A 72,089-nucleotide genomic window follows, 5' to 3' on the forward strand; every position below is an offset into this window, starting at 1 on the left:
GGGGTTCTACTGTAATACCTTTGTGGACATGATAGGATAGGTTTAGAGATGGTTTTTCACACCAGCGAATGAACTGATCTTCTGATATCAAAAGTGATCAGGTACCTTAGTGCACATACGTTCATTGCATAGAGAGGTTGCACAATGCAACTTGTGAACCCACGTACCTGATCTGTCATAAACCTTATAGACACACTGCAGGGTAGATAGAAACCCTTGTTGTGGTTAGCTCTATGATTATTCTCCTCATTTGTTTACAGTTGGAACAGTGTATGCTGAAAAGCATTATAAAGGTCACAAGCAATTGTATGGCCATTGTGAGAGATAATTATGGAAGTGGAAATAAAAATGTTCATTCACCACATGATTGGAAGCTATACGAAACCTCAGCAAGCCTTACAAATGGCCATATAAGCTACAAAACATTTTTTTTATAGTAAGCAGGACAAGTGCTTTACAAGTTCCAGACGCATCAATATCACAAGCGATTGCATCTCTTCACAGTAAAAGGAAACACATTTCAAATAAATTCGACCTTGAAGCTTAGAGCAGTGAACTGGAAGTTCAAACCACGGCCGAGCTGAACTGAATTGTGTATTATTTGCTAGGTCAGAGCTTCAGGATTTGTCTGGAAGTGAAAGAAACCAGTAACATAAAAATATATATCTTAAAAAGAAAAAAAACAACTTTTACTTTATTCGCTATGCTGTCAAAAACAAATATGGTGATGTGACAATATGCCCTGAAGATGGAGCTGTTGCATATGAAATCTCATTTTCAGAAAACATTTAAGACTTTTCTGTGCGAACTAGTATGTATATGCAATCAATTGTTCACTATTTGGCCATTAGTTATTGCAGAAAAACAAAGGAGCAAGTGAATTTAAAAGGAAAATAATTGTTATCCTCACTCCATTTAGTATTTGGTAGACTTTTACATTTTACATCTAACAATAAACAATAATACTATAGTCCTGCAGCGGGTCGGGTTGCGGGTCTCATCTAAATTTCTTATCTTATGTAATATTGTCTATATTTTACAAAACGTGTTTCTGTCCCACCCACTTTTGATGACGTCACTTCCAGTTTGCAGCACCATCCCTTCCTGCTTGATGGTGGTTGGCAAGTTGCGGGTCGGGTTTGGATAAGGCAGTTACGGATCTGGGTCGGGTAGCGGATCAAAGTGGGTAAATATGAAGGTTGCAGTTCAGGTCGCGGGCTGCAGGTTGGGGTCGGGTCCGGGTCCTAGAAATTGGTACCGCGCAGGACTCCTTTGGAGACATGGCATAAATCAGTAAACATGTCCAGTGCATACCTAATGACATGAAATGGCTTATTTAAAGAGGATGTAAAGGCAAAAAAATTAAATCCCATTTTTACTTTCTTTAATGAAAAGAAATCTATCTCCAATATACTTTAATTAAAAAATGTGTGCAGTTTTTATAATAAACCGGACTGTATGCAGTGAGATTCTCCCTTCATTTACTTGATCTGACTGCTGAGGATAGGAAACTTCAGACAGTCCCTAACTGCTCTGCAGGGAAATGCTCATACTTTCAAATGGAAGGGGGGAGCCCCCCCCACCTTACTTCCCTGACCTCGAGCAGCTGTGTTTGTTTCCCTATAAAGCAGCCGGAGACTGTGTAGAGATTTGTATCCATAGACCCAGTGCAGTGTATATTCTGATTATTAATCAGTCTTGCTATTTCAGCTTCTATGGCAGATATTATTTGACTTGTGCTGTTTTGATAATTTGATCCCTAAGCTGAACCTCCCAACAGATGCCCAGACCTTACTGAGCATGTGCATGGTCTTGGTCTTGCAAAGATGTTTAGCAAACTTACAAGATGACAGCCCCCTGCAGCCAACTTTGAAAACATAAATCATTTGTTTAATTGGGCTTATGATGCAGTAAGTTCATGTTTATGTTTAGTATACAAAATACGGCATTTGTAGCATTATTCTTTTTGACTTTAGTTCCCCTTTAATATATGAATACAGTAAAAAAGCATTTAGAAGTTACACTGTGGCCTGCAATGGAAGAAGGGGGTACAGCAGATTCAGTGCCCCACAGCAGCCGACCAATTCCATTCTTTTTCATAACTAGTTTTATAAAAGATTAATTTTACTACTTATAGAGAAATAATGGGCACTGCAAACTACAGATATGGGTGGGACAAACTTTTCTAAGGTAACTCATACCACATGTCATATCATACAGTTCAACAGAAAAGGGTGTTAATGATTGATTTAAATGAAATGACATCTGAGCAACATGATTGGTCTGCAGAGCCATACAATAGGAGTAGGCCTCAGTAGCTGTTGGGAGGTGAACACAGTACAGGTATGGGATCTGTTATCATACCTCCCAACATTTTGGAAATAAAAAGAGGGATAAAAAAGTTGCTGTGTGTAGAGTGTCAATTTTTTTTGACCACGCCCGTTTTTATGGCCACATGTCCTGATTACCATGTTCATTTTATACAATTGTGCAGGTTATAAAAGTTTGAACATATTTTTGTATTTGTTTTCAGTTATTACAGTTTTGAAGGTGAATTGCTGTTCTTAGCGTGTCTAATGTTTTTGTCCCTCTTTTTATTTCCAACATGTTGGGAGGCATGGTGTTGCTCCCCAACACTTTTTACATTTGAATGTGGCTCATTGGTAAAATAGGTTGGGGACATCTGGGTTAGACCATAGTATAGGATCAGATTTGTCATGAGGTGTCATGTAATCAATAGTACTCTATTCCCCATATGTAATAAATGGTGCAAAGTTTTCCCAGGTTCACTAACCCATAACAACCAATGAGATGTTTGCCTTTAAGAAGGTAATAAGTAAATGCTACCTACAGATTTGTGGCTATAGGTGGTGAGAACTATAGCAAACATTGCATATTATACTACATAACCACTATGGAGATTATGGAATAAGAGGTGTCATTTATTTTACCCATGGCAGCCTGATGTTTGCTGTCATTGTTCTCCTTGCAGCTGCCTGAAAAAATCGAATCCCTAAATGGGTTACTGCCTAGGTGCAAATGTTCCCAATGTTTATGTTTAAGTGAGTCCCACTAAATTTACCCAGGTGCAGTAACCTATAGGTTACTTCATCCAATTTCTATATATATCTAGTAGACATTTTTGTAACAATATGAGTGCAACACACCTTTTTAATGTTTTAAATGAAAGATTTGTGTCCTGGTAATGTATGGCACCAAAGTGGTTAACAAAGGGTTCCAGGGACTTTAAGGAGGTGCTAGGCAGCAAGAGGGAACTCTGGGCATACCTACGTGGAGGTGAGGGATTGTTTATGGACACTAATAGGAGGGCTGATATAAGAAGGGAGATCACTTACTCTCCTCCTCTTTCAGCATCACAGATACCTGAGGGCAGATTCCCTAAAGGGCGAAGTGACTAAAGCTGGCGGAAAATCGCCAGCGTGACGTCATTTCGGAACTTCGCTGAACGGGCGCAGACGTCACTTCCCTAGCAGAGGAGATAGACGCTAGCATTGCTTCACACTCTAACGCCAGGAGTATTTTCGCTCTGGCGAATGGACGTAACTCCGCAAATTCAGTAAGATTACTGAACGTTACCTCATTTGCCAGACTTGCCTTCGCCAGCTCAGACCAGGCAAAGTGCAATGGAGGTCATAGAACTTCCTCAATTTTTAGTGCAAAATTCCCAAAAAACGCTGGCGTCTTTTCCTTTTTTCAGAGTGATAGCCTGCAAAGGTCCATAATATTTTTTCTGGGTAACCAGGTTCCCCCTCCATTTTCTAACATATGGAACATACAGTGGGCTCAGTGGGCATTATAACAACTATATTTTATCTATTAATGTTATCTGGACTTGTGTATTTGCTGCAACATATGGCACTTTCCTAGCGAATATATGCCTGGCGAAATGTTGCGATGGCTGTGAAGCCGTCGCTGGCGAACTTTCGCCGGTTAGGGAGTTTGCCCCCTGGAGAGCTGTGCAGGCTTGGCAGTGTGTCTGGTCTCCCATAATGGTGTCAGATTATCCCAGGTGTGGTCCCTAGTGCGATCACACCCCCAGCAGTTCCACCACTGTCTGTGATCAAATTGGACAAATAGCCAATGACTGCACATGATGATTTGATAGACAGTAATTCAGCCCATTTGTGTCCACTCAACATTACTAAGGAGATCCAGCCATTTACATTTTTCAATACATGTCATGACTGTCACTTGCTTGCACGCATTGGCCCCTAGAAAGGATTTTTTATCACTTCAGTTGCTTTAGTTTAATCAGATGTGCAAAGCAAACAATGAAAAGTTTGTCCCATTCTAGCAATTGCAATTAAATCATCAGCATTCTTATCTGACAATTCTCTATGGTATTTTTTTTCCTCTACCTAATTTTTCCAGTAAAACAATTCATAAATATTTAACTTTAAATAAAGTTATTTGGGATGATGGCAACTATTAACCTTTAACATTATAGGAACGATGGTAATTTTCACTCTACTGTTCCAACATAAACACACTAATCTGCTTCTTTTTAGCGGCTCCAGTCAATTTATTTGCTACCGGCTGTTCTCGAGGTCAGGCTCCCACTCTGGAGTAATCACAGTATTTGGAGAAAGGAAAAAAAAAAATATTTCAGAACAGAGTCATAAAAGTCTCAGGGATGCAGACAAAATGCAAACATGAAATGGCATGGGTTATCAAGTTCTGATAGACCTGTATCATTCTTTGTAATGGATGTCCGGTATCAGAGAGATGACAAAATTACTTTCTCTTGCAAGTCTAACAGATTCTATCAGAGATGAACATCTAACCTATCTCTTGTAAGTATTGATTCAGGAAAGACAGGATTGCTAGATAAGTTTTTAGTTAGAACTTCTTGCAGCCATGTACCTAGATTCAGTATATATTTTATTCCCTGTGAAATGAAAGGGTAGAACCAAATTATCATATAAAAATGACAGTAAAGGGAGCACACAGTAATTTGCATGCGGCCTTAAAGCATCTTCAGGACATTATTCGCTTTTACATGTAGAAAATGAAACATTTTAGGAATATCAAACAGAGCTATAGAAGTATGATATTTATTTATTTGTTTTGTTTACACCATTTTCCTTTACCTAATTTAAGTTTGGGCTTTTCTGTTTTAGATTTTTATTAAAGAAAAAGGTGACTTGGTTCACCCAGAAACATTTACTTAATTAATTTGCACTGACCAAAAAAATGCATTGACTCCTTGGAGAAAATGAATGTAATGACCCCTTCTTTCCCCAGAACACTCTCTTCTGTGTAATGGTTAGGCCGCAGCCAGTGGCACTGCATCTTTAAGAGTATGGCCAGCTTTATGATCCCCATAGACGCAAAGAGTTTTCTTCGGAGGAACGACCGATTTTAGTGCAATCCAGCGAATCCGTTAAATTATCGTGAGGTTTGTGGAATCGAACGATCGCACATATAACGATTTATCGTCCGACATCTGTCAGAAAATTGATCAGCCATTTCCCTTGAAATGGTCTTTTTAGTTGATGGACAAATCGTACATTTAAAAAATCATTTCAAGGTAAGGTTGGTCTAACCATAATGAAAATATCTTTTAAAAATCTATGGCCAGCTTAAAGGAAAACTATACCCCCCAAACAATGTAGGTCTCTATTAAAAGATACTGAGTAAAACAGCTCATGTGTAAAACCCTGCTTCATATAAATGAACCATTATCATAATAATATACTTTTTTACTAGTATGTGCCATTGGGTAATCATAAATAGAAAATTGCCATTTTAAAAAATAAGGGCCGCCCCCTGAGATCGTAAGATTCACTGTGCACACATACAAACCACATGTACGGTCACATGAGCCAATTAACAGACAGAGTTCTGCCTTTTGCTTCCTCACTTCTTCCTGTTACAGTTAGTGTTGTAGTATTTCTGGTCAGGTGATCTCTGAGGCAGCACAGATAGAGTCACGAAATGGTGGTTCAAGGCAAGAGATGTAAAATGGCAATATTTATGTAAATATATATTCCAGTTTGGTAAGATTCTTTAATATGTCATTCAATTTGATATAAACTGTTGCTTAAGTATTCATTTTGGGGGTATAGTTTTCCTTTAAGAGATAGGATTAGCCATAAACTGTATGACAAATCATAACATCAGATCTGAGATTTGTTGTGAAAACATGAACTCTAAAACCTCTTTGGGAAAACACCAGCCGTAAATCCTTGTTTCTTTTCCTTTTCGAAAGGGGGAAAAGCAGCTTAGAATTTTCATTCATCCGCAATAAGAAAAGTAGTTTGAATAAACTACTTATGTATCACTGTACAGCATAAGAAAAGTCTATGAGCATTGGCATAACTAGTAGACGCCGCCGCCACCCCCCCAGGTAGGAGAGTGCCTGGGAGGGAGGATTTCTTTACTATTTTCTTTTTTAACTATAGTCGAAGCAGACCCTGTGGTCCGGAGCCTCCCATCTATGACCATACTTACTAATACATACTATATACTAATTACATACTCTAGCAGATAATGTACAAGACCATGCTATCTCTATTGGTATCAAAAGGTACCTGTAATATCATCGTAATGGGCAGCAAAACCACATGAAATGTATTTAGATAAAAACAAAAGAATCTGCCAGGTATAATGTTTATGAATAAAATATAAATAGTATGATAATTGGAAACAATGTGCTGTTTTATAAAACAGCTGTATGAGACAAATGTTAAAGGGCAAGTCAATCCCAAAATACAAATTAGCCTAATAAAAAATATATACAAAGAATTCAGAAACCATAGAAACGTTGTAATGAATGCATATTGCAAAGTTGCTTAGATTTATGTTTTCTTTTATTTGACAAAACATGTTTTTGGGTGTTGACATTCCTTTAAGTAGCATATACAATTACACTGTATAATACAATAAATAACTATAGCTAGAGAAAGCCATGCTATAGTAAAAATTATTCATTCTCTAATATGTTTCCAATTGTCACTGGGCAAATCTGGGCTATGATTTTGGCCGTTATTATCTTTACTTTGCAAGCTATAGAGTGTAGAACAGATTCACATAGTGTTTATCAGGCACACAGGCACAAATCACACCAGGGACAAAGTGACAAATCAACATTGACCACACACTTGCAAAAGCGTAAGATGCACACGTGTAAGTATAGGGTATCTATAGTTATAGTAAGCCATAAATGACAAGTCTAGCAGCCACATCCTTATCTTTATGTACACAGGCTGTTCTGCAGTGAGAAAATGCCACACTAACTAAAAACATGAGAATCTATTAACCTGTTCATTGCTTTTCTAATGGTGGCTTAAGCTGTCCTGACAGCAGCTGCATAAATTATTTTATGCTTTAAGGTTATGGCATCTATAAATGGAATTTCTGACCTCTTGAGGGAGACTGATTAAAAAAATGGGAGTATCTGCTCTAATCTGCAATGCAGGGTTTTTATAACATGCAGGGCAAAGGAAAAGCTTTCCATGCACATCAAATATATACGAGTATCCTACTTTATGATATGAACATGCAGGAATACCAAAATCCCTACACATACTAGATGCATATGCTGTAAGCACTTTTATTGAGTTAATCATCCTTTCCCCCCCTAAGAACAGTATTTTTTTGTCCCAGTAGATGACTATGTGCAGTTCCATTTTAGGAGAAAAAAGAGCTGCGCCATACAACACAACATACAGGGAAGGGAATCACATGGAAGAGTTTATAGGTGTCTTTTTTCAACCAAAATTAACTCTAATTATGAAACTGCACTGGATTCCCCCTTTCCACAAGAGACTGGAAATATAACGTTTGAAGCAAGTAAGTCTTTGTAGTCCCATATGAGTTGAGGGAAACATGTTGAAAAATAGAGAATTTATGTAGTGGAGCTAAAACCAACATGGGCAAAGGGGAAGCTAACTGGTCTTCCTCCACTTTGGGAGTTTGCTAAAGTGATCAATGTCTGAAAATCAGAAAATTACAGTAAGGATAACGGCAAACATTTATCTGAACATTTATTTGTGCATTTTTATGGCTAGACTAGTTTAGCATTCATGGGCAGGTATCACCACAATGCCTAATAAGTAATACATCATGACAACACTGTCTGATCTCATGGCATGGGAAAGAGAATCAAAGGCTTGTCCCAATGGCATGCTGAGTATTCCCTGCATATACTCATAGATATTAATAATGCTCCAAGCTATTTTACACCTTTAAATACTGCCAGCCAATTCCATATACACTTTTATTAGATTATAGTAGTCATGTAATTTCCAAGGATTATACTCAAAGATAGAGCTTTAGTAAACCTTTTAAGGGGGAAAAAAATAAAACATATTTCTTAATAGATTAAATTTTTAAGGGCCTAATATGAAAAATAAACATGCTGTTAAAGCACCAATTGCACCTTGACATTATACAGTTATTTATTAATCTGTTTTTTATTGGCCAGAGTCCAGAATTTCGACAAAAATACAGCAATTTACATTTATGTTTTTTTTTTGGGATTATTCCAGTTATGTGCTTTATCCAAGATTTGATCCTCTGCATTCACTGTTACTACTGTATTAAAGAACCACATGTATAGCCTGTATATCCAATTGCATTAAAGTGTGTAACATTAACTATTTCACCAAATCCAAATAAAAAGTATGATAATTGACACATTGCCCATAGTAGAAAAGCTGAATTAAGGGGCTGATTCACTAGGAACTAAAATCCTTCGACTTCGAATATCGAAGTCGAAGGATTTAGCGCAGATAGTATGATCGAACGATCGAAGGATTATTCCTTCGATCGAACGATTAAATCCTTGGAATCGAACAATTCGAAGGATTTAAATCCAACGATCGAAGGAATATCCTTCGATCAAAAAAAGTTAGCCAAGCCTATGGGGACCTTCCCCATAGGCTAACATTGACTTTGGTAGCTTTTAGATGGCGAACTAGGGGGTCGAAGTTTTTTTGAAAGAGACAGTACTTCGACTATCGAATGGTCGAATAGTCGAACAATTTTTACTTTGAATCCTTCGATTCGAATTCGAAGGTCGAAGTAGCCCATTCGATGGTCGAAGTAGCCCAAAAAATACTTCGAAATTCGTAGTTTTTTTACTTTGAATCCTTCACTCGAAGTTAGTGAATCGGCCCCTAAGTGTCTTTTTTAGTAACACTCAATTGTGTTACCTTAGTGTCTGCCACAAACTGCAACTCCCCCAAGTACTAAATAGGTTTCTACTGATTAATCATTGGACAACAATGAAGGCATTGATTTAGACTGTTCAAATTTTACATTTCTTGTAGTCTAAGAATTTAGAATCTGTAGGGCCAGGAATAAAAAGGTAGAATGATGGGTCTTCAAAGACAGATGCAGTAATTGAGGCAATGAGAAAAATACTGAAAAATATACCTGTAAGATATATTACATAGCATTGTCTCCATTTGAGCTATTCTTCAAAGGAAACTATTAAAATTACTGGACACCATTCTGAACTTGTAAGTATTACAAATATCAATCCTTCCTGCCGCAATTTATGAGGTCCATGAGCATATTATATGGATTGAAATATAGTTTAGTGCCATAAATAAATGCATTTAAAGGAGAAGGAAAGGTTAAAACTAAGTAAGCCTTATCAGAAAGGTCCATCTAAATATACCAGTAAACCCCCAAAGTAATGCTGCTCTGAGTCCCCTGTCAAAAGAAACACTGCATTTCTTTCCTTCTATTGTGTACTCATGGGCTTCTGTATCAGACTTCCTGCCTTCAGCTTAAACCTCATTGCCCTGGGCAAGAGCATGCTCAGTTTGCTCCTCTCCGCCCACCCCTCCCTTCTCTACTGTAATCTGAGCCCAGAGCAGGGAGAGACTAAGGCAGGAAGTGATGTCACACCACATTAATACTGCAGCTCCTATCCTAAACAAACAGAGAGTTTCTAGAGCTTTTTACTCAGGTATGGTAAAACATTCTACAGAATAAATATAGCATTCTAGCTTGCACTATTGCAGCTAATCTATTGGCAATAAAATGCCTCCGTACCTTTCCTTCTCCTTTAAGGTATACCACTTACACCTTTGATTCAGAATTCCATGTTTAGCCTGGCAAATGGTGCTTGACAGATATGATAACTGAAAAGTGCAGAGAAAATTAGCAAATGCTATTTTCTGCCTTATATAGTTCTGGTCTTATTCTAGGAAATGTATGACTTTTTCAATAAAGTCAGTGTAGGCAGAAAGATCGTAGCTAAGCTACTGGCATTTATACATTAGAGCTCATGATATATGTTGGGCGCGTGCTGTTTTTCATTGATATTATCTCACAGTGCTTGTGACCTATACAGCCGAGTATGTAGATCAGCCAGAGGTGAGTGCAACAAGCAGTCATTTCTACATTTAGATATTACTGAATATAATTCACGCGAAGGGGCATATTATTATGTGGCATAAACATCGGTAAAATAATACACCACACATCATCAGGTTTCACTGTGTAAAAAACAGCGTAAAAAACGGTGTACATTCTTTTTTACACATTTTGTGTTCCGTCACTCCTGCCGGAAGCAATCTAAAATAAGAACAGCAAATCTGGCGTTTTTCATGGCGTAAAATAAAACACACCTTGATAAATTCGCCATTTATTTTACATTTTACACAGTTTGTTTAGTTGATTTTTGTTTTACACATCATAATAAATATGCCTCTAAAGATACGCTGCTGAATGGATTAAAACATTTCCAACACCAAAACCTTAGGTTTTCCAGCCAAACATAACATTGAATATAAATTCTTTTGGTGCTTATTCAGATCAATTACCATTTCTAATGTACATAATTTTGGATTGGCTAGCTAAAAATTGCGAAGGCTCATTAAGGGCTGGTATATTCAGTGTATAACTGGATAGGCGACACTTTTTTTCCATGCTATGTATTGATTGCACTCACAGGCTATTATGGTTTTAGGGTCAATGTCAGAATGATGTTGCATTGAGGAAGCCTCAGTATAATCATTTAGGGAAGTCCCTGCATTTAGGAAAATTTAAAGTCCATAATAATCTAAAGTTGAACTGTGTGTACAGGTAAACCCGTTATCCAGAAAGCTCAGAATTAAGGTAAGGCTGTTTCTAATAGATTCCATTTTTTTTTCTTTTTTTTTCTCTGTAATAATAAAACAGTAACTGGTACTTGATCCTAACTAAGCAAAACAAACCTATCGGTTTTATTTAATGTTTAAATTAATTTCTAGTATAAGTAGGGTATGAAGATCCAAATAACAGAAAGATCTGTTATCCGAAAAACCCAGGTATTCTGAATAACAGGTCTCATACCTATAGTATAGTAATATATCTATGGTGGCATAATTTTATGGAACATATGGAAATACAGTAGGTTAAGAGAAAGCATGGCGCTCTCCCTGCTTTGGTGAGCTGTGTTATCCAGTATTACAGTAAATATAGACAGAGGGTGATTTTTGTGCTTGGGGAGTGCTTGTTTTGATTTTACCTCTCTGCTTATGTCCTGTAAACACAGGGCATGTCACACAGGAAAGAGCAATTAGTGCGTTGTACTGTGTTAAGTCTATTATAGCTAACTAGAAATGAGCAAAAATTTTCACCTAGTTTCACCGCAAAAATGACACACAAAGGGGGGAATTTACTAAAGGGTGAAGTGGCTAACGATAGCCAGTGTGACGTCATTTTGGCACTTTGCCGTTTTACTAACGGGTGCTGGCGTAAATTCGCTAGCGAAGTAGACATACCCTAGCGCTAACGCCAGGCGAAGTTGCGCTCTGGCGAAGGGACGTAACTACGCCAATTCACTAATTTGCAGATTTTACTGAACGTTACCTCTTGCTCCAGACTTGACTTCACCAGCATTTTTCAGGGTGATAGGCTGAAAAAGATCGAAATTTTTTTTTGGGGTACCCTCCTTCCCCCCTACATTTCCGAACATATGGCACCTAAACTATAAAGTGGGCACATGTGTAGAGCAATATAAGACCTCTATTTTATTTAATGAATGTTTTCTAGGGTTGTGCATACCTCCCAACTGTCCCTTTTTCGGGGGGAGTCCCTCTTTTGACCGCTCAACCTGCAGTCCCTCATTTGTACTGGAAAGTCCCTATTTTCTCTGCACTGAACAGCCAGAAAAAGAAAAGAAAACAGGTGCAAATAAGATACTTTGTAACAATTGTGAGACACAAAAAAACAGTTTAGATAAGGAGAAATATTTTCAAACTTTCATAACCTACCAAATTTTGTAAAATGAACATGGTAATTAGGGGGTGTGGCCATAGAAAGGGGTGTGTCCAAAAAATTTTTGTCCCTCTTTTTACTTCCAAAATGTTGGGATGTATGCTTATGTAGTGTAATGTAGTTTATGCTGCATATACGTCCATTGTACTTTAACTTGGCACCATATGCAAATTAGACATCGGTAGCGTAACTTCGCTTTGCTTGATGAATTAACAGTAGCGCAACTTCGCTACATTTCGCCTCCTTGGGCGCAACTTTGGATTTTAGTGAATTTGAGCAGCCCTGACAAAACTATGCCTGGTGAAATGTGGCAAAGTGCGGCGAAGCCGTTGCTAGCGCATTTTCGCGCTTAGTGACTTTGCCCCATAGACTCCAATAGGTGAAAAAACATAGACTTCAATGAAATTTGTTGCTGTTTCGCAAATGTTTGGTAAATTGAAACAGGTCACATTCGCCAATCAACTCTCTAGAAATGAATATCTGTGGCAGGTAGGTGAATACAAGAAGCTATTCTAGTTTCTATAATGAGCCTCTGTTAGTACCCCAGTAATAAATAAACAAAATGCCAAAACATTTATTTGTCTCTCACTAGTGGCAAGATGGTTACTGTATATACCTCGAGTATAAGCCGACCCGAGTATAAGCCGAGGTACCTAATTTTATCTACGAAAACTGGGAAAACTTATTGACTCTAGTATAAGCCTAGACACAACTACAGCCCTGTCTCCCAGCAGCGCACATTCTGCCAAAGCGACCCCCCCAGAGATCAACCGGACTTCTTTGCAAAGTTGATGGTGACAGAGAATTGCCAAACGGATTACTGTGTGCATTGTCCCACTGTCCCACTGCCATGTGCAGAGGGTGCTGTGTGATATTGCCATCACTGTTAATCTTTCGTATAACCAACAGTGGGCACTGTGTGATATTGCAGTCACTGTTAATCTTTCGTATAACCAACAGAGGGCGCTGTGTGATATTGCAGTCACTGTTAATCTTTCATATAACCAACAGATGGCACTGTGTGATATTGCAGTCACTGTTATTCTTTCAAATAACCAACAGAGGGTGCTGTGGGATATTGCAGTCTCTCCCCAAGTGAACTGTTGGTATAGGAATGATTAAAAGTGACTGCAATCTCAGCTACTGACTCGAGTATAAGCCGAGGTAGACTTTTTCAGCACATTTTGGATGCTGAAAAACTCGGCTTATACTCGAGTATATAGTATGTGTAGTGCTTATTTTTATACTCCAGGCACATTAAAACACAGTTTTTAATGAATGGGGGGGGGGTTGGATTTGACACTGCATTTTTTCAGGATGCCCCCCCTTTTCTGCTGTCCCATGTACCCTCTCATTTTTCTTATTTTACCCTTTTACTAGTTTCACATTGGTAGTTGCTGTTACTGTATTTCTTTCTTAAGTATTAATTTGTCTCTCTCTTTTTATAATCTGTTATACTCTTTTTAAAGTGCAAGTCCCAGTCCGGCCACTAGGAGATTAACTAGGCTGCCGGAAGTTATAAATTTCTTCCACTAGCCTAGCCAATCTTCTTGAGGCTATCCTGGGACTTGAGGGGAAGTAAAGCTGTTTCTTTAGTTTTTTTTTCCTTCTCTTGATACTTTATCATCAACAAGGTTTGGGAAGGCTTAGCCTTCCCTAGCCGTAATGAAAATCCACCCATGCAAGTAAACATTAAAAAAATAGCATTTTGGGCAAGACAAATTATGACTTGAATTGGCAACAGTCACAGAAACAAAGTGAAAAAATGTGTATAGTTCTTATTTCTAATAATATATGAACATGTAGCTATAACAGGAGTCCTTTAAATCGAAAATATTACCATGGTCCTTTAGTAACCTTTGTAACTGACTTCTGTACACTTGAATGCACTTGGCTACTGTAGTCTGGAGCTGAAGAATGTGTTAGTAATTCGGTCACACACTTTCTCTGCAGAGATCTTCCCCTGTTTTCACAGTGCCCTGATAAGATCACATTTACAGCTTTGGACACAGTTCCTTATGGACATTTGTACACATTAGAAAACCATGGACAGAGAACAGTCGATGGGCTGCGGAATTAAGTGGCAGGTGTTGCTGCTCGTCAGGATTTAGCCGCGTTGGCAAAGCTCGTTTGAGAAAGCACACAGTGCCTGGCTTTATCTAGTCTGGCTGTAATCAAAGCTATTAATCATATAGCCTGAAATTCACAAATTCCAGCAACTTTTTAACACTGAGCCCATTTATCTTTGGGAAAGGGAAAAATACAGTTGCATGTGGAAAGGCATGTTACTGATCCTAAAGACATTTGCTTTAACTGTGTACTGTAGAAGTAATACTGCCCCCCTCCCCCAATTATAGAGCACATACTGTTTATCTATAGAGTGGCAACGTGCCTTAATGTTATATAATTGATTTCCAGCTCTTCCAAAACCCTTTATTTTAAGCCATCTCGGCAGACTAAAATGAGATAAAATCTTTACTGCCATTAAGTAATTAGTACTTACTAGTTTATCTTCTTTTGATTTATTCTTTTGTTCCTCAATTTTTCCCTTGTAGTAAGTAAACACTTCAGTAAACTCACATTTGGCCAGGTCAGTAATCACCATCTTTTCTGCCAGTGTCATCTCCTTAAAAGATATCATGCAAAATATTAAAATACACATCTATACACAATATTACATGAATGCAGTGCATTGCAAGGTAAACTATCATTATTTAACTGGTCAACATAAACATGTATCATTTCAGCGCTTTTTTTAAAGGATAAGTAAACGTTTAAAATAAGTGAATGTAAAATTGATGAGGGTACTATTCTATGCACTTTTGTCATTTACATTCATTATTTATTTTGTTTTTATTCCAAGATATTAAAGGAACAGTAACATCCATCAAAAAATTAAAGTGTTTTAAAGTAAAACAAATATAATACATAGTTTCCCTGCACTGGTAAAACTGGCGTGTTTGCTTCAGAAACACTAATATTGTTTATATTGTGTAGCAATGGGGCATCCATTCAAAGGAGAATGGGCTCAGGTTACACAGCAGATAGCAGATAAGCTCTGTAAAACATAATGGTGTTATCTGTTATCCACTATTTAACCTGTGCCATATAGCCTTTTTTCAATTTCCGCCATTGCTACACATCAGCTTGTTTATATGGACTATAGTAGTAGTATTTCTGAAACAAACATAGCCGTTTTATAAGTGCAGGGCAACGGTACATGATATTTTCATTACTTTAAAACACTTTAATTTTTTGGTGTTACTGTTCCTTTAAGGGATATATGTAATGTTAATATGAATGGAATTTTGTTATAACAGTGCCACCTACTGGTCATTTTCCCATCAGTATGACCACCAAGTAGTCAAGGAAGTTGTCGGGAGAAATAAAGAAGCTGCTCTTATGTTCTTCTGCTTAGGATAGATTTGAGAAAGATTACAATATTTTTCCTAAGCAGAAGAACATTAGAGCAGTCTCTTCCTTGACTACTTTGTGGTCAGAATGGTTGAAAAATGACCAGCAGGTGGCACTGTTGTAACAAAATTCATTCATATTAACAGTACATGTATCCTTTAATATCTTGGAATAAAAACAAAATAAATAATGAATGTATACTGCGAGTGCCTAGAATAGCACCCTCATCAAATTTACATTCAATTATTTTAAAGGTTTACTTATTCTTTAAGCAGACTGAAATAGAATACATGATCAAAGGCATTTTATATACAACCTGGGTGCATCCAGCAGATATGAAGAAGCAAAGGACTGAATGCCCCGCATGTTGCCTTCTGGTCCTTAATTCTCAAAGGCCAAATACCACTCAGCCTGGCACCACTTGTAATATTACTCAATAAAGTATCATTTATGTTGCACACCATATTAATGGACCTCAGTGCAAGAATGTTCAAGCACATGTTCTTACAGTGTGTTTTTCCTTAATTAATATTACATGTAGCAACATATGGACAGACACGATTTCGACCACCAGTGTTTTCTGCATGTACGTATGTCTATGCCATAGGCTTAAAAAGTAATGGTAATATTAATGTTTTTACATTTGTACTATACTAACAACTAACTACTGATGAGCTACAAGACATTTACTAAGCTTCGGGGTGGCTTATTTGCAGTCTTAATAGATCATGATGGTGTCTGTTATATACATTAAACTCTATTTCAAAGGGCATGTAAAGGCAAAATAATAAAATCCCATTTTTACTTTCTTTAATGAAAAAGAAACCTATCTCCAATATACTTTAATTTAAAAATGTGCACCGTTTTTATAAGAAACCTGACTGTATGCAGTGAAATTCTCCCTTCATTTACTGCTGTGGATAGGAATTGTCAGATGGTCCCTAACTGCTTTGCAGGGAAACAATCATATTTATGAACAGCAGGGGGATCCCCCGCCTTACTTCCCAGCCATGCTTTGTCATCAATCAGCTTTGTTTGTTTCCCTGTTTTGATCATTTATGACGATCCCTAAGCAGCCCACACCACACTGAGCATGTGCGTAGTTTTGGTCTTGCAAAGATTTTAACAAAGTTACAAGATGGTGACCCCCTGTGACCAACTTTGAAAGCATAAATCATTTGATTGATTAACTTGTGGTGCAGTAAGTACATGTTTATGTTTAGTATACAAAATACAGCATATCTAGTCTTATTCTATTTTAGACTTTGCTTACCCTTTAAATGGGTCTTAAATGATTACCAAACTGACCACACTGTAAAAAAAAAAAGTAGACAGAATAAATAGTAACTTTTCTGTTGGAATAAACATTTAGCTCTGATATTAAGCACCATGGAGCCATTTCAGCCACTTAGGGTGATGACCACTTAACGCTACAGGACAAAAAACAAGAACAGACCCAACTGAGCAATCCTTTAAAGTTCTACTTAAGGACAGACATAATGGATAAAGATTTAATGCAGCCAACTTAGAACATCATTTGTAAATGATTGCACAATTCTCACAAACCTGATAATTGCTTCAAAAGGCATAACAGCAGAAAATGTGTTTGCAAAACAAAGTGGGGGTGAAGAACTGGACAGCCTATTGAGATAAGATGCATAAATCATCTTGTGCTTACAATTTCATGGTTTCTTAAGGAAAAAGTACATCTGGCAGGCAATTACAAATCTCTCAACTCTACAGCGTTTCTGTAGTTGCATTTGCTCTTGAAAATTGCGACACGCCATAGGCAACAATACTTATATACCAGGGCACTGTTTACATACCAGATCTTAAGACATCATAACAATTAACCCAGAAATCAGTTGTTTACTTAAAGGAAGATAGGGAAACAATTAGTGATGGAGAACTTACTGCCTATAATGTTACAATAAAATTAATTTGTGTCTTGTTTCCATTTAAATATCCCTGTATTATTTAAAATTATTGTTTTTCAGATATACAGTTTATTTATAATCACCAAAACTTTTAGAATTCCGCCAAGTTTGGCACACAAATCATTTTGCACAAGCAAATTCAAAAATGATTTTGGCTCTACAGTCAAAACTAGAAGTCAACTGGACGTGATGTGCTGCTTTCTGCCCAGCGAATTGATTGTTTCACTAATGAGCATTTGTTTCCACTGAAAGAGCAGACCCTTATGTAGATTCAGTCAATCATAAAACTACTGGTCACCAAAGTTAACTTCAAATGCACTCAAAATACTACTTGTGTCAGCTGTTCTTAACTCTTTTTTTTAACTTTTATTTATCCGTTGTTTCTTGGCTTTAGCATATGGTTAGTCACTAAATCTACAATAGGTACCTATCTCTAAGATTTACTCAATGTAATTTATGTTTAGGCTTAGCATATGGCACACGTTGCATTTTTACCACTGCACCACTATCAAGGAAAAGACAGTTAAACACCATTTACTGTAAATAACAATTGTTAGATATTTGCATTATATACATCAGCGATGTCCAACCACCACCCTCCAGCTGGAATTGTTGGTTCTGAACCAGGCCCAGACAAAACAGGTGCCAGCTTGTTGTTGATGGTCAGCTCAACTGAGCTCTTTGTATTCACAGCTGTAAAATTCACATGAATTGTTCTTGCTCCATCTAAAAATGAAAACCAATTACTTCATATTTAAAGTTCATTTAAAGGTGAATAACCCGTTTCCTTTACAATTTGTGGCATATTTTACAGCATTTGTCAGTGGGGTAACTAGAGTGAGTCAGGCCTCCCTGCAAAAAAAATCTTCAAAGGGGCCTGGCACACTCCAATCCCCATCCTCCCTCCCACTTCCTGCCATGACTCCGCCAACTCTCTGCCTAGACTCCGCCCACTCCCCTACCCCGTGCTGCCTAGTTCTCTGCTATCCCCGCCACAGGTAGGAGAGCATCTGGGCTCCCCTGTTACTGCAGAGTCTGCTCCCTCTATAGTTACACTACTGGCATTTGTCAGAAGCTAAGGCTTTTGTCTTTTGTATTGTATTTAAGAGACTGTTTTCCAATACTTTGTTTTATGCTATAGCAATTAAAATGAAAGATGCATTTTTTTCTTTTTTAAAGAACAGGCACTATATAAATGTATATGCAGCGTTCACAATACCCTTTGCAATGACCTGCTAGCAGCATCTGCCATGCAATGACAGGTAAATGATCCCAGATGCTTACTCTGTGGCAAACAGCCAGTAATTCCTTTGACCCACATAATTCAAAATGCATGCAGCAATAAATAATGTCTCTCTGTGCAAAAAGAAAGGGAATATTTTATAAGTCATCAATCCTTTTCATATATTCACAAAGCACATTTTCCTATAGGATATATGTCTCTAAATCCCCAGATAAAATAGGCTTTTTTTCCGATTGGGCCGGTTTAGCACACTTATTAGACATGATTTAAAAAAAGGGAAAAAAAAAAACAGCTAATTCAACAGAATGGATAAAAGTGTACTACTGCTTTAATTTTGGTTCAAGCTGAATGGGGTTTATCAGGAATCTCCGCAATCAAATCCCCCTTTATCAGAAAGGGAAGTACCTGTCTGCACAAGGTATTGAGGGATCCTCTGTTGTACTATGCTGAAAAAGGCTTCTACCAAACTAAGGGAGGAACTCCACGATGCGTTTGGTGCAGACACGTCGCCATGTGACAAAACGCATGCAATGTGTCGGTTGTTGTGAAGAAACAGGATGAAGGATAATCGAATGTAAGAACTACATTTATCCAACTGTCAGATGAAAACTGTGGTGTTTATACAAATGGCCTGTAGATGTCACTGTGTTCAGACATACTGTGCATTCCTTACAGCTTAAAAGGGAAAGTGAAAGTTACTGTTGTGTAATGGCTGCATGACACTCTGCTAATATAGCACTGTTATACTCTACTTATTCTCCACTACCCAAAACATAACAAAAACTCAGCATTTCGTTGCATAGCGACGTGTCGGCACCAAACGCATCGTGGAGTTCCTCCCTTAGGCAGTGCACAAAGTCTGGGTGGATTTTTGATAGCATATGCTGCAATGTGCAACACTAAGGGGGTTATTTACTAAACTTCAATTTTTTCTGGTTGAGGTATTTTGGGCAAAAATTTCAAGTTCTAGAGGGAAAAAAAGCTAAAATTTTTAGAGATGTACTATATCCGGAGGATGCAAAAAGTCTGAATCCCAAAATCCGCCATCTCAAACCTTTCCAAGGTCATGTAGAAGTCAATGGCAGATTTCCTTTTTACAATTTGAAAATATTGTGATCTGCGCTGGGTTTCGTCCATTAATTTGGGTTTAGGCCAATAACCCGAAAAAATTAAGTGATACTTTTTCCAAGTTATTTTATTGATAAATAAGATAAAATTGTGGATGGGAGTTGAGCTTGGTTTACTAAAAGTATGAGATAAATTGAGTTTTAGTAAATAAACCCCCTTTAAACTTGAAGAAGCCTGTGAAAAAAAAAATGCTTCATCAACTCACCTAGATGTCTTAAATGAATAAACTTATCTATTTGAAAGACCTGCACAGTGATAATGCTTTTGGTTGCATAGGCCTCTAGCAGGTTTAAGTTTTTCTCTAATCCCATGCCCACAATGCTAAAGGGCAAATTTACTTAAGGTCGAATATCGAGGGTTAATTAACCCTCGATATTCGACTGCCGAATTGAAATTCTTCAACTTCGAATATCGAACTCGAAGGATTTACCACAATTCGTTCGATCGAATGATCGAACGAAAAATAGTTTGTAAGAGTGATAATCGATTTTAATCCATCGATCGAACGATTTTTCTTCGATCAAAAAAAGATAGCAAAGCCTATGGGGACCTTCCCTATAGGCTAACATTGACTTCGGTAGGTTTTAGGTGGCGAACTAGGGGGTAGAAGTTTTTTTTTAAAGAGACAGTACTATTGAATGGTCAAATAGTCGAACGATTTTTAGTTCGAATCGTTCGATTCGAAGTCGAAGGTCGAAGTAGCCCATTCGATGGTCGAAGTAGCCAAAAAAAACATTCGAAATCCGAAGTTTTTTTTCCTCTATTCCTTCACTCGGGCTAAGTAAATGGGCCAGAAAAGAAATTACCCTAGCACACCCTGGCCTTCCCAATCAAATCGAATCCCAGATCAGTGAAGGAGGCGTTTGGCTACATCAAGATCCACATGAAAGGTAAGAAAACACTGGCACAGCATGGGTTGCTTCTAGCAGGGAAATCCCTTGCTCATTTATTGCGGATGCAACGTTTCGGGGCGTAACCCCTTTGTCAAGCATACAGGATGTTCAATGAGCAGAGTATTTAAAGGATTACAAATTAAGCTCTAATTGGCAAACATAATTACTTTGAATACTCAAAAAATTAACAAAAAATTAAAAAATTAAAAAGCGAAAAAAGATTAAAAAAAAACCATAATTCAGAGGTGAATAATATCAGCCAACGAAAAAATATTCCATCAAACGAAATAATTGTCCATGGTAGTGTAAATGTCCTTCAATAAAAATTGTGAAATATCCTTCAAAAAAAGTAAACTGTCCATGTGATAATACATAATTATTTCAAATTACCCCACTAGCATTTAAAAAAAATAATAAACTTGGCTTAATGGGCAAAAAATTTCAACATAATATTATGAAGTATCTTTCCAAGTAGATTAAAAGTATTCAAACAGTGTACAATTGTGTCAAAACAGTGTTAATCTCAAGTGCATATACAATGTGTCATTTTCCATAAATTACATAAAATTACTTTTCAGGGAGCACCAAGTAACAATAAATACTAAGATTACAATGCTAGTGCAAAATGTATAAAAATTACAATATAATAAAAATTTTTAATAAATTTTCAATCAACCACACAATTGGTATGTTAACTATAAAAAAGTTTAAATATTTACTTATTTGAAGATTAATAACAATTCACTTCTATCTTACCCTACATAAATGGAGAGAAGAGAACCTTTCCCTGAGGCATAGCTCGGCAGATAGCTTATCTAAAAGGGAAAAATAATTATAATTAATACACAATGCTTATAAAAAACAACTCATAATAAATTCGTCATTTAACCCTTTTGGATGGCGTGTTTGCAAAAACCAGATCCAATAACACTCTCTCTGGAGCAGTGTTTTCTTTAAATCCATGCCTGGTTTTGGACTAACTTTTTCTAATATTTGCCACCGTAGTTGGGAAAGTTGGTGGGCATGAGAATGGAAATGTTTAGCGAGTAAAGTTTCACCTTTAAATTTTTCTTTCTGTTCGTGGATCCCTGTGGTAACTGGTGGTGGACGGTAAGTGCGGATGGTAGATTTATGTTCGTTTAACCTTAATTTTATGGCCCTGCTTGTCCTATATACAGTAATCCACATGGACATTTTATGCTATAAATTACATCCTTGGTATCACACGTAAAAAAACCTTGTATTGCGTGTTTGGTACCTTGGTGTGGATGAATTACAAACGATCCAGGGGTAATAGCATTGCAGTGACCACAATTTCTACAAGGGTATGTTCCACACCTTTGGGTCCCCAAAAGTGTACACATTCCCTGCTTTCTCTTTGGTTTTTTCTTTATCAATTCGCCGATATTTCTGCCTCTCCTATATGAAAATAGGGGTGGTAAGCCAAACAGGTGCCCATATTTTTGATCTGTACTTAGGATATTCCAGTGTTTCAAAATGATATTCCTAAATTTTTTGGAATTTGTACCATACGAAGTTATAAAGGGAATTCTGTGTATTTTAGGCCTACCTTTTGGTTTTCTAACGAGGGCCTCTTCCCTAGGGATCAATTCCACCTCCCTTCTAGTATCCATAAGTGCAGCTTGGTCATAACCTTTTTCTGCAAAGCGTTGTACCAAAGTCAGGGAATCTGATTTAAATAATTCAGGTGTGGATGTGATCCGTTTTACCCGCATTAACTGGCTTTTTGGTAACCCTTTAAATACACCTGGTGGATGGTAACTAGTAGGTCTAAGCAAGTTGTTTCTATCAGTGGGTTTACTGTATAACGAAGTAGTCAGTACCCCATCCACCACCTGAATATTCACGTCCAAAAAATGTAATTTAGAGGGATCTGATTCGCAAGTAAATTTAATGGTAGGGTGGACACTGTTTAAGTGACAGACAAATTCCTTTAACGTCTCAGGAGGCCCTGTCCAAAAACGAACGTATCGTCCACATATCGCATGTATTCATAAATTAATTGGTTATATATAGGATGGGAGAAAATAAACGATTTTTCAAACTTATCCATAAATATGTTGGCATATGCGGGTGCCATGTTGGCACCCATGGCACAGCCTTGCAGTTGCAAAAAATATTCTTCATTATATGTAAAATAATTTTTGGACAAAACCAACTCAAGTAATTGACAAATGGATGTAACCCTATAATTAGGGAGGTTTAAATCAGACAAATAATCACGCATGCAATCAATGCCTTCAGAGTGGGGTATAGAAGTGAAAAGATCCTTGACGTCCAAGGAACATAACAGAAAATTATCAGATGGTAGATTCAAGCTATTTAGTCGTGTTAAAAATTCAGTGGTATCTGTAAGGCAAGGTTTTAGCGAAGGTAAAGCCTGTTGGAGGAACATATCAATGTAAATGGCCGGAGATTGCCATAGTGAGCCCACGTTTGAAACAATGGGTCTCCCGGGGGGATTGTCTAAACTTTTGTGTACTTTTGGCCAAAAGTACACATATGGTATTCTTGGTTGCTGTGTAAATAATAAGTGTGACACCTCATCTGTTATTAAAAAATTTCAACATAATATTATGAAGTATCTTTCCAAGTAGATTTAAAAGTATCCAAACAGTGTACAATTGTGTCAAAACAGTGTTAATCTCAAGTGCATATACAATGTGTCATTTTCCATAAATTACATAAAATTACTTTTCAGGGAGCACCAAGTAACAATAAATACTAAGATTACAATGCTAGTGCAAAATGTATAAAAATTACAATATAATAAAAATTTTTAAGAAATTTTCAATCAACCACACAATTGGTATGTTAACTATAAAAAAGTTTAAATATTTACTTATTTGAAGATTAATAACAATTCACTTCTATCTTACCCTACATAAATGGAGAGAAGAGAACCTTTCCCTGAGGCATAGCTCGGCAGATAGCTTATCTAAAAGGGAAAAATAATTATAATTAATACACAATGCTTATAAAAAACAACTCATAATAAATTCGTCATTTAACCCTTTTGGATGGCGTGTTTGCAAAAACCAGATCCAATAACACTCTCTCTGGAGCAGTGTTTTCTTTAAATCCATGCCTGGTTTTGGACTAACTTTTTCTAATATTTGCCACCGTAGTTGGGAAAGTTGGTGGGCATGAGAATGGAAATGTTTAGCGAGTAAAGTTTCACCTTTAAATTTTTCTTTCTGTTCGTGGATCCCTGTGGTAACTGGTGGTGGACGGTAGGTGCGGATGGTAGATTTATGTTCGTTTAACCTTAATTTTATGGCCCTGCTCGTTTGTCCTATATACAGTAATCCACATGGACATTTTATGCTATAAATTACGTCCTTGGTATCACACGTAAAAAAACTTTGTATTGCGTGTTTGGTACCTTGGTGTGGATGAATTACAAACGATCCAGGGGTAATAGCAACAATTGTACACTGTTTGGATACTTTTAATCTACTTGGAAAGATACTTCATAATATTATGTTGAAATTTTTTGCCCATTAAGCCAAGTTTATTATTTTTTTTAAATGCTAGTGGGGTAATTTGAAATAATTATGTATTATCACATGGACACTTTACTTTTTTTGAAGGATATTTCACAATTTTTATTGAAAGACATTTACACTACCATGGACAATTATTTCGTTTGATGGAATATTTTTTCGTTGGCTGATATTATTCACCTCTGAATTATGGTCTTTTTTCTATCTTTTTTCGCTTTTTAATTTTTTAATTTTTGTTAATTTTTTGAGTTTTCAAAGTAATTATGTTTGCCAATTAGAGCTTAATTTGTAATCCTTTAAATACTCTGCTCATTGAACATCCTGTATGCTTGACAAAGGGGTTACGCCCCGAAACGTTGCATCCGCAATAAATGAGCAAGGGATTTCCCTGCTAGAAGCAACCCATGCTGTGCCAGTGTTTTCTTACCTTTCTAAGTAAATGGGCCCCTTAATGTTGACAAAGTACTTAATCTACAGATAAGTTGCATCCATTTACTTGCACAACCGTTGACAAATTTAATGAATGTCAAAAATGCTTTGCGAATCACTGGGCGGGTGAAATCCTCACATTAATGGGCTGATTTATTAATATCTGCATTTCAATTGTTTTCACAAATTGTGTTTTTTTTCACTTCTCTAAAACTAACAATTCAAGATTTATGTAGTGTAAAAAACAAAAGCTCTAATACAAAGATTCTCCAAGTAAAGGCAGTCACAGTCCTATAGAAGTCACTGGGATCCTATTGGGCTTTTTTTTTTTTTTAGCTATTCAGACTTTTAAAAGATTGTGGATTTTTTTCACTAGTAGTTGTCCAAAAAACGTGCATTTTTAGAGGTTTTATCATTTTTTGTATTTTTTAGCACATCGTTCAGCTTTTTCTTCCATTCATACTTTTTATATTCAAATCATTTAATAAATGATATGCCATTTGTGGTTCTAGAGAAAATTAGTTTATTTGTGGTTTCAAAATTCTCTAAAACCAATACAATTAGAATGTTGATAAATGGGCCTCTAAGCATTACTCTAGTTCATGGGCACTATTAAACGTTTACCACATCTGCCTCCCAGAGAGCAGGAGACACACGAGTTAATGAGGGGCCTTCATTTAACTCTGGCTTAATTAATAGAAATGGAAATCTTGACCTATCTTGTGGTTTCCAGTAGTGATTAGCAAAACTGCCGTGTTTTCGTTTCGATGAAAATTTGTGAAATTTAAAAAATGAGCAAAATTTTTTAAGTCAGTAGGTGATTTTTATCCCACTTTTTTCTTGCGCCAAATGCATTGAAGTCAATGGAATTTTTTTTCTCCATGTAAATGGAGTAAATTAATAAATGGGTGTTTTCTCTCAAATGCATTGAAGTCAGTTTTTTCTCTTACCAAATACACTGGAGTTTTTCTCGTGTTTTCTCCTATTTTTTTTTTGAGTGAAATGAGGTGCATGGCAAAATTCTAGCATAGGTTTATTGTATCAGGTGAAAAAATGCACTCATGCCTAGTTGCCAGCAATCTTTTAGTGCGTGTTTTATCTCCCCTCCACACACACAGGGAAATAAAACCTTTACAAACCCATCAGCTTGAAGGTAGAAATTATGAAGGTCCAGCAGTGTTCGGGCACAAAGAGACCCCATTGATTTGTACTTGTGCTATTTTCTGTAGTTCAAAATTCATCATCATTCCTCCAACAGATCATCACAGATCTGAGTGCTGCCCTGGGAAACACATTTTTCAATCCTTCATCACTTTATTCTGTTATCTAATGTAAAAATTACGCTAGATCAGTGGGATGGACGAATTTGACCCATTTTGCCCAAAATTCACCGAAATGCAACACATTTTTTTACGAGCATCATTTTTTTCTCGGAGTCATTTTAACAGCGAAACTTGTTGAAAAAATGTGCTCATCCCAAGACCACTTTTCCACTTTTTTTTGGGGGGGGGAATCCCTTCCATTAATAAGAAGAATCACCTATTAGTATGGCACATGGGTTTGATTAGCCTTCCAATTGGTGGGATTGTTGAAAGGATTCACTTGTGTCTCTTGGTGAGGTTTCCTTCAGTGATTATTGCCATCAAAACATGTTTTTTTTTTTTTGCAAATATGGTGGCACTATTCTGTTGCGGTCTGTGGAAGGAAATTGTCACAGCAAGGGATGTTTTTCTGAATGTGATACTGAAAGCTGTTTGTGCTCAATAACATTTGAGCTTCCAGAAACAGCAGACTACTTGTTTTATTCAAGTGCTAGATGAGCTCTAACAGCTTAACTTTCAAGTGATGCTTAAAAAACAAATATACTTTTCCTTTAACACACGCTGACAATTCCAAATAATTCTCACTAGTGCAAAGGTAGAGAGGAATAATAATCAGAAACACTGTAATTACCCCCTAAATGTGACTGACCTTCCACAGTGTGAGTCTCTCTACCATCATTTAGCAAAGTCATTTATTTACAGCTTGGGAGCACTTTGATAAGGGCAAGCATGTGTTATATAAAATCATTTAACTGCCAGAAATCTTTGAGTAAGATTAGATGCATTACATTATTTTGTCTGGAGTCGCCAAGCACATCATAAAAGCATGAAAATTTGATTAGGGTTGGGACCAGCAAAGGAAATCAAATCCCTATTTCACACACTAAGTTATCATAAAAATATTGTCAAATATATCTACCGCCTCACAATAGCCCTTTCAATATCTGGAGTGCTGCTTTTTTCTTCCGTGTATTAAACCAACACATCTGTTCTGAGCATTATTGGCCCTTGCTTATTAAAATGCAAGATGGCACATGGTCAGAATGGCAGGCTGTCTGGTTTTACACTTTTGTTATGTACAGATGAAACAAATTATAATGATACAGACAGTTCAATTAGCTCACCATTGAAATGGAAAAAGATCATGGCTGGCTGTCTAAATAAAGGCTAATCTCAATAGAGGGTATATTGGAAAGCCTCATTTTACTGATCAGTCTAAAAGCAGTGGACCTGTTGGTCACGTCACTACATAGACTATGTGCTTCAAGGTGTGAGGTTGACCTCCATAAAAATGCAAAATCTGGTCAACTGTAGTGCTCAGTTTGATCATATTGCTTGTATTCCCACAAACAAACGGCTTATACGTTATGGTGAGGAAATGCTCAAACTGTACATTAATGTGAGTGTGTGTGGCCAGCTTTTGAGAACATTTTTAATAAAATTAATTCAGTTGTTTAGTACATCTTGGGATCGTGGTAACTGTCAGCTTCACCGTCAGCTTATTTGTGCTGTTATTTATCAAGAGCTAGAATGTCCCAAGCTGGCTGTGCTTACTTTAAGGCTAGATACACACAATCAGCTCTCTGCTTCTCATGTCCAGAAGGGAAGACAGATTAGGGAAGGGTCCAGTAATTTCCCAGTGTGTGTGCAGAAGCAGGATAAAACATTGCCTCTTGCATACTTCTAATGGAGAAAAATAGTTCTAAAAGTACTTTCATCATTATTGTTTTTGATTTTGTTCTTGTTTACCCATACACAAGAAAATAACTAGGTCCTTCCCTCAAAAGCAGAGGACAGATACTGAGTTTCATGCCTGTGCATAGCTAGATGTCTAAAAATTCATCTTTAAAGTGGACATGTCATCCAGACATAAAAAGCTGTATAATATATGTCCTGTATAATATATGTCCTTTTCAAATTAAACGTGAAACCCAATTTTTTATTTAAACATTCATAGCTGTTGTAAACTCAGCTGTCAATCAAATATTGCCTGCCCCTCCTCTATGCCTTAGGCATAGAGGCGGGCAGTCAATTATTTCACTTTACATTCAGCACTTAGTGCTCTCCACACATTGCCCCTGTTCTCTTCACCATTTCATTGTGTAACTAGTGCATAGGGATGGACATCAGGTCCTTGTGCACTAACAAGATTCTGAGATGATACAAGGCTTGTCTTAATAAGAGTGTCCACAAAATGGCTCCTGCCTGCTTGGTACAGTATAATTATTCATTCCAAGACAGAAGGAAACAAGATTCAAATATTTTTTAAAGTTTAATTAAAGTTCATTTTGCTTGACTAACATGATAAAATAAGATTTGGAATTATTTTTGTTGGGTGAAGGGTCCCCTGTAAGGAGTGAGAATATTATTTTGGTCATTGCCGTAGCAGTCTGCTCAGTTGTTTTGGCCAACCAAGTTCTTTTCCAAGCATTGCACGAGTTACATTATTCTATTCCATATCTTCTCTGTAACAGTCATGCTTTTCATAATTGGCAACAGTTGAGTCATTTAGGATGAAAAGGCAAAATGTAAAAAATATATGAGGACAGAAGCGAAGGAACGGAAAAGAAAAGCACTACATGCATTTTTTATAAGCAAGTTTTAACAAAGCAGATGTCTGGCAACAGGCGTGCTGTGAAATCATGCCCTGAACTGGCAGTAGTATCATCAATAGAAGGACGATGAAGACAGGAAAAATCTCAAACAGGTCAAAAGATGAAAGATAGAGATTATATTTGGCTCTTACAAAAAAGATACTAGCTTGTCATTTATCCCAGCCCAGCTGTTGTAGTAAGTGCTAATACAGGAGGTATGACATACTTAGATCACATAGCACACACAGAGATAGAAATAGGGATGATTATCCAACACAATTGTTAGTTGAAGATTGTTGTCGAAGGTGCAGGCCACAAGAGTTATAGCATGGTGCTAGGCAAAGGTTTTATCTTTTCTAGTAACCTACTACTGCAGCATGTTCCTATCTCTTACTAATTCTACTGTTGATAGAGCCATTAAACCAGATGTCACAACCATTACCACATTACTCACCACCTTGAGTATTGGGAGAATTTGCTCTAGATTTCTAAAACCATCCATGCATGTAGATACAACAAATCAATTTCATGGAACTCACAGACAAGAAGCACAATTTTAAAGCAGTTTGTGAAACTGCTCAAAGAGCAATCTACCTTATTGTTTATTTTATAGTTTTAACTATATTACTTTTCCTTTAACTTGCTTTTACTGGGGCAAAACAGCACACAATACTATGTCTCACTGCGGAATACATCCTTACACAGCTTTCCATTAGTAAAGTAATATAGCACATGTAACAGGTGACAGATTGTAAATTAATATATGAACAGGCAGAGCTAATTAACAATAACATTAGCAAGGTATGAAAACAGCTGCTTCAATCCACAAAATAACAGAGACCTTTTTAGCATGTGGAAAAATAAATGCTACAGTATGGATCGATCATAAAGTGTCAAGCCCTGAAAAGCTTTAAAATAAACACTCAAGTCAGAAAACCCTAAAATGAAAGATGAAAAAAAAGCCCTATTTGATACCAGACTCACTGCACAGCTGGTTGAACATATTTTTCATTTATATGACAAAGAACATCAGAGATCTGAGAACGTAAAAAGGTCTGCACCTGGAAAGAAAAATAAACCAGTTCTGAAAAGAACGACCTTTGCATCTACACAGACTTCATCATACTTGGGAAAAATTGGTTTTCCTTCTCAAAGACTAAAACATGCTGCATAATTTGCGTTATGCTGCAAGAAACTAACAAAGTTCATCAGAAAGGAGGGAAGTGGCAATTTATTCAATACCACCTATATTCTCAACGTTTCAGTTCATTTTTCTCTAGGATCTATTTTGCAGTACAAATGGCAGACCAGGGTAAGAAATTACATTGTAAGAGTATTTACAGATTCAAAAAGGTTACTGGATATTTGTTGGAATCACAAAACATTGATGCTATTAGTAATCAATTAGTAATCAATCTATATATCTATGTTTAGCATATACTCAAATGCATACACAGTAGCATTTGTAGAACATAAAAGTAAGCTGCCTTACGAAGCCCCAAAGATTTTCTACTCTCAAGAAAACATGGACTCCATGGATTGCACCTCTTTATTATGCAAACATAGGCAATTTATTAGGTGTTTCTCTTGTTTTGTGGAGTTGGTTGCAACAAGGGTAAATGTACCATGGCTGAGGAGCAAACCAATGAAAAAATGTGGGCACTTCTGTAGAAGTAGTGAACCTCAGTGAAAACCAATTATGTTTATTATGTCACACTAAACATATACCTCCCCCAAAATGTTGAGTGTTTAGTGTGACACAAAAAACTGCAGGTGTTTTTGCCATGGTTCATCTTCTTTCATGTGTCAGTATTACCAATTTATTGTTCTACATAAATGTCTAGCTTATAACAGACAGATATTTGTTTGCACTATTCTAATATAACTAGAGAATTGGTTGCATTCCCAATCATGGGGTGGATCCCAACGTTTAAACTACAGCCTTAGAAGTTTTGGTGTTCTGTAAAAGGGCGGTAGCAGTTTATTGGTGACTGTACATAGGTTACCTTTCTCCAATCCATGAAGAAATTATTGCGAATGATCTCCTTGGTTGTATATTCATGATCCAACATTTGGAAACTGGCCATTTCTTCCTGTAACCTGTAACAAATGGCCAGAAACAAACTTATTGCTCAATTTATTGTAAGAACTCATCCTGGTAGTTCAGTAGTGGTGCGACAGGGACGCCCATCTCACCTACAGCGGGGACGAGTGCCACATCCTTCCTCCTCGGCGCCGATGCATAATGTAAGGAGCTGACCGTGCCGTTCGCTTCCAAGTTTAAGAGAGCAGCATGGGGGACATCATTACATTGAGCCTTTTGGAAATTGCCTATTGTAAAGGTTCTTTTGTTCCCGATACTGTTCTTGTCCTGTACATCTTGCCTGTCCCTGACTACCTTCTAGCTGCCTGTTTTGACTACTTCTACTTCTTCTGATTCCGTTTGGTACTGCATTGTTCTAATTGTGTATGACCTTGGCCTTTGACCCCGACTCGACCTGTTTCTTGAGTACGTCAACTGCTCATCCGTCCTATCCTTACACATTTGGTTCCCGTGCTCATCCAGAACTCTCTCCCTGGTTCTCCCCCATTAAGACCTGGCGACATCTGAGTAGCAGAGGGCTCCACCCAAAGCCAAAGGTGACTGCTACAGGCAGAAGAGCAGGCCTAGACCGGAACCTTGGAGTTAGTTCTAGGTTTGGTATTTCATTCATTACATTTATATGGTTTTATTAAATGTATGGTCTAATTACTTTGCCCCACTTTTCTATTCATGCGCAGTTCAGAGTGAATCATGTTATTAAAGGCAAAGCTGATCATGTCTCATTACTGACAAGAGAACATAATGGGTTTCAGAATCCAACCTCAGCAATTTTGTTGCAAAATTAATGGTGTCCAGTAACAGAATGGCTAGAATCTGCTGAAAAATGGTGTTGCATTGCATGCCTCTACCCACAATCCATTAGATAATGGTCAGCATCATTTACTTTTTGGTTTCAAGGCTATGCAATATAAGCATTAAAGGGATACTGTCATGGGAAAAAAAATTTTTTCAAAATGAAACAGTTAATAGTGCTGATCCAACAGAATTCTGCACTGAAATACATTTCTTAAAAGAGCAAACATTTTTCAATTTTGAAATCTGACATGGGGCTAGACATATTGTCAATTTCCCAGCGCCCCTAGTCATGTGACTTGTGCTCTGATAAACTTCAATCACTCTTTACTGCTGTACTGCAAGTTGTTGTGATATCAACCCCCTCCCTTTCCCCCCCAGCAGCCAAACAAAAGAACAATGGGAAGGTAACCAGATAACAGCTCCCTAACACAAGATAGGCTGCCTGGTAGAGCTAAGAACAGCACTCAATAGTAAAAACCCATGTCCCACTGAGACACATTCAGTTACATTGAGAAGGAAAAACAACAGCCTGCCAGAAAGTATTTCTCTCCTAAAGTGCAGGCACAAGTCACATGACTGGGGGCAGCTGGGAAATTGACAAAATGTCTAGCCCCATGTCAGATTTTAAAATTGAATATAAAAAAATCTGTTTACTCTTTTGAGAAATGGATTTCAGTGCAGAATTCTGCTGGAGCAGCACTATTGACGGATTCATTTTGAAAACATTTTTTTTTCCCATGACAGTATCCCTTTAAGCTGGTTCTACTGTGAAGACTCAGTGGCTATAACTAACAGTCTAGTAATGCACATTTGTCTGTGTGTTTCTTGAAGGCAACATGTAATGGTTTATTGCTGCAACTGCAGAACACTACTTCAGATCTACACCATGGGATATGCAGTGTCAAGGTTACATTTCAGAAAAGCAGGGATATGTGGCACTCACATAGTCAAGCTAGCTGAACACACTACAGATTTGGATGTATACTATCATTACTCTAGACTGGCATGTTACAAAGCAAAACAGAATGCATAAATCAGCATTTTAAATGATGAAGTTGCTGCGTTCCTCCCTTTAGAAGTCAATTTGTATTAATCTGTTTAATGAGGCACAAAATTCCATAATCGCTGGCTAGTAATTACAGGAAAAGAAAACAACAAATCTTTAAGCTTCTCTTCTAATGAGTTCTTTTGTCTTTCAAATTACAAGTGTATGGATGACATCACCAGAGTGGGCCTATCCAGTGGGTTCCAAACTAACAGACTTCCTGCCCATGCACAAGTGCCACCTACCCCTCAATGACATGGATTCCAGATCTTCTGAGGGGAGGGTGGTTTGAACTTGTAGGTAACATAGTAACATAGTAAGTTAGGTTGAAAAAAGACACACGTCTATCAAGTTCAACCTTTGAACTTTTTTTTGACCTGCCTAACTGCCAGTTGATCCAGAGGAAGACAAAAAACCCTATGTGAAGCCTCTCCAATTTGCCTCAGAGGGGGAAAAAATTCCTTTCTGACTCCAAAATGGGACTAGTCCCTGGATCAACTTGTACTATGAGCTATCTTCCATAACCCTGTATTCCCTCACTTGCTAAAAAGCCATCCAACCCCTTCTTAAAGCTATCTAATGTATCAGTACAACTGGTTCAGGCAGAGAATTCCCCATCTTCACAGCTCTCACTGTAAATAAACCCCTTCCGAATATTTAGGCGGAACATCTTTTTTCAGAAAGAAAAATTTCCTAGAAATAATCTGGATGTCACAGCAATAAGGTACACAATCAACAAGATGGAATGTTCTGAAAGTGATGTATGGGAAAATTTTCTGGGAAACAAAATGTATGAGCTGTACAGATACCCGAAACTGCATGTCGCCATTGTTTAATCTAGTACCATACAATTAGTAGGAGGAACTAACCGTATAAAATAGAGCAAACTATCAGACAATATATGAAGATGTTTAAGAGAAAATTCTGCATTCTCCCTTTAATGGAGAACCATGGGCTTTCTTCACAGCTATCACCCAATCATAATAAAAAAAAGCAGTCAGGTCCAAACTTGTAAAAGAAAGTGTTCTTTCACTACAGGAATCCATTCATAAGAAGTGAGACTATTTCACTGATTTTCTATTATTGTAGAAATAATGTGAAATTCACTTAATTGTTATTTGCACTCCAAACATTACCAATTTGTTTTTTTAACGGTTGTCATAAACTTTTTGTCCCAGATGGCCAGTGGTCAGATTGAGAAAGAGCTTAGGCTTTTATCATTACCTGATACTGCAGCCAGAGAAACCTGGATCAAGAAACTGTAGTTTGCAAGATCATTACACAGAACATTAAGACCACTGATTAATGGCATTCAAGATGATTAATTTACCGTCATAATAAAGTTCACATTATCCAGCAATGGCTCATAGGGTGGAGCAAAAAAGGGGCCTTTATGTTCTAGAAACGTCCACTTTATGCCGTCTTCGTACTTTTCTTCCTCCCACCTGCCAAAATGGATATGAAGCATTATTACAGTTCCAGAGACCTGCTGGGACACATCCATAAGACAAACGGTCTCTCACAAAAAAAAAGACAAGATGGATTTGGGCTATGTTAAAGCTTTCATTCTGCGGATCCATCTGCAGGATATTTTTACAATTCCCGGGAAGATCGTTGGCAGATTTTGTAGTGGCTGGTGGCATGATATTTTGTAGTGCAGACTATATTTTTTTACTCCCACATGGAAGGAGAAAAGGAATTCATAATGTAACAGTTCCATTAACCCTGGCATCACAGTCTTTGCTGTTGATCATAATCAAAAAGATTTTTATCTGAAATCCTTACTGCGATATGCCTGATATACTAGTAGCCATTTAATTGAGAAGGAAATAACTTCAATTTCATAAATTGCATACCTTAATTAATTATAAAAACTGGACAAAAATATAAGAAAAATACTATGCGCTATAGTCTTATTAAAAAAACTGTTTCCCATTGTCTGCTCTACCTCGTCTTTTGTTATATAGACATACTGTAATATTTGCCAGTAACAGCTTTGCACTTCTTTACTGAAAATATGCCGGGCATAGAAGAAGCTAAAGGTCTGTGCTGGCAGCAGCAGGGGTTCTTTCTAAAAAAGTATATTATTATGAAGATGGTTTATTTACATGAAGCAGAGCTTTACATATGAGCTGTTTTATGCAATATTTTATTATAGAGACCTACATTGTTCTGGGGCAGGCCCGGACTGGCAATCTGTGGGTTCTGGCAAATGCCAGAGGGGCTGCTATAATGTGCCATAGAAAGTCAGTATCTAGTGGGCTGGTGGGGGCTGTTTGGACCTCTGTGTGGGCTGAGTGGGCCTCTGTGTACCTGAAATGTCAGGGCCTATTTTAATTCTCAGTCCGGACCTGTTCGGGGGTATAGTTTTCCTTTAAGTGCAATCATCAGCTCAAGCACATTCAATAACAAACCTTAAGATTTACTTAACTAGGTCATTTATGGATGTTTCATTCCATTCTATCTCTTACTTGACCTAAATAATTAGCATGTGCCAGTGGAGATATTTGCCTATAAATCTAACAGCAACTTTATTTTACACAAAAAATAGTCTCAACTCTGCTGCATCCAGCCTTCTCTTGTGCAAGACTTTTTTTTTAAAATTTCATCATGGTCTTGACCATACCTATTAATGTTTAGTATAATCTCTTTTCCTTATTGGTTTAATCAAGATTTTTTTTTATTTCTTTAGCTAAACAGGGCAAATTGAAACAGAAAAGCTTCATGTTTTCAATTTTCCAGTTCTTGCAAAGTAGTATGGGCTTAGGCAAAAAAGTCACAGTGAAGGGGTGTAGGGAGGGGGTTTATTATACAAAGCTCATTATCTCTAGTTAATAATAATAAAAAAGTATGCCTTTAAATTAAAAGGATAGGGATAAAGTGCTTAAAGTGCATAAAGAGCTGGATATTTTGCTCCTGCATCTCATTGGTGAATCTATGAAAATATATAAGCTAGCACAGCTGCCTAATCACATATCTTTATTTCAAGAAGTAGTTAGGAAACATTTTCATTCGCATTTGAGAACCTTCATAAGCATTACATAATTATTAGGTTTTTTTGGAATTGCACCTTTTACTTTGCAGAAGTAAAAGTAAGTTGTATGTTGGGTAGCACATTGATGTTTTAAGCATAAAAGGCAAAATTGCTTATCACACATTTAGAAAAATCAGATGGTCCAATTGTAAAACATACTGTAATCAGCTCATCACTGTAATTGGATATTGAAAACAAATGCAATCATTCTGAAATCAGAAATGCTACTTTACAAATTAAACTTTTTTTCGGAGGTTTTTGAACGAGGGAAGACGGCGCAGCTAATTACACTTCTCCTGATGCTTAGGATTTAGCTTTGTGATTCTGCCTTCCTCTCTTTTACAGTTAGAAAAACCTGTATGATCTGGGGTTCATCCGATTCTATCTTGTCAGACTTGATATTGAATCTGCTGAAAGCCTTTTATCTCAGCATTGCTATAAAACAGCAAAGATAATAATTCCTTTGCTTTATAATCCAGAAACAATGCCCAGAAGCTTCAAAGAAAAAGTCAAATTCTGCTGCCTCCAACACAAAAGGAAATGGAATAAAAACTTGTGCAAACCATCCGAAAACCCTTTCACTGCCTGCTGTTAGACCTGCGTGGCTTTGGCAAGTTTCAGCCATTATCCACAGCTGTGTTACATCTTGGCTAACAACGCAAATGACTCTCAAAGTCACAGATCCTCTAAACAGCCCTGAATGAAATGCAGATATCTAGGAGAAATTCAACATTGCCATTATTTGAATTTGGACAGTAGACCTTGAAGAGGAATTGAAGTATAATTAATATAATTAATAGAGGTCTAAAGAGGCCAACTTGGATCCTTTCTTATGGACAGTGTGTTACAAAATGGTCTTAGGAAATTAAATAAGTTGCTTTATTTTTAAACACACTTGAACTTAAACATGCTATTATTGCTGATATAGGAGTATTGGCATCAATTCTGTAACTACATGGGGCAACGTATTAGAAAAACTTCAGACCCAAGGGAGCAACATGTATGTTTATTGTTTCACCTCAAAGAAAAGGTGTGAAAGGAATAGTGACAATTCCAAATGACGGGGTTGAGGGATGTAGTGGTGCAAAGAGAATGGAATTAGGAAAAGAAGAGTGTCACGGTTGGCACCCTAAATTCAGAACCGATGCTAAGCACCCTGTTCTCAGTTCTTGCTTCCACCTTTAACAGCCACCTTTCACCTCGGGAGGAGCCATCAGCTAGAGGGATGCCGGCAGGTCTTATTAAGAGAGGTGCAAAGCGAGGGGTTCTGAACAAGCAAAGGGGCTCAACGGTAGTGCAAAGTCTATTGGGCAGAAAGTCGCGGTACAAGGCGTAGACAGAAAGTCAGATCAGGCCAGGTCAGCGCAGGCAGAGTACAAATGAAGTCAGGCAGGCAAGGGTCACACCAGGAGATCAATCAGAAGGGATATAGGATAAGTGAAGTCGGTTACCAGACAAGGGTCAGGATACGTCCAAAACAGGCAGGGGTCACAACAGGATATCAGATCACAGAAAAAAGCAGACAGATAGCGCACCCAGGAACTTAGAACAAGAAACCTATAACGGCCAATGATCACAAGCCCACATGCGCCTTTTAACCATTTTGATTTTCGCGCCCTTGGAGTAATGACGCCAGCGCACCTGTGCCTATAAATAGAAAGGAGGTACGCCGTGCGCGCCCTTAGGAACCGGAGCATCAGAGGAGCAAGACCGGTGTGGCGGGAGTCCCCGCCGGCCCAGTAGGCCACCAGGGTGAGTAATCCTCACAAAGAGTTCCATAACATAGCTTACCCTGTTGGCTAGCATTTGGAAACGAGAATTCTGTGTAACATATTGTCTTTTCTCTTGTAAACAGAATACAGTTGCAATACAATGATAGATTGATATTTTTAAATTGCATATTTACAGCTAAAGTTTCTTTAAAAGAAACATGTCCCCCCGTAGACTTTTCTCCAGTTGTCAAAGTTAAAGGGATACTGTCAGGGGAAAGAGTGTTTTGAAAAAATCAGTTAATAGCGCAGCAGTTCCCCCACAGCAGCTTAACAACAGAACAATGGAAAAGTAACCAGATAGCAGCTCCCAATTAAATTAAAGGCTGGAAAAGTCTATACAAACGTATACATACCAACTAGTTACCTAACTTAATGCCACAAACTTAATGCCACACATTAACATCTCCCCCACACATAAAACAAGCTAATTCAGACATGGGATTGCGCCAATACATTTGGCCAACTGGATCAGACAAGGCCCTGAGCAATCCTCTGAGAAAGCTTTCAATTAAAATGTGCAACTCTGCAACCTTTATTACATAACATGTGCATGTACATTACAAAAATAATTCAGACATTACAATACTATAGGCAAAAGGGATCTCTGGGAATGAAGTTAGATGGCATTGAGACACTTCACTGATGACCAGTATGATTTTGTCCAAAGGCAATGATCTCACTGAATTCAAATGTAATCAGTTTGCAGTCAGTACTGCCAAAGTTTCCTGTATTCCTGGATTGGTTGCCCATATTATCAATGTAGTTTAATCTGTATGGGACAGGGATGATGTTTAAAGGATATCTAAAGCTTAAAGGGGAACTATCGCGAAAATTAAAATTGTATATACGCTTCAGCATACTGAAATGAGAAACTTTGTAAATACAATCAATTAAATATTCTGTATAGTGAAGATGAACTTGATTATTTCAGAAACACAACATTATTATTTTTTATTACTTTTTTCAGTATGCTGAAGTTTATATTAAATTTCATTTTCGTGATAGTTCCCCTTTAACTAAAGAGGTAGGCTAGAAATGATGTGCATCATGTTTTTGGCTTCTGTGCCAGCCCAAAGCAACCAGAGCCCAACAGTAGGGAAGGTCTGTGCCTTTGAACATGGTGACCAGGGCTGGACTGGGATTCAAAATAGGCCCTGGCATTCCTAGTACACAGAGGCCCAAATCAACTCACTTAATAGTCACTTTCTATGGCATCTTACAGCAGCCTGTCTGGCATTTGCCAGAACCCACAGACTGCCAGTCCGGGACTGATGGTGACCAGAAATGGAACTAGAGGGGGGACGGGCCCTGGCACAGGACGCGCAGCCAGGACGCGCAGCCGGGCCCCCCGCCCCCCTCCGTACACCCGGAACTGGCCAGGAATATGTGGCGCGCGGACTGCCGTGGGGCCCTGCGCGGGTGTGGGCCCTGGCCCACTCGCACCCCCTGATCCCCCGGTAGTTCCGCCCCTGATGGTGACCCCCTGTGACAAATTTGAAGACCTGGAGCATTGCTACTATTGAGAAACTGAAACTTTAGGCTGCTGCAAAAGTTTATTATATTATATAATATTATATATTATATGGCATTTTAGCCCTTTTATTTTTAGGGTTTAGAACTCCTTAAACAGCTTAAAGGAAAAGTAACAGTAAGTATTTGAAAGTAATATAAATATAATGCACTGATCTATTTGCTTCAGAAACATATTGTGTAGCAATGGCAGAAACTGAAAAAGGGCTAAATAGCACAGGTTAAATAGTGGATAACAGATAACACCGTTATGTTCTACAGAGCTTATCTGCTATGTAACCTGAGCCTTTTCTCCTTTGAATGGCTGCCCTCATTGCTACACAGCACCTTATTTATATAAACAATAGTAGTGTTTCTAAAGAAAACACAGCAGTTTTACCAATACAGGGCAGCACTGCATTATATTTTTATTACTTTAAAACACTTTCATACTGTTGCTTCAAGAGTTCCTAGTCAGATCAAAAATGATGGGGAAACACACTTTGCCCCAGGTCCTGTCTATCACTACTGACAGTCCAGAATAACTCTGTGGACAGCTTTATTATGTTGGCAAACCCAGCAAAATCTTTAACATTTTGTAGGACAGCAAATCTTTGTAAAAATGCAAATGTTAAGCAAATACAGAAAAAGCAAAATTCAAAATATGTTGCTTTCTTCCTACTCAGTGCTACAATACCGCACCTTAACCAACATCTGAAAACAGAAAAGAACAGCTAGGACTGACATTGTAAATGAAAGAAAAATAAAAACAGAATTGAAAAAAATGACAAGCAGTTCACGTCTATCGAATCTGAAAATTGAAGGCTATTCTTTCTCCTGAAAGGCTGTTGTGTGCAGTGTTTGTCATTTGTGCATGTATGCACATTGCCTTCAGTGGCATATTCATTCCTTAATGCCTCACACCACCGCGTTGCTATTAGTTTTTAGAAAAGCATTTACTCCCAGTGAAAATAATAAGCCTTCAGGATGAAGGTAAAAAAATGAACAGAGAGCAGGCTTTGCAGGGAATGTCATATGAATCACACTGGAAAGGGTTTAACAACTCATTATGTCTTCTCTGTTTCCTTTCTCTTGTGTTTTCTTTTCATTTGTAGTTTACTAGGCCCTTGTGCCTTACCCTGGTGTAACTGGCACAAGTATGCAGATGACGGTTGCTGTGACCAAGACTAGATCAACACACCACTCGAGAAGCACATATTACATATTTTGTGTCTGAAACTGGCTAAACGTGAAGCAGTTTTTAGGCAAATCTGAATGCATTGGGTTTGGTTGTGGCAAGTGTCTTCTGCCTCTGTTATCAAGGGTGCAGTCTGAATAAGGATCATGTGTAGTGTGAAGTCCTACCCTGTCTTTGTTTTGTTTAAATTGTATAAAACTGTATCTTACAGTTAGAAACAATAGTTTGTAATCAACATAACATAGAAGAAATGAGCTGGAGCGCTCTAACCCCCTGCCGTATAATTAATTTATTGGCGGTCAGTATTATAAGCTGAACACTAGCTCAACGCAATTGCCCCGAACCCTCCGCTAATGACACTCCAAAATCAGAAAGCATGGGTCACAAGAATTATGGTTACAAAATATAGGCATGGGATCGGTTATCCAGAAACCCTTTATCCATAAAGTTACAAATTACAGAAAGGCCGTCTCCCATAGACTCCATTTTATCTAAATCCAAATTTTTAAAAATTATTTCCTTTTTTTGTACTTGATCCAAACTAAGATATAATTAATCCTTATTGAAAGCAAAACCCGCCTATTTGGGTTTATTGATGATTTTCTAGTACACTTAAAAGTATGAAGATCCAAATTATGCAAATCCAGAAAACCCCAAAATCCGGAGCATTCTGGATTACAATTCCCATACCTGTAATGCTATTTATATATTCCTGTATGTAGCTTCAGCAGGTATTACTCTGGTATGACTCTTCCAACAAATTTTAGCAGAGCCGGCTCATCACTGTCTCACCAACAGAAACTTTCCCTTTGTCACATTTCCCACTGTAAGCAATTTTATTTTATTCCATTATTGAGGCAGTTTACAGTTTTGTTCGGGATGCCATTCTGTTGTTATGCACTATTTAACAATACAAAACGAATGCGGCATAACATTCTGTTGGAAAGAGAAAAACACCAATACTTCAAAGTAAACCTTTCACTGTTTCTAGTTATTTAAGATATAAACTATTTTTTTACTACAGTTGTGATTGCTTTTTCAAGGTACGTGGCTAATGAAGTGATGTTAAGAGTGTAATCACTCACTTTTTTTTTTTTTTTATAATGCATGGTAAAAGATCTAAATTGTCAGGTTTTATCTATTCCACTTTCATGAAGTGGTGGAGCTGCCCAGTTTGCAATTTCAGCAATCTGGTTGCTAGGGTCCAAATTACCCTAGCAACCATACATTGATTTGAATGAGAGACTGGAACATGAATATTAGAGGCCTGAATAGAAAGACTAGTAATAAAAAGTAGCAATAACAACACATTTGTAGCCTTACAGAGCATTTGTTTTTTTATAAAAAACAATACAATGATAGGTTGGATAGTTCAGGCCATGGTTTAAACTGCACCAATTGTCCTGCTTAAACTTCAAACCATATAAGTGGACCACAAAGCTCCCTGAAATGAACTACTCTTGTCATACCAAAGGCAGCACTGGGGAAAAATTCTATTTATTCACTCAGAGTGTGGGGTCTGTTAGCTTGAACCTTAGTATTAAAGGAGTTGTTCACCTTTTAATTAGCATGTAGTATGATGTAGAGCAGGGATCCCCAAACTTTTGAACCCGTGAGCAACATTCAGAAGTAAAAGGAGTTGGGGAGCAACACAAGCATGAAAATGTTCTTGGGGTGCCAAATAAGTGCTGTGATTGGCCATTTGGTAGCCCCTATTTGGATTGCCAACCTACATTGAGGCTCTGGTTGGCAGTACATCTTGTTTAATGCAACCAAAACTTGCCTCCAAGCCTAGAATTCAAAAATAAGCTGCTTTGAGGCCACTGGGAGTAACATCCAAGGGGTTGGAGAGCAACATGTTGCTCACGAGCTATTGGTTGGGGATCACTGATGTAGAGAGTGATATTGCTTGGTGCATGTTTTGCCTGTAAATAAGCTTTGTCAAAGGCATACTGACAAGTTGTTAATAAGGTTTGTCAAAGGCATACTGACAAGTTGCAAGGGATGTGTGTGTGTATGTGGGTGTGTGTATATACACAAATCCTACTAACAATAATTACTAAAGTATGTAAAGTTCACTTAACAAAATTTTCCCCACTGGAGGTTCACGCTAAGAGAGCCCACACTCTGAATGAGTGAATCAATAGAAAAGCCCCCTATCAAGAAAAGCCCCCTATAGAGTGCTCTGTCCCCTGGATTGTCATGTTGGGGCACATGCATAACAGTGCCTCTGCTCACTTCTTCTTCCAGATTGCTTGATAGGGGGCTTTTAAAAAAAAATTAAATTAAATTACTATTGTTTCTCCCATATCCAGCACTCTGTTAGCCCACACCAGAGTAGGGGGAATAGTTTTTAGTTGATGCTACATTGATAGGTCAGTTTAGTTGTTTTACTGCAATGACAAACCTACTTTGACAGTTCTGCAGCTTCCTCTTGTCTTGCTCTTTTTTCCCTTTATTTTGTTTTTTTTTTTGCAGGTGCAGAGTCTTCATCTTCATCAGGTTCTACTTTGACAATCACAGAACTAAAATTTAAAATTAAAATCAGTTTAAGTACAAGTGGCACCTTGAAGTATTGCAATGCAAGTATTGCTAATCAGTAATGTTAGACTTGTGGCCCACTGGCGACTGCTTAGCTGCACTTAGTGTCTGCACCTGGAAAATGATGATTAGTATTTTGGTTAAGAAAAAGCTGGTGGGGCGCTAGTCTAATTAATATCAAACAAGATTTTTTGGGTTGGGTTGGGTTAAACCATTACACAGCAAAATGACTAAGCATGCAACAGGGCCAAATTAGTAATTTAATAAGGAATAAAGCCTAGTGTTTACCTTGTTTGATCATCTTCCTGCTTTATTTCACAGTGCTCAGATAGGTTCTTTTCCTATAAAAAAAAAAATTCAAAGACCCAATTACTTTACAAGCTAAAGTGTTTTCGTCAGTTTAATCACTGCCGCTTCACAAATCGTAATTTAGCACCAATGCTGCTGCTGCAACCCTTGCAAGTAGTCCGTCGCCAAAGTGCAATGCCATTATGCCTCACAGAAAAGGCTTTCATAAGAGGACAAAACAGAACCGGTACAGGAGAACCAACTTACTTGCAGTAACACTAAATAGTTTCTCTTCTTTTACTTTGGAGTCCTCCTGGCATAGAAGAGTGGTTACTGTGTGATGAAAGCCTCTTCTGTTTTCCTATGTCTGTAACATTGTTATGAGCTAAGGGTGTCCTGAGCAAAGTAGGGAGCTAATGATGATAACTTTAAACAACCACTGTGTTTGAGTGATTGACTGCTGCAAAAAACATTTCACTGTGCATGGCTACGGCCTCACCAGGTTGAGACTCAGCCTGGTGTGTCATTAGCAAACAACAGGCAGGAGTCAAACCAGGAAGTCAATCAGGAGGGACAAGCGGAATCAAAGTCGGTTTCAGGCAAGGGTCAGGTTTTCAGAGGTCAGAGAAGTCAAAAGCCAGGCCGGGTCAAACACAGGAGATCAGAACAGATTTCAGACAAACAGGAACTAGCACAAGGCTCAGGAAACCACTAGGAATCAAATCCTATCACGGGCAATGAGAAACAGTAGAAATGTCCCTTTAATACTTTTAAATTTCGCGCCATTGCGCGCTGATGTCATCACTAGGAAGGAGCTGGCACAAGAGAAGAGGAGCAGCGTGGCGACGTCCCCGCCGCACCACTAGACTACCAGGGTTAGTCTCCATTACAGAACCTTCTGGAAGTCCAAACCTTGGTAAATTAAAACAAAAGAATGCAGAGGCATTCTCTTTTCCTTGCCGCCTGATTTTCGGTTGAATAATTTCTTGCTTTTTGTCAACCCTGGTAATTCCGGGCTGCTAGTTTCTCAACTCGCCTCATGGCAGCAGCACCCCTGAAGAAATGTAATAAAATTCATGTCTTAGTGCAAATTTAACATAGCTTTAGAGAACCCAGAAATTGTTTAGTGACCACTTCCACCAGTGGAAAAAAGACTGCACCAGTGCACAGTGTATGTAATAAAACGCCTTACTGAAAAAGTTACTTTTGCTTCAAAACATTCAAGCTTGCCCTAAAAGTGCAATATGTGCAATTACAATTTGATACATTGCTAAATGCAAACATTTTATTGTGTAAAAATTTTTTTCCATTCATGACTTAAATTACATTTCCCACTATGCATTCAAAACTATTTGTGATCAGTCTGTGACCCAGGATATGAATTACACTTTTTCTAAACAAACATGCCTGATTCCACATATTGAAATGAAACCATAACACTTGTTCAATGAATTCTGAGACTTAGGGGCCAATTCATTAACTTCGAGTGAAGGAATAGAAGAAAAAAACTTCGAATTTCGAAGTGTTTTTTTGGCTACTTCGACCATCGAATGGGCTACTTCGACCTTCGACTACAACTTTGAATCGAAGGATTCGAACTAAAAATCATTTGACTATTCGACCATTCAATAGTCGAAGTACTGTCTCTTTATGAAAAAACTTCGACCCCCTAGTTCGCACCTAAAAGCTACCGAACCCAATGTTAGCCTACGGGGAAGGTCCCCATAGGCTTGGCTAAGTTTTTTTGGTCGAAGGATAATCCTTCGATCGTTGGATTAAAATCCTTCGAAACGTTCGATTCGAAGGATTTAATAGTTAATTAACCCTCGATATTCGACCCTTGATGAATTTGCCCCTTAAAGTTCCTCTGCTTTCCAGAGAATCTGTGCACCAACCACTATGGAAACCAAAGGGACCATGTCCCAGCATCTATCACTTCATAATGGAAGGTAGTAAAGGAGGAGTTCTATTATGTGTGAGGCTTAAAGGGGTGGGGGACTGTTGCCTGTGAATGCGGTATATATTCTCTTTAAATAGACTAGTGACCCATTTATGAGTCTCAACATACAGGCTATTACAATTTGCCATTTAATGCAGGGGTTCTGCAAAGGTTCTGTCCTTGGTCCAAGACTGTCTTTGGGAGATCCCTTCCACTCATTTGGCTTTAATTATCATCTGTATGCTGATGATACCCAAATATATTGTTCTGCAAAGGTTCTGTCCTTGGTCCAAGACTGTCTTTGGGAGATCCCTTCCACTCATTTGGCTTTAATTATCATCTGTATGCTGATGATACCCAAATATATTGATCCACCCCTTCATTAACAGCGGAAACCAAGACTGCCTCCTAACAATGTCCAACTAGATAAACCAAACCAGTGCCACCTCAAAGTCAAACGAACAAAAACTGAACTAATCATCTTTCCACCTAAGCCTTGTCCTACTATTTACTATCTCTATTGGTGGCATGCTCATTTACCTCATCAACTCAGCTCGCTGTCTGGGGTAATCTTTGACTTTTCTCTCTCTTTGTCTGATCATATAATACCAATGTCAAGACCTGTCACTTTGTCCTACGCACTATTGCCAAAATCTGTCCCTTTCTTTCACCTGTTATGGCCAAGACACTCATGCATGCTCTCATCCAATCCCGACTAGATTACTGTAACCTTCTACTAACAGGACTCCCTAACTCCCATCTCTTCCCTCTGTATTAAATACTGCTGCCAGAATTCTCCTCCTTTCATCCAAAAGGGTACGACCCCTTCCCTGCTGAAGTCCTTATCATGGCTTCCCATAAAAAACAAATAATTTACAAATTCCTCCTCTTAACCTTCATTCCTTGGCATCTAACTACATCTCATCTCTTGTCTCTCTATATGTTCCTGGCCAAATCCTCCGCTCCTCTCAGACCAACCACTTGGTTGCACCCCCCACATCAAACCCTTCTGTCTTGCAGCCCCATATATTTGGAATGGCATACCTGAATTTCTCCAGAAAGAATCCTCCAGAAATCTCTCCAGCTATTTATCTCAAATGTTAGTAAACATGCCCCTTAATTTGTATTGTAACTACTTTATATTTATGCATATTGTATTTTTGTATCTGTTTGTTCTATTAATTTATTGTTCTGATGTACAGTGCATTGCCCTTAAGGAGAGCTATACAAAGAAAAATATACGTACCTACCTTTTTTTATTTTATCTTTTTTATTTATTTATTTTCTTTCTCTTCATCTATCAGCATGTCTTTTTCTTTCCCCCTCTGTCTCTGAGTACCAAACTCTTCCACTCCTGCTTTATCCTTTTTGGCCTTGCCGTCAGGTTTTGGCTCACTTTTTCATTTCTTTTTTTTGTCTTTCACTTTTTCAGGGGGGGTTATGGAAAGAATCGGAATCTTCAACTGACAGTTTTGTCATATTGTGAGAGGCCTTTTACTGCAATGACAACATAATGCACACATTAGATATAAAAGTTGATGGATCCACTCAAAGCAGTACAGTACAACAGATAATATGTAATAAGCTTATAACTTGCTTTTTTTCTCTTCAAAGTTTGTCCCAGGTTTCTATGTGCCTCCATTTACTTATTAAGCAAAGTTTTATTGTTTTTGCCTCAATTAATAGAAAACAAGTATGATTGATATTTAAGATTGCAAGCTCTTCTGGCTAGGGCCCTTCATCATCTGTTCTATCTCAGGTTCTGGTCAGTATGTGTATGTAATGTGTATGTTTGTTGCACTATTATTCACTTTTTCTATGGTATACATCTTATTCTATTGCAGACTAGATACATCTTTAATGGCCAAAGGAATTCAATAACACCATATGTTTAAGGAATACCAGCCTTAAGATATTATAATATTGATAATATAAATTCTCAAGTTGGTCCTTATTTTATTCTTTCTAAACTGTACCCTGACCCTCAGGGCCGGATTTACATAGCAGGCACCCCTAGGCTCGATAAAGTTTGTCGCCCCATCCCCTCCCTTTTATTTGCTGAAATTTTCATCACCGGGACCAGGGCAATAGGGATTGGTGCACGGGAAGTTTTAAAAACTATCATATCTCCTGCACATCCCCAGTGTTTCTGAACCAATGTGGGTGTGGTTGGGTAGCATGCTGCCCCCTAAAATCCTGCTGCCCTAGGCCGGGCCTTGTGGCCTCTCCACAAATCCAGGCCTGCTGAATCTTGTACCAAGAAACCTGCCTCTAAAGACCTAGTACAATATCTGTAATACAAGTATACTGGTTTTACCTTTTCTTGAGATAAAAGAATATGCTGGGAATTGATTATAATTGTTCCTTTCTAAAAAGCATACTTATCATTTGCAATCTTTCTTCCATCAGGATAATTCTGCCACAATCTCGTTAAGCTTGGTATTTTATGAATTATTTCCTCTTCCAGCTCATGGTTTTAAGCTCTTGCCCTTGGATAGATCAAAGCCTATCCATTTCTTATATACCACACAGATATGGTTTTGACTTTGAAGAAAGAAAGGATTCTTTTATTCTCAGCACATGATTTCACTGAATGAATATTTCTATTAGTATGTTAATGAAACTGTACAGTCTGCGAACTGCTTTATTTGGCTACCCTTATCAGGGCTAATACTAGGACACAGGATTTGCATTCCACCAGAATTGTTAATTGAAATTGCTCCTTTGTATATTTGGGCGGTGAAAGCGGTGTCAAAGCTACATCTTTTTAAATGAAAGCCTAATTAGTATGAAAGAAAACTAACACCATCAGAAATAAACTGATATCATCAAGTTACATAACACATGCGACTGAGTAGCAAAATAACAGTAGGATAAAATATGTGAAATAATTGCAAAAATTCAGAAATTGCCAATTAGTGTTACAGGCTGTATGATTTTTCTATTATATACTTTTTTTGTTGCTGTATTATAAGGGGCATGATTTCCTGCATCCATCATCAGCATTCAACTGGATTGGTGGAGTCCCCAGAAACTCTTCCTGTCTTTCTTCCACTTCTTTCTTCCTTTTTTATTGGACACCTATCATCAGAAAAAACTTAAACCTATATTCTGGCTAGGGGAAACAATCTTTTTTTTAAATGCCACCTGCAAGCGCTAAGCCTCTTGCACTGGAAGTGAGCATGTGCATATTTAGAGAGTCTGTTGACTTGCTCATTATACGCATGCTTGTGAATGAACATGGCAAACCACACAGGGAAACAAAGTAGTGACAAAAGAGTGCAACTTTGCTATTGCAGGGGCTGAATTTCCAGGCCTCCCAGTTAAAAGGGGGCCCAAGAAAACTTATCCTTGATCACACTTGGCTCCCACCCCTCTCCCTATGCGCACACACATGCACAGTTAAAATCACACACAGTAAGGGGACCCCTACAGGACCCTGACAGAAGTAAGTTGACCAAATGAGGTATGTGTGCATCGCTTCTCGGCCTTTTGGCTAAGATCAAGTGAAGTACCTGATTTGTCAGATGGGGGGGCAGTCCCTTCTGATAGAAAGGGGAAAAAAACTTGATCCTCTGGCCGAGAGGCCATAGCACTATGGAAGCCGGAGTTGTAGTGCCCCCTACGGGGGGTGCCTGACTCACCACTGGGGTCACACACTTAGCACTCGCTTCACGCTTTTCATTTTGCTTTTCACTATTTTCTTTGCTCCGGCCTTTTGGCTAGGCAAGAAAAAAAATTTCTAACCGGCCGCCAGCCGGAGCCTTCATTGGCACATATGGCACAGCACTTATTACACTTTGCACTTATTTTTTTGTGTTTGTGTGTCTTTTTTTGTGTGCATAGATCTTTTTCACGGGCTTTGGGTGTTAATAGTCCTTTTGGACTCGACCCCAGGCCAGGTATTGGTGCCCTGGGGGAAGCTTCGGCGGAACCCAGGGTAAAGGGACTCCCCCTAGCCGTAAGGTGAAGGGGAGTCTAAAGACCCTAAACCCCTCGTCGGTGCCTTTTGGCTGGAGGGGCTGGGGAAGACGGGGCTCACCCTAGCTTCGGCAAAGGTGAGCCCAACGATCCTTGTTGTCTCTGGGCCTGGCCTGGGACACTTGGGTATGGGAGCCCATGCCTTTGGGTAGGACTCCCGGGGAGCACCTTGCACTCTGCACTTGAGCACTGGGCACAAAGGGGCTCTGAAAGCACGTACTCCGGCTTTCAATAAAAAAAATGTATGCATCACGTTCTGCCATTGGAGTTGCAACCTAGGCCTAGGCCTCTTCTGCCTACCCCTAGTTATAGCAATGCAGGCCCCTTTGCAATAACTATTCCATTAGGCCTAATCTTTATACAGATACCGAGTTTTGAGAAACTCCTGAATAGGTACAACTAAGCATTAAGGATCTGCACCACCATACCAGACATTGACATAAATGCTTGCCCCACTTAAGCTTACAATCTAAAGTACCTATTGGATTTATACAACACATACGCTGTTTTTTTTTTTTTAAACTTCTCAGTAAATCCAGAATATGCAGAGGAACATACCCAGATAAGACAAATATTCAAACTCCTTGCATATGCCCAGTAAATAAACCCAATGTCACAAGGCAGAAGCGCTAAAGAAGCGATACATTTATATCTATGTAAATATGGCCACCCACATGCTAACATTCTGGGAAATCAAGTTGATAAACTGAATTTCAGAGAAACTGTACCTGGAGAAATGTTTTGGTCATCCCTACTACTTAGTCGTGTAGAACTAGCAGGCTCCTGCTGTAAGTGAACCACGACTCTCAGTACTCGGTCATCTCTTTGGATACCCAGATATGCTGTTTTTAATCAAAATGTACAAACCACTATATAGCCACAACAAAAATCACTTTTTACCTAACAAGATGTATGTTTTTCAGTTGCATAAGTATTCTCTCATATACATGGGAAATTATGCATTTATTTTGCTCATTTATATACATGTATGTTTACAATCATATACCACTAACTTAATACAGGCCTTTTAGAAGCATTCCCAGAAGCAGATACTTGATATATGTTAATTGGTAATTAATTGTTTACAACAGATACATGAACAACATTTCCTGATGTTTGCCCTTAGGTATTGAAATGAAGATTTTTTTTACTATATGGAATAAATATAATAAACCCTTATTAGACAACTACTGAATGCAGTTTTGTTTTTTAGATTGAACAAAAAAAGACCAATTTAAGGTAATTGCGGAAAGAGGAGAAAAATTAATTGGATTTTCAGGAGGACATAAAACAGATTTCCCTTGGCTGCGGTGGAGACCTGAGAGACTAAGTGCCTACACATTGTCAAGTCATTCAAGCTTTTCAAAGACATGAAATCAAACAAATAGCTGGAACATAAACTGATAAACTGCAATTCTGCAACTTGCTTGATGAGTTTAATAAGGAGACCAACGTATGTCTCTTTTGCAGATTATTTGAATACAATTATTTTCTTTAAAGGGGTTGTTTACCTTTGAGTTAACTTTTAGTATGATGTAGAGAGTGATCTTCTGAGACAATTTACAATTGGTTTTAGTTTTTTATTATTTGTGGTTTTCGAGTTATTTAGCTTTTCATTCAGCAGCTCTCCAGTTTTCTCCAATTTCAGCTGCTAGGGTCCAAATGTCCTAGGCAACCATGTGCTGATTTGACTAAGAGACCGGAATATGAATAGGGCCTGAATAGAAATAAAAGTAACAAAAAGTAGCATGCGGTGCTTCGTATTCCGAAGCTGCCTCACGAGGAAACTTCGGGCGACTTCGGAATACGAAGCACTGCGTGTGCCATGCCGCAGGCGATTTTTCATTATAGCCGGCAGAAGACGGGGGAAGCGTTCGGGGAGATTAGTCACCCCAAAAAGAGGCGATTAGTCGCCAGGCGACTAAATCTCCCCGAATCGCCAGTTGTGCCCTTACCCTTATAGAGCATTTGTTTTTAGGTGGGGTCAGTGACCCCCATTTGAAAGCTGAAATAAGACAGAAGAAGGCAGCAAATAATTCTAAGACTATAAAAAATATACAATGAAGACCAATTGAAAAGTTGCTTAGAATTGGCCATTCTATAATATACTTTATGGTACTTTAACTATATAAGTATTTAAACGGCCCCATTTTAAAGAATGTCTGTGATTTATGAATACAGGTGCTAAATTGCAGCAGTTTGTTTTGAACAGACTACAAGTTGTTAAAACATGTGCATTTAAAGACCTACATACAGTACATTCCAAAATGGGCAATCTAGATTGGCACTATGGAATCATAGATTTATGTAGATCTTTATGCTAAATATTTCAGATCTGATCATATTAGGCCCAATGAGCTGCAAAGACACCAGATCAAATGAAGCAACTTGGCCAAAGTAAAAAAAAAAAAAAAACATGGATTAAACTCAAACTTTCCTACATACAGTATATGTTTCTTAGTCAAGTCACCGTTTGTTTCTAAAATATGTAACAAAGATTCATAACTTTGTGTTGATTCCAAGTAATGGGCCCCCATACTGGTTATGGTGTACAGGTATCGGACCCGTTATCCAGAAAGCTCCGAATTACATAAAGGCCACCTCCCATTGACTCTGTTTTACCAAATAATCCACATTTTTAAAAGTTATTATAAAACAGTAGCTTGTACTTGATCCAAACTAAGATATAATTAATCCTTATTGGAAGCAAAACCAGCCTATTGGGTTTATTTTATGTTTACATGAGTTTCTAGTAGACTTAAGGTATGAAGATCCAAATTACAGAAAGATCTGTTATCTGGAAAACCCCATTCTGGATAACAGGTCCCATACCTGTATTATATAGAGCTCCCTGAAAGTTCCTCTTACAATAGAAAACTATAGGTTCATAAAGCAATCTTGTGGTGGCAAAGCTAATTCTCCAACTTCATTTCGATCCTCTGGGAAAGAAAGGTTAAGAAAGATGTATTTTGTATTCCATTTAATACAGATGTATACAAATATGACCTCATACAAACAATACTCCGTTATCTCGTCTGCTACCAGGGACTATTGAAAAACTGCCTCCTTCTTAAAGGAACTATAGAAGATATGATTCTTGTACAGTATAATCAAATAAAGAAGTAGCAAATACAGAACATCAGCTGTGAAAAAAAAGCTCAGGAATACTCAAGGACGAATTACATATTCAAATATATGCAGTATAGCAGGTTACTAAAAACAATCCTGCAGTTTTCCCCTTGAAGGTTTGTAGATAATTATTAAAGCTTGACCAACATCAGTGATGCCAAGTCAAGCTAAAAAATTCCAGATGTTCCTGTTTTTATGCCTTGACATATTTCCATATGACTGAGGTATCTAGAGTTTCCTGACATGCACAAATATAAGCTAACTCAGCATGCATTTGCTATAATATTGCATGTTTTAGGTCCACAGATTTTACCAGCCATGATATGTATAGGCATGTAACAACCCCATTAATTCCCTTACCTGCCCAAGATCATTTTGCATTTGCAATGTAGAGCACTTTTATGCTTCCACCGCACAGCAATGAAAGTGTTAACTGGCCAGTCAGTCTTTAGCCATAGATGTGGGCAGAAAAACTGAACAGAATTAAATTGGATTGAGCTAGTGGGATGATCCTAAAATGGATTTTACACTGCCTTCAGATATGAATAGTTAGAACTGTAGCACCAAGATAGTGTGGGTCTGATTGAAGTGGATAAAGAGGCAGCCTTTGCTACATCGAGATAATCAGTTTGAATTCTGCGTGTGGCTATTGCATGATCAGAGCAGTTAAAGATGGAATCTGATTTTCTCTCACATTTCTTTGTTAAAAGTGATTGTCATTTGCAGCATGAAACATATCAACACAGAATACTTATCGGTCATGCAAGTTCAAAGATTCACGTTTAAAAATATATGATAGGGACACACCAAGGAATTTACCTGCCTCTGTGCTCTCTGGGAGACAATGTACCGTATATACTTGAGTATAAGCCGAGTTTTTCAGCCCCCAAAATATGCTGAAAAACTCGACCTCGGTTTATACTCGGGTCAAGCGCAAAAACGGTCGCCAGAGTCCAAGAATAGTCGCCGGCGTCCAAGAATAGTCTCCAAGTATATTCGCCGGCATCCAAAAACCTATACTTAGCTTATACTCGGGACGGCTTATACTCGAGTATATACGGTAATACAAAAGAATAGGAAATACTCTGCCGCAGGCGCAAACGAGGACTGCCAGAGCAAGTGTCCCTGTCTGTTACTGCCAGTGCCTGCTATAATGCTATTGGCAGAACATTCCCTATGTTTTTGGCATGGGAAGTAATTAAAAGTTCAATATTTCTCTTATAGAACACACACAGCATAGATTGTCCTCCAAGTAAAGAGCATGTTACCTCTAGAGTATTTGTAATAGATTTAATATAGAACTGTTTCCAATGGGAACACTCTACACTATGTGCTTTAGATATAAAACACAAACATATTTTTAGTTTACTACAAATTCAGTGTGTTGCATACTACTGTAGCCTATGTGACATCATCTGTAGTAGCAAGTTAAAAACAAACTTCCAATGGGCAAATATCTTAACAATAATTTGTGCGTCATATAGTTAACCCCAAAGAAAACAATGAAAGGTAACAATTCCGTTTTTAACCATTTCATGTAGAAACTGACAAAAAATATTCTAGTACAAAAATATTTACAAAATTTACAAAATTTGGCTTATGTCACATGGGTTACTTGAAGTGAATTAGCATATGTATACGTCAAAGTTGTATAAGCCCACCAGTGTACACTTAGCTGCTGCAGCTGTCTGTCCAGCGATTATTTCCACATTGTTTTATCCAGAGAAGCACACACTTCTCCCTAACAACTTGTTATTTTGTTCAGATATTACAAAGGTAGTATTTAGCTACATATTGCTCCACCAGCATGCAAAACTTTTCATTTAACACTTGTCGACATCAATAGCCTTTGGTTCAACCTTGCACAATGTATGTTTCATATACAGGTATTATGCAGAATGCTTAGGATCTGGAGCTTATTGAATAAGGGTTCTTTCCATAATTTAAATCATCATACCTTAAGTCTAATAATTTAAACCCAATAGGATTGTTTAGCCATCAGTATGGTTCATGATATATTGTTTGTAATCAAGTACAAGGTGTCAGGTATTGCTGGGATTCAATCCAGGGACCTTTGGGTTTCTGGCTTGATGGCTTTACCATTTGGCCAGGTGAGCAGCCTGTAGGGTTATCTAGTATAGGTCAATCTAAAAACAACTGCACTTGCTGATTAATCAAAGTTTCATTGATTACTCAGCAAGTCCAGTTGTTTTTAGATTGACCTATACTAGATATACCATGACCTTGATGAATGAAAATCTTCATAGTCATATAGCCTGTAGGGTTGTTTGCTATGTGTTGCCTGGCCTCTGCAGCCCCAGCCCCAGCCCAGCTGCAGCCTGATTGGCCTCTGCAGCCCCAGCCCAGCTGCTGCCTGAGTAGTTGCAATCAGCCAGTCAGGACTGACTCTGCCCTATTTAAGGGCAGCCCTTAGAACTCTCCTTGCCGGAGCATTACATTGTCTCCCTAGTACTGTGGCAGCGGCCCTAACTAGTTCAAGCTCTTGCCCTTTTCCCTTGTTCTCTCTCTCTCTCTCTCTCTCTCTCTCTCTCTCTCTCTCTCTCTCTCTCTCTCCCTCTCCCTCTCCCTCTCCCTCTCCCTCTCCCTCTCCTCCTCTCCTCCTCTTGCTATTCTGCTCCAGTCTCCCTTTGCTCCAGTCTCCCTCTGCTCTCCTGCTATCCAGTGCTCTCCTGCTTTCCACATGCGCGCAAGCTCCAATCATTGTATGGGGAGTGAGTGGACCGGACATGGGGTAGGCAACAGAGCAGGTACGTGCCTGGTGCCCCCCCAGCTTTGCGCCCTAAGCACGTGCCTACTCCTTGTTCCGGCCCTGCTCAGATGCCACCAGGACTTAACATCAGAGAACCAGGAAGAGAGTTCTGGCTGATTAAGGGAACCAAACATAAGGAACAATCGGGTTGAGCAATACAATATAGGAGACCAAAGAGTAGTTGAGGTCACAGGGCGGGTCAGTAACACCAATATCGTACAAAAACGTGATCCAAGAGAGTAGTCCATATACGGGCAAACGTCAGGACAGGCAGCAAACTAGACAAGGTCAGGGACAGGCAAGGTCCAGAACAGGTAATCAGCTAAGAAAGCACAACAAGGAACTATAGAAAATATACCTTGTTGGGCAGTGTGTCACTGACTGTAGGCCCTTTAAATATTTGAATTTCCCACCAATGCGTGAGGACATCAGACATAGCGCCAAGCAAATCTGGAAGCAGTGCATCGTGCACCATTACAATTCTGCGTGCAGAAAAAGAAGGCGTGGTGGGCCCGCCAGGAGTGCGGCAGCCGTCCCCGCATTACCACCGATAGACCAGGTAGTCTCGCAGAGTAGTTACCAACCAGTTTTGATGCACACTTTTGTTTAATTTACCTGTTGGGGTCAAATGGCGAAAATCACCTCTTGAGCATTAGGGATGTAGCGAACGTCGGAAAAAAAGTTCGCGAACATATTCGCGAACTTGCGCAAAAATGCGAGCGGTTCGCGAACGGTTCGCGAACCCCATAGACTTCAATGGGAAGGCGAACTTTAACATCTAAAAAATACATTTCTGGCCAGAAAAATGATTTTAAAGTTGTTTAAAGGGTGCAACGACCTGGACAGTGGCATGCCAGAGGGGGATCAAGGGCAAAAATGTATCTGAAAAATCTGCCTGTGTGTGCTTGGAAGAGATAGTGTAGGGGGAGAGCTGTTAGTGATTTCAGGGACAGATGATAGTAAGTTTGCTGGCTAGTAATCTGCTTGATACTGCTCTGTATTGGAGGGACAGAAGTCTGCAGGGATTTGAGGGACATTTTAGCTTAGGTAGCTTTGCTGGCTAGTAATCTACTGTTCTCTTTAAACAACTGCCATACGTTGACCTTGTAGGCATTGTTTGCCCAGTTTTTTTGGACGCAGCCACTGAAGCACAGTTGCCAGAAAAAATATGCCATATAAATGCTGAAAATAGTAATTTTTCGCCATACGTTGACCTTGTAGACATTGTTTGCCCAGTTTTTTTGGTTGCAGCCACTGAAGCACAGTTGCCAGAAAAAATATGCCATATAAATGCTGAAAATAGTCATTTTTTGCCATACGTTGACCTTGTAGGCATTGTTTGCCCAGTTTTTTTGGTCGCAGCCACTGAAGCACAGTTGCCAGAAAAAATATGCCATATAAATGCTGAAAATAGTAATTTTTTGCCATATACGTTGAGTCAACGTATGGCAAAAAATGACTATTTTCAGCATTTATATGGCATATTTTTTCTGGCCTCTGTGCTTCAGTGGCTGCGGCCAAAAAAACTGGGCAAACAATGCCTACAAGGTCAACGTCGTTGACCTTGTAGGCATTGTTTGCCCAGTTTTTTGGCCGCAGCCACTGAAGCACAGAGGCCAGAAAAAATATGCCATATAAATGCTGAAAATAGTCATTTTTTGCCATACGTTGACTCAACGTACTGTATATGGCAAAAAATTACTATTTTCAGCATTTATATGGCATATTTTTTCTGGCAACTGTGCTTCAGTGGCTGCGACCAAAAAAACTGGGCAAACAATGCCTACAAGGTCAACGTATGGCAAAAAATGACTATTTTCAGCATTTATATGGCATATTTTTTCTGGCAACTGTGCTTCAGTGGCTGCAACCAAAAAAACTGGGCAAACAATGTCTACAGGGCAAATAATGCCTAAAAGGTCAACTTATACACTACTACAGCGATGGATACGGATTACGTAAAATATATTATGGCTGCTTGAAAAAGTCACTCCGGTGTTTTTTCTGGAGACGGTAATATTATGGATATTTAGACAGAATGTGAACAAGGTCACACAGCTAGATGGCAGTTGGTTGAATAACACACTGGGCAAAAAATGCCTACAGGGCAAATAATGCCTAAAAGGTCAACTTATACACTACTACAGCGATGGATACGGATTACGTAAAATATATTATGGCTGCTTGAAAAAGTCACTCCGGTGTTTTTTCTGGAGACGGTAATATTATGGATATTTAGACAGAATGTGAACAAGGTCACACAGCTAGATGGCAGTTGGTTGAATAACACACTGGGCAAAAAATGCCTACAGGGCAAATAATGCCTAAAAGGTCAACTTATACACTACTACAGCGGTAGTAAAATAAAAAAAAGTAAAATAAAAAAAAAATGAATATTAAAAAAAAAAATTAAAGTTGGTGCTGCTGAACTACTAGGAGCAGCAGATTAGCACACCAGTCCCACTCCCCAACACTGCTAGACTAATAGCACTGGGCTCTTATAGTAGTAGTAGTAGTAGTAGTAAAACAACAAAAAAATAAATAAAAGCAGTCCTTACAAGGACTACTGTTATTGCAGCAGTCAGCAGATGAGATCAGAAGCAGGACAGCTGCCCACTGCAGCTACATACAGAGCACTGCAGTAGAAGGTAGATTACTAGCCAGCAAAGCTACCTAAGCTTAAATGTCCCTCAAACCCCTGCAGACTTCTGTCCCTCCAATAACAGAGCAGTATCAAAACGATTACTAGCCAGCAAACTTTCAACTGTCCCTGAAATCACTAACAGGCAGCAGCTCTCTCCCTACACTATCTCTTCAGCACACACAGGCAGAGTGAAAAAACGCTGCAGGGCTTCGGTTTTTATAGGGAAGGGGAGTGGTCCAGGGGAGAGCTTCCTGATTGGCTGCCATGTACCTGCTGGTCTGGGGTGAGAGGGCAAAAAAAAGCGCCAACAATGGCGAACCCAAAATGGCGAACGTCGCGCGACGTTCGCGAACTTCCGGCGAGCGCGAACACCCGATGTTCGCGCGAACAAGTTCGCCGGCGAACAGTTCGCGCCATCTCTATTGAGCATCTGAAAAATACCTTCACATTACAGAACAGAGGAATTGGTCTGGCAAAGATTGTTATACAGAATGCTCGGAACCTGGGGTTTTCTGGATAACAGATTTTTCCATAATTTGGATCTTCATACCTAAAGTGGACTAGAAAATCATGTAAACATTAAATGAACCCAATGGGATGGGTTTGCTTCCAATAAGGATTAATTATATCTTAGTTTGGACCAAGTACAAGCTACTGTTTTATTATTATAGCGAAAAAGACAATTTTTCAAAATGTGGATTATTTGGATAAAATGGCTTCTATGGGAGATCGCCTTTCTGTAATTTGGAGCTTTCTGGATAACAGGTTTCCAGATAACAGATTCCATACGAAGTAGAGACCTCGATTCTGGGATGGCAGTGGATGTGATTTACTTAGACTTTGCTAAAGCATTTGATACAGTGCCACACAAAAGGTTACTGGTTAAATTAAGGAATGTTGGCCTGGAACATAGTATTTGTACCTGGATAGAGAACTGGCTAAAAGATAGACTACAAAGAGTGGAGGTAAATGGAACATTTTCTAATTGGACCAGTGTTGTTAGTGGAGTACCGCAGGGCTCTGTATTAGGTCCCTTGCTTTTCAACTTGTTTATTAATGACCTGGAGGTGGGCATTGAAAGTACTGTTTCAATTTTTGCAGATGATACTAAATTGTGCAGAACTATAGGTTCCATGCAGGATGCTGCCACTTTGCAAAGTGATCTGTCTAAGCTGGAAAACTGGGCAGCAAACTGGAAAATGAGGTTCAACGTTGATAAATGCAAGGTTAATATAAATGCAAGTTATACACTAAATGGCAGTGTGTTGGGAGTTTCCTTAAATGAGAAGGATCTAGGGGTCTTTGTAGATAACACTTTGTCTAATTCTGGGCAGTGTCATTCTGTGACTACTAAAGCAAATAAAGTTCTGTCTTGCATAAAAAAGGGCATTAACTCAAGTCAGCCCGATATACAGCTATTCCGGTATTTCCAGCTACGCCATGTGTTTCATTCACAATTTGGGTCTCTAACACCAAACACAGCGACCTCATCCTATGAAAATAGACTGTGGGATCCAGACCCGAGCAAACTAATTTCTGTACTATATAAGTCCCTGACACCTGGCCTGGGGAAACCCTTTGACAAAGTGAGAAGTAAATGGGCTGTCGACATGCCCCACTTGAGCGATGAGATGTGGGCAGTGGCAACTGAGGGGTTATATGACTATCTAATCTCCACCAAAGATAAGATGGTACAGTACAGAATCATTCACAGGACGTATATCACACCGCTAAGGCTAAAAGTAATGGGCAGGAACCCTACCGCTTCGTGTCCGAAATGCAATTCTCCAGATTCAGGCTTCTTCCACTTGCTGTGGGCGTGTCCGGTGGTATATAAATACTGGGCAGAAGTAGTGCAATACATTAATGAGCAAGTCCTATTACCTGGCATTCTTGCCCCGGAGGTATGCTTGCTGGGAGTACTAGAGGACACGGCCCCACTGATTAAGACCCGCACCCTACTAAAATCACTGTACTTCTATGCCAAAAAACATGTGGCAATGAAGTGGATGAGTCCCCTTCCCCCACAGGTCCAACAATGGGTCAGGTTAGTAAACAGTATCCTGCCAGCTATTAAATTAACCTATCTGGCCAGACGGTGCCCCCAGAAGTTTGAAAAGGTTTGGGACCCCTGGCTGGATGTCAATCCAGAGGTTACCCTCTAAGACTACATAGGTAATTGCCTCATGTAGCTACTCTCCCAATGCCATTTATTCCCCTCTGAGTTAAGTTTCCTCCCATTGACTATTGGAATGTGCCTTACTATGTACTCCTGCTGTGTATAACTTACTATTGCCCGCTAAATATGTCATCTTATTTGTATGGTCATAGCATTGCAACTTTGTGTTTGTGCTGTTGTGTTGTGAAAATGTTAAATAAAAACCTTTTTAAAAAAAAAAAAAGGGCATTAACTCAAGGGATGAAAACATAATTATGCCTCTTTATAGGTCCCTGGTAAGGCCTCATCTGGAGTATGCAGTTCAGTTTTGGACTCCAGTCCTTAAGAGAGATATAAATGAGCTGGAGAGAGTGCAGAGACTAAGTGCAACTAAATTGGTTAGAGGGATGGAAGACTTAAATTATGAGGGTAGACTGTCAAGGTTGGGGTTGTTTTCTCTGGAAAAAAGGCGCTTGCGAGGGGACATGATTACACTTTACAAGTACATTAGAGGACATTATAGACAAATGGCAGGGGACCTTTTTACCCATAAAGTGGATCACCGTACCAGAGGCCACCCCTTTAGACTAGAAGAAAAGAACTTTAATTTGAAGCAACGTAGAGGGTTCTTCACAGTCAGGACAGTGAGGTTGTGGAATGCACTGCCGGGTGATGTTGTGATTGCTGATTCAGTTAATGCCTTTAAGAATGGCTTGGATGATTTTTTGGACAGACATAATATCAAAGGCTATTGTGATACTAAACTCTATAGTTAGTATAGGTATGGGTATATAGAATTTAATTAAAAGTAGGGATGGGTGTGTGTATGGATGCTGGGTTTTCATTTGGAGGGGTTGAACTTGATGGACTTTGTCTTTTTTCAACCCAATTTAACTATGTAACTATGTACTGTGTTATCACATGAGAATGCTTCCTTCCACATTTTTGTCCACTGCCCCATAGAGCTTACAGACACAAATGGGATGATATTAAGTGGCAGATTTATCAAAGGTCGAGGTGAATTTTTGAATGAAGAAAAATCTAATTTCGAGCAATTTTTTGTGTACTTCGACTAGGGAATAGTCCAAAATTGATTCAAATGTGAAAAAAAACCAAAAATTCAAAATTTATCATGTACTGTCTCTTTAAAAATTCGACTTCGACCATTCGCCATCTAAAACCTGCTGAATTGTTGTTTTAGCCTATGGGGGACCTCCTAGAACCTATATGGAGTCAATTGGTGGACTTTCAAAAATAAATGTTTTTGGGAAAACCTTCAAATCAAATTCGATGAATTCCTTCAATTCGTACGATTCAAATTCACCCGAAAACGGACCTATCCGACCAAAAAAAAACTTCGACTTAATTTCGGTTGATCTCTTTGAATTAGATCAAAGTTTTTTCAATTCGAAATTCGACCCTTGATAAATATGTGATGCAATAGACGTGCCAACTCTCAGTTCAGGTATTACGCGAGTGCTCCAATGGGTAGGCTTTGAGTTTAATTTTGAAGAGACTGAGGGAAGATTCTCTCTGAAGGAATTCAGGGATGGCATTCTAAATGCAGAAAGGTTTAATAAGTGAAACGGCAGTAGTAGTGGGTCATGCCACCAAGCAGTTAATCTGAGAGGAGCCGAGGAGTTGGCCAGGAATGTATGGAGACACAAGAGAAGAGATGTAGTGAGGGAATGGTGAGCTTTGAAAGTTAAGAGAGATAAGAGATAAGTTATTCTTTATTTTATGGGAAAAAAGGGACTGATTCTGACAATACTGTTAAGAAAAAGTGACAGTTTTTTTTATACATTGCATGATGTGTTTAGGGGCAAATTCACTAAGGTGCGAAGCGCCGAACGCTAGCGTTAATTCGCTAGCGTTTGGCATTTTCGCTACTGCGCAAATTCACTAACGAACGCTGGCGTAGTTTTGCTAGTGTTACCTTACGCCAGGCGAATCTTCGCTAGCGACGAAACTACGCAAATTCACTAACTTGCGCAGTGTAGTGAACGATACCTTTTACGCTAGACTTCCTTCGCCACCTCAGACCTGGCGAAGCGCAATAGAGTAGATAGGGATTGTTTCAAAAAAAGTCAATTTTTTTTCTAAGTCCCAAAAAACGCTGGCGTGTTTTCTACATGATGGCTGAAAAAGATCGAAAATTTTTTGGGGCTCCCCTTCCTCCCCCCTACATTTCCTGACTCATGGCAACTTACCTATACAGTGGGCACATGTGTAGGGCAAAATAAAAATTTTATTTGCTGATTTGAAGGTTTTCTAGGCATTTGTAGTGCAGATACGTGTTCCTCCCTTGAAATTTGAATTTCGCGCCGTATGCAAATTAGCCTTCGCTAGCGCAACTTCGCTTTATATAGCGAATCAACTCTAGCGCAACTTCGCAACCTTACGCTACCCCTGTGCGCAACTTCGGATTTTAGTGAATTTGCGGAGCCCTGGCGAAACTACGCCTGGCGAAGTGTGGCGAAGTGCGGCGAAGTTGCGCCTAGCGCAACTTCGCATCTTAGTGAATTTGCCCCTAGTGTCTAAAGGGGAACTATTTGTACAGTGGTTGATTTCACTTTTTTTTATAACATTTTTAACTTGCCCCTATTTTGTGGTTGCTGTATTACTGTTATCCTACTTAAAAGGGTGTTTCACCTTTAAGTTAACTTTAAGTATGTTATCACATAGCTAATTCAAAGCAACTTTTCAATTGGCCTTCATTTTTTCTTTCTTACAGTTTTTAAATTATTTGCCTCCTTCATCTGACTCTTTCAAGCTTTCAAAGGGGGTGGCTGACCCCATCTAAAAAAACGAATCCTTCACATCCAGGGCTTAGTGCACTGTGCACTAAGCCTTGGATGTGAAGGAAAAGGCGGGCCAAGCAGTAAAGTGCAAATTTATTTGAGTAGGTTCTTAATGTTAATTGACCCCAGTTTTTTCTATTGGAACTGAAGTGCCTAAAGAAGATGAAATAAGTTGTGCCTAGGGTTCTGCATGTAAAATAACAGTTCTGTAATACCCGGAAAACTTTGATCTCTTGGGGCTTCTATTGCAGCCCTATCCATTTTACAATCTCTGGCACACTAAATCAATTACAAAAAAATGTTATATCATTTTGCAAACATAATAAGAATGTCTAAATAAAATTGTAGAAATTATAATACACTACGGGGCAGATTTATCAAAGGTCGAGGTGAATTTCTCAATTCAAAAAATTCGAATTTCGAGCTATTTTTTGTGTACTTGGACTAGGGAATAGTCCAAATTCGATTAGAATTTGAACAAAAAGTTTTGAAAACTCAAATATCGACATGTATCATGTATTGTTTCTTAAAAATTCGACTTCGAACATTCGCCATCTAAAACCTGCCGAATTACTGCCAAATTGCTGTTTTAGCCTATGGGGGACCTCCTAGAACCTATGTGGAGTCAATTGGCGGACTTTGAAAAATCAAGGTTTTTTTGGGGAAAAACTTCAATTAGAATTGAATGCAATATTACTTTGATTCGTATGATTCGATCTATTCGATCGAAAATGGACCTATTCAGCCAAAAAAAAACTTTGACTTCATTTCAGTTTTTGAATTCAAATTTCGAAGTTTTTCAAATTTGAAATTCGACCCTTGATAAATATGCCCCTACATGTATGGAAAGATCTTGTCTTTAAAAGTACATTTTGCTAGATTGACTTGCAGGCCATTTTGTGCAGTTATGTAATGGTAATACCTATTAACTACACTTGTTACTTTAATAAATTATAGCCAAAACTGTAGACTCCTATGATATGGTAAATATTACGTGACTCTTCAATGTTTTTATTCCATCATATGCCTCTATATCCACTGGCACTTGGGGGTAAGGCAGAATGGAGGCTATAAAGAGTCATTTATATCCAATATCTTGTATAATCTTTCCTATAATTATCTTCCTTGCAATTAGCATGCTGCTGTTAATTGTATATATGTTGTACAGGTATGGGATCTCTTATTTGGAAACCTGATATCCAGAAAGCTCAGGATTATGGGAAAGTCATCTTCACAATTTTTTTTTACAAAAACTCTCCGTTACCCAATGCAGCAGGGCAGAAGATGCTATTATAATACCATTATGTACAATCAGCTTTAACTGCCGGTACTTAAATGATCCCCTCTGTTTTCTTCAATTTGCCTAAACTTTTCCTTGTTTCTGCAACTAGAAGAAACCACTAAAAATAATCAAGAAGCCTAATGTTCTGGAAAAATTGTAATTTATTAAGAATGTAAAAAAGGTTTAAAAATGATTCCATTTAACTAAATGTCTTACTATGTTAAATTATATTTTTCTTTTCTAATGTAAAGTTCTTTAGGCTGAATGTGGAATTTTTAATAACATGCGTATCTCTGTCTTGAGGAGCAGTCTATTTCCATTTCACTCTTGTTAGGGATGATTGCAACACGCATTATAATTTAAACAGTATGAGAGTTTAATCTCCCATAAATTAGACAGATTATTACAATGGACATATTATACTGGTTAAATGAATGGCTTTGTACCTCTACAATTACAATTACAATCAGTATTTCCATTCTGTCCTTTTAAAATTAGTTTATCAGTAGTTATTTGGTGTGTGGGAGTTTATTAAAATCTTCTTACCTTGTAGTGATTTTGATTAGTTTGTGCTCCTCAGTTGGCAATGACAGTGTTTTGATTTGTATAAAGTCTTGGTACCAGAGCTATTGTGACTTTACAGTGTCCTTCCTATGGCTGTGTGGAACTTATATGGTAAAGACATTTCCTTAAAGCTCTGCAAGCAATAGCATTTCAACTTACCTTCCAGGAGTTTATTTGATATTATTTTGCCCTGTGGGCCTGTACTCATGATGGAGAACATCAATAAATACAGAAATATAGTAAATATTTTGTTTGCCTTAAAAGGGAACTATTGCAAAAATTTAAATTTGCTAAACCTTCATCTCACTAAAAAAATAAATTTTCGAAATATGATCAATTTAAAATTTCTGCACTGCAGTAATGACTTTTCACTAACCTCCACTCAGTAATCTATCTCTCTTCATTCTCTCTTTATGCAAGAGTCAGATATTTTGATTGACATTTAGGTCTAATGCATGCATGAGAGGGGTTCCCCTTTGCCTAGAAGATGTTTCAAAGTTCTCCCTAGTACTGTGGCAGCGGCCCTATCCAGTTCAAGCTCTTGCCCTTTTCCCTTGTTATTCCTCCTTGCCTTGGTCTGCCTGTCCTTGTCTATCTAGTCTTATCTTGCTTTACCCTATCTTGTTCCTTCCCAGCCTTAACCTTGATCGGACCCTTGCCTGTGCTCGTTTCCTATTACACCTTGTACCTTTCCCTGACTTCACCTTGTACCGACCTTGCCTTGCCTGTTCTTGCTTCCTGTCCTGTTCTGCCTTGAAACCTGTCTTATAGCTTTCCTTTCTCTCTCTCTCTCTCTCTCTCTCTCTCTCTCTCTCTCTCTCTCTCTCAGTAAACAAGGTCCTGGCCTCGACTCACACTTCTGCCTATAACTGTTGCCTTTTGCTTCGGGAAGAGCCCTCCAAGAGTGTGGTCAAAACAGGCAAAGGTCAAGACAGGCAGCAAACTACGGAAGGTCAGCGACAGACTAGGTCAGAAACAGACAGAACAGATTGAACAAACCCAGGAACTATTAGAAATAGACCAAAGTTAGGTAAGGAAGAATTGGCCTCTTTAAATTTTCAAACTTTGAGCCAAGAGCTCAGATGCAGACTCGCAGCAAAACCTTGAAGTAGATCGAGCAAACATCAAACGAGGATCTGTGCGGGACAAGAGAGAGCTTCTGGCTTCCCTGCTGAGAGCGCGGCAGGCATCCCTCCCACAGTAGACCACCAGGTATTCTCACACATTTTTTTCAAAAGTAACCTATTATACACAATATTGTTTTTATGACAAAGTTAATACTTCTGTGTTCTGTGTATAGAATCTCTTTACCTAGTTGAGTAACTTTAGGGAAGGATAATATGGTATCCTGTATCAGGAAAGCTCTGAATTACTAGAAGGCCATCTTCCATAGACTCCATTTTAATCAAATAATTCAAATTTAAAAATTGTTTTCTTTTTCACTGTAATCATAAAACAGTACCTTGTACTTGACCCCAGCTAAGAAACTATACATCCTTACCAGAGGCAAAACAATCCTATAGGGATTCGGCCAGGATTCTGCCTTTTTCAGCAGGATTCGGATTCGGCCGAATTCTTCTGCCTGACTTATGCAAAATAGGGGTGGAGAGGGAAATCGTGTGACTTTTTGTCACAAAACAAGGAAGTAAAAAATGTTTTCCCCTTCCCACTCCTAATTTGCATATGCAAATTAGGATTTGGATTAGGTTCGGTATTTGGCCGAATCTTTCACAAAGGATTCGGGGGTTCGACTGAATCCAAAATAGTGGATTCGGTGCATCCCTATTAACATACTCATCAATCAGGAACCTTGAAGGCAGTGGGTACACTCGGATGCACAAGGGAAACTCCTGTGGATTCCGGTGTTCACCAACGTCCTTTTGGGGCCCCGGCCCTTCTGTTGCGTAACCAACAAGGAATTGGTGCGTTAGATAGTAACAAGTCCGTAAAGAGGAACCAGCAAGTATTAAGCGAAAACGTAGTCACAAACAGGCAAAAGGGTCAAGGCAGGTGGCAGGAATCAAAGTAAAAAAAAACAGATAAAAGTCAAAAACCAGGAATTTCCAATAGAATATAACACTTCAGCAGGGTCTGTAAACAGAAGGCAGCCTGGGCACTGCTACAATGGAGACAGGCCCTTTTAAAGAAGAGTTGGAGCCAAAAATTAAAATCAGGAGGCGAAAAATGATGTCATGACGGCTTCAAAACACGAGCGGTACGACGCTCAGCATCAAACGCTGGCAAAGCAATGCCAGCGTCACTTGCGCCTGGCCGGTGCGCGTAGCGTCATCGGAAGAGACTAGGGAAATCTTCCGCCGGGTCTTACAGTATGGTGATCCACATTACAGATCCAAATACAGTAATCTGAAAAATCCCAGGTCTCTTTGGATAATAGATTCCATACCTGTAATGTATTTGTAAAACTGGAAGCATGACAGTTGCCGTTAGAGGAGAAGGAAAGTTTAAAACTAAGTAAGCCTAATCAGAAAGGTTCTCCTAAATACACTAGTAAACCCTCAAAGTAGTGCTGCTCTGAGTCCTCTGTCAAAAGAGACACTGCATTTATTTACTTCTATTGTGTACTCATGGGCTTCTGTATCAGACTTCCTGCCTTCAGCTTAAACCTCCTTGCCCCAGTCGTGAGCATGCTCAGTTTGCTCCTCTCCCTCCCCCTTTCTCTGCTGTAATCTGAGCCCAGAGCTATAAGTGAGTAGGAAGTGATGCGAATACTGCAGCTGCTATCCTAAACAAACAGTGAGCTTCTAGAGCATTTTACTCAGGTATGGTAAAACATTTTACAGAATAAATATAGCATTCTAGCTTGCACTATTGCAGCTAATCTATTGGCAATAAATTGCCTCCGTAGCTTTCCTTCTCCTTTAAATGTACTTTGAAACTAAGATGCATAATTACACAGATGATAATGCTGTTTTTTAGCACAGCACATACTAAGAATGAATTGCCTACAAACATAAAAAGAAATGTCATATATCTGTCCCTGCTTTTAAAACAGAAGTAAGCAGCAGAACACGGCATCTTTCAAAGGAAGCTAATTATGGTTATTTCTACCACGTTGACTCCCATAAAACATAAAACAAACTGAAATGCTGGATTAAAACTGCAGCATATAAGAAGTAAATCTGTAGCTGTGCTAGGTAGACCTTTACTCAGCTACATGCCCCTGCTTATGTGAGCAACTCAAATTACAGACCCATATCATAAGTCACTTTATAGTACTCTGACAGGCCAATAAAAGCAATTTTGAAGCAGTATTTTTTCTACCATCCATATATTGTTATAGTACTCATAAAAGAGCTCAATAGCAGCATTCTGCTGTAAATCAAAGTAGGCTATGGGGTAAATAATTGTAATGGTTAACCACAGGAGGAATTTCAGTGGCTGCAGAACATAGTGTAAAATATATAGCACACCTTTACAAGAAGCAAAAATATTATTTTTTTCCCCAAGGGCAGAATATGAAGTTTCCTGACTTTTGCTCCTTTGCAAAAGTATAAATCAAACTTTAAATTTCAATTAATTATTTAAGGGTACCAGCTAGTTACATTCAAACCTCTTCTTCACATCTATGTTTTTTTAAGAATGTTAAAACTGTCCGAAATATGTAAATATCTACTTGTGGCACTGGTGCAATTTAGCATCTAACAATTATAAGATAATGAGCCTCTCAAGTCTTACTAAAGGATGAAGTGACTAACGTGGGTGAATATTTTTTTAGTTTTCGCAGGAATGAAAGGTCTTTGCAATATTGCCCAGAAAAAAATTACAGGTGGTTATAGTATAATCAGAGAAGGAGAGAGAAGAGTCAGAAATTCCTGGTCGCTTCGGTATCGGTAACACCGACACAGCCTTTGGTGCATGTGCAGTTGGAGCTGGAAAGCTCAGAAAATTACCAAAAAGAAAGAAGAAGATCTGGCAGATACTGAACAAGCTGAACATGGCACCCCTGAGCTCCACTGCGCTACTCTGCAAATTTAGGTCAGTGTGGCTGGATAGGACACTTGTTCTTGCTGATCGCTACGCGCGGGGGGGCCAGTGGAAAAGGCAAACGGGGACTTTTAGAAGTATGGGGGGTTAGTTCTCCTTTAACTTTAGTTTAATTTGAGATGACATTGATTCATCCAGGAGGAGATGGCTAGGAAGCACTTAGAAGTATTTGTCCCAAAATGTTTACTGTGTTTAAGGCATCTTAAAGGGGACCTGTCACCCAGGCATAAAAACCTGTATAATTAATGTCCTTTTCAAATTAAACATGAAATCCAAATTCTTTTTTTTATTAAAACATCCATACCTGTTGTAAACTCATTTAAAAATCTCAGCTGTCAATCATATATTGCCTGCCCCTCCTCTATGCCTTAGGCATAGAGGTGGGGCAGGAAATTACTTTCACTTTCCATTCAGCACTTCCTAGATGTCAGTGCCACCCTACATTCCTCCACCCTCCTTACCATCTAATTATGTAGCCTGTAGATGGAGATTGCCATCAGGTTCCCCATTCTGGCACAGAAATAAGATTTTGAGATAATGCAAGGCTTGCATTAATAACAGTGTTCACAAAATGGCAGCTGCTTGCTTGCTATAATTATGATTTAAATAAAGATTATTTTGCTTGATAAACATGATAAAATAGGATTTGGAATTCTTTCTTAAGGTGACAGGTCCCCTTTAAATAAACAATATCAAATTCACTTGGTTCACCCATTGCCTGAGATGACAGTTAGGATTTGGTCTCCATAAAAAATAGACTGTGTTTCTGAACTTCCTTTTAGAGTTATTCTAACTTTTTTGTTACTTTTGATTTCTTATATATCAAGCCGGTAAAACTTCAAGCCAGAGAATTATGTTAATTCTGATTGTCCCGCCGCATACTGCAGCAAAATTTGCATCTCAGAATTGTCTGTATCTAATTCATTAAAGGCAAAACTAATTAATCATTTGCACATTATGCTGAGCATTCACTTTATACTAATTTCTCAACATTTTGAACAAAACAGCATTAAATGTAGGCTGTAAACAGTGAGCAATATTGTGATTTATGAGGTTTTTTAGAGCTTGAAACCCCCATTTAGAAACAGTAGTGCAATCCTTACATATTTTAAAGTTATATTGGCTTTTGACATACTTTAATAAGTAATGTAATACAAGTTGCAAAGTTTGTGCAAGGTCTAATTACCCATAGCAACCAATGAGATGTTTGCCTTAAAACAGTTTACTAGTCAATATTATCTGCTGAATTATTTACATATACTTAAAACAGGGACATTAAGGAGTCATGGATATAACCCATGTGATACTGCATTTATCAACTGAAAGATGAGAGAATAATCCATCATTTTAAAGTGATAAAGCTTGTGTTCTCCAAAAAATGTTGCCATAAAAGAGGCAGAGAATTCTTCTCTAAAAAGCACAAGGCATCTGAAGGCAGACTGAGGTTTAGGAAGAGCTAAAGACAAATTCAAAGATAGTTTGGTTAAAATGTTCTGAAAGTTTGCTATGATTATCTTAGCCAACAAAGGTATCACCTTTATACCACCTTTTTGTAATTGTTTTGCCCTGTTACTGGCTCAGTATCACCACTTCTGTGCATTCAACCCAAAATGTCCAAGGACAAAAACGTCCAGACACAGAGAGCAAAATATAGGGACCATGCATAAAATTAGAGCTATTTGGTAATTATCATGCCAAATTAGTTATGAAGATATCGCAAGTATAACATAAAAAATACAAATGCAGGATGGATATGTAAAGTAAATAAAGGAATATATACTGTTTCTGATAAGTTTTAAATTCTACATCTTTCACTTTAAACTAGCGGAATTTATGTGATGTCTTTAAAAATGCACATTTTCTCATATCTTCATTGCCAGTAAAATTTTAACAAGTGATTTAACAAATGCCTAGCTCATCCTGCTGAATAAATCTCACCATATGTGGTACCAATTACAAATGCAAGGTTATCTGAATGTGAAGACATGGCAACTGCTGTTCAGCAGTCATGTGATTAAAATATCTCGCTGTAAGGAAAACAGAGAATAGCAATACTACCCTCCTGGCATGAAGCTGTAACCTTTCCTCCAGTGCTGTGTGCTGCCAAGTAGGATTGAGGTTGGGAATTTACACTTGAACTTCGACGGTCACAAACAAATGTCATAAGTGGTCAGTCATACACAGAAAGTTAAAAGGCTTTTTTTTTTTACAGACTTTTTTTTAAAATTTATATTTACTATGTACGGCGCTGAATAACTGATTTAGATTTTTTTTAATTGCATTCAGTTTAAATCTAGATGATCAGACTACCTGACAACATGATTCATTTACCACATCAAAGGGTCACACAGCAAAACTTGTTACTAAAAAGGTCCAGAGGGACTAACTGTCAAACGTTCACATTGTTCGTTAGGCACACTGGTAAAAACAATATGTTTTAAATCAACTCTTCCTTTATCTATTTTTTCTACCACAGACAAACATTACAATCAGTTTAATCAGAAACCAATTGACCTATCCGTATCATTTTAAAAGCAAACCCAATACATAAAAAGAACACCGTCACACAAAGAAACATACAAACTTCCCATAAATTGTGCTCTGCTTGGTACTGAAGCCATTCTTTTCTTGCAGGGTGTTTATGGTTTACCAGAAACACAAACCTAGAGGTTCCTCTTTAAAGGTAAAAAAAAATCTCGTATGGCATAATTCATAGCACATGGTAATAGTACAATGTTTTCCTTCAGCACAGTACATTACACAAGTCCGTGAGTGTTGCGTTACGTCTAGTGATGAGCGAATTTTTTTGCCAGCCGTCAATTCACATCGGAATTTTGCATTTCGCCGTCTGAGAATTTCTTTGCGAAACTGTGGCAAAAATGTCGCCATAATCAGAAATGCCCATTGACTTTAATGCATTTGGACAAAAAAGTCGATATAAGTAAAAACGCCCATTGACTTTAATGTATTTAGAACGAGGAAATTTGTCCAGCGCAAAACAATTGTTGCATGTAAAAAAAATGTTGACACCTTTTGACTTCAATGTGTTACAGCTATTTTTGTGTACTTCGACTAGGGAATAGTCCAAATTCGATTGGAATTTGAAAAAAATGTGAATATCGAAATGTATCATGTACTGTCTCTTTAAAGCATTCACCATCTAAAACCTGACTAATTGCTGTTTTAGACTAGGAGGGACCCCCTGGAGTCAATGTTTTTTTTTGAAAATACTTTGAATCAAATTCAATCGAATACGATCTTACTTCGATTTGAACAATGGTATACAGCCTATTCACCCGCAAAAAAAACTTTTAAATTTCTTTTAAATTTCGGTTGGTCTTTTTTTATTCGAATTTCAAAGTTATGGGAGTTCAAAATAAATCCTTAATAAATCTGCCCCTCCATGGATCATTTCTATAATGCCACCTGGGCAGCAAGAAATGTCCTATTTTATATGAGAAATGTTTCTACAGTGCTGTAGAAATTTGCATTGGCCGATTTTATCTGTAACCAAGCGGAGAAATTGGGGCATATTTATCAAACTAGAGTGAAATTCCGTCACACTCCATTCATTTTTATAAGAATTTTTAAAAAAGTATTTATCAATGGGTGCTAAATATGCCTTTCAAATTCCCATAGAAAAGAATGGAGAGTGGTGGAATTTCACTCTAGCGGACTGGGCGATCTCTAACTTCACTCTTTGATAAATATATCCCATAGGGTGCATGTTCATGTCAGGACCATAAATAAAAGATGTGTTCTCCATCAAAAGTGAACTTAATTCCATATGCTGACCCAAAGCA

General features: G+C 38.3%; 1 long non-coding RNA gene across 7 annotated transcripts; it reads right to left on the reverse strand.

Moving 5' to 3' along the window:
- Positions 1 to 1,036: 1,036 nt before the first annotated feature.
- On the reverse strand, positions 1,037 to 55,442 carry LOC108713508. Of its 7 annotated transcripts, none has more exons than XR_005966964.1 (8): positions 55,191 to 55,442; positions 46,203 to 46,449; positions 43,014 to 43,066; positions 42,596 to 42,709; positions 34,002 to 34,116; positions 30,734 to 30,827; positions 14,821 to 14,866; positions 1,037 to 1,270 (listed from the first exon to the last, which is right to left on the reverse strand). It is a non-coding gene; the product is annotated as an uncharacterized LOC108713508 (long non-coding RNA). The 7 variants fall into 7 exon arrangements; XR_005966966.1 differs by lacking the exon at positions 55,191 to 55,442 and adding an exon at positions 47,905 to 48,321; XR_005966963.1 differs by lacking the exons at positions 46,203 to 46,449; positions 55,191 to 55,442 and adding an exon at positions 43,281 to 44,474.
- Positions 55,443 to 72,089: the final 16,647 nt, after the last annotated feature.

Source organism: Xenopus laevis, chromosome 4L, assembly GCF_017654675.1.
Source record: "Xenopus laevis strain J_2021 chromosome 4L, Xenopus_laevis_v10.1, whole genome shotgun sequence".
Taxonomy (NCBI): Eukaryota; Metazoa; Chordata; class Amphibia; order Anura; family Pipidae; genus Xenopus; species Xenopus laevis.